At 38.9% G+C, this 61562-nt stretch overlaps 1 protein-coding gene and 1 non-coding gene across 2 annotated transcripts; both read left to right on the forward strand.

Moving 5' to 3' along the window:
• The first annotated feature begins 30152 nt into the window (after positions 1–30152).
• TMX1 (thioredoxin related transmembrane protein 1) lies at positions 30153–52489 on the forward strand. The gene is made up of 8 exons (XM_006160533.3): positions 30153–30408; positions 33258–33373; positions 39953–39998; positions 42981–43109; positions 45557–45602; positions 45702–45803; positions 45919–45985; positions 50878–52489. The coding sequence occupies exons 1-8, from the start codon at positions 30257–30259 to the stop codon at positions 51057–51059; spliced, it is 840 nt and encodes a 279-aa protein (XP_006160595.1). The 5' UTR covers positions 30153–30256; the 3' UTR covers positions 51060–52489.
• On the forward strand, positions 33488–33622 carry LOC114010045 (small nucleolar RNA SNORA70). The gene has a single exon (XR_003551439.1). It is a non-coding gene; the product is annotated as a small nucleolar RNA SNORA70 (small nucleolar RNA).
• Positions 52490–61562: the final 9073 nt, after the last annotated feature.

Here is a 61562-nt window from a genome sequence, read left to right on the forward strand (position 1 = left end):
AAGTGTGGGCGAGCTTAATAAAACTTTTCAAAGCTGAATTTAAAATGGCTGATAGATCTCCACAGACCGTGTCAGTGCATAAGCAGGGGAGGTATTATTTTCATTGGTCGTAGCTTATAGAATTTTAAGAAAAGGTTTCTAAAGATATATAGCATAATCTACTAATCACAGAACACAGAATACCCTGTTTTCCAGTTAGCTAGATTAGAGCTCTTTCGTGTATACAACCTTTAATAAAGTATCCTAATTTAGTGGCACTTACTGATATAATAAGCTAGTATATTTTCCCAGCCCACTAAGAACACGGAATTCTAAGGCAAACCAATTCTGTTGATGATTGTCACCAATAAATTGCTGCTTGAGGCTCTACAAGTAAAATTTATGTGGGATGTTTCCCCATTTACTTCAAGAAAAACCATGTAGGCACAAACATTATTATAGCAGAAATATTGATTTTTGACTCCTGTGAGAAAGCTACTAGTCATAGGAGACCCTGAAATTCCTAAAGAAGCTCTTAAATTTTTTATATATAAAAGTTTATAATCTTTGCATTATTTTTGAAAAGGAAACCTTTAAGTGAGTCCAGACTTTTCCCCACACACTTGGATCGAAAATAAGCATTATGTAAAGGTATATCATTAAAGGTCGTAACATACTTGTATTCTTTTACTTAATTTAATCTGCTACTGTTATTACTTTATAGTACTTTAGAATGGAGAATAAACCATTGCATTTACAGAAAATATTACAACACTTACTATAAAATTTTGGAAAGTCTTATTTTAAGTGTATTTTATAGGGACCAGCAGTTGGCATAATGGCTATGTCACCAGACTCCCATGTAGTTGACTGTAGTTCGAGTCCTGGACCCGATGGCCTAGACTCACGCCGGGCATATGTGTGTGCATGCCCAAGATCCTGAGAGGAGAATAGAGGAAAAGGGATTGCGGCGTGGTCATCATCCCTGGAAGGGGGTGTGTGATTTCTTGCTTTCTGTCTGTCTTTCTGGCAAGCGCACGGGCCCCATAGCAAAAACAAAACCAAATCAAAACAAAAAAACTCCCCCCCCCAATAAATAAATAATGAAATAAATAGATAAATAGAAAATGAAATATATTTTATAAATGTAAAATATAAAGATAAATTTTACTTTTTTATGAATATTCCCAAACTGAAGGAAGTATCGTATTGGTGAAAAATTAAGGTTAGTCTTTTTTTTTTAGAATTATTTTATTTAACTTTATTTATTATATCATTTTTTTTTTTCAGTTTGATCAGAGAGAGACAGAGAGAGACAGAGAGGTAGTGAGAAAGCAAGCCACCAGGTCCAAGACTTGAACCATGGTCAGCCATGTGGTGGTCCAGCACCTTTAACCACCACGCCACTTGCCAGCCCCGAGGTTAGTCTTTTTTAAGTTTTGTCATTTAAGAAAAATTAATGATGGGGCCAGCAGGTGGCAGAGTGGTTAAAATGGACCCTCACGTGGCCAATCACAGTTGGAGTCCCAGACCCGGTGGCTTGAAAATCTCACCGGGAGTGTGTGTGCACCACGTGAGCGTGTGCATGACCCAAATTTCAGGAGAAGAATGGAAGAGCAGGGATTGTGGCATTGACATCCTCCTGGAGAGTGATTTCTCACTTTTCCTTTCTCTGTCTCTATGGCGAGTACATGCACCCTATAGCAAAAACCTTTAAAAAAAAATTAATGATTGAGCCAGTTCATATAGTTGCCTCATTTTAAGTCTAACCTTCTTTCCCATAATGAGAAAGAAATACTTATTTGCTTCAACTGCTACGCATAGGGTCTATATTTTTTTAACCCAGAAGTGATGGACCGTGAGCACTGGAAGCATGTTGGTAGTTAGCCAGTAGTTATTTGTGTGCTCTTTGGTTTCCGTAGTACTTGAACTCTGCAGTCCTCTCCTAGCAGAAATGGGGGGAAACATGACTTTATATCACGACAGTGGGAACAATGTACCCTACTGCGCGGAATGAACACCTCCCAGCATCCAGCCCACACATCAGAGGGCTGAGAGTCCAGGACCCACCTGCTGCTCCGGTCTAGGAGGCCACAGGCAGGTCAGGAGTAGGGGCAGGTCTCATGAGAGGCAGCCCAGTTCCCATCCCCGCCGGAGCTGGTTCCTTATTTCTCTTTCCGAATTTCCATACCTTGGTAACATGTGACGCACCAGTGCCATCAGTGGTGGCAGGGAAGAAGGTATGGCAAGGGAAGATGAGGGAAGTGATGAAAGATCCCATCTCCACTCTTCCCAGGGGCCTTGTTTTAGATGGTTTTTACTCATGCTAACCCCTCACTCTCTCAATATTTCACGTCTAATGCCAGGTCCATGGGCTTTCCCCCCACACCACACGGTTCTCCAGCAGACACCAATGAGGTGTCCTACAATTCAATTCTGACATTAACTACCAGGAAATGGAGTCAGATCCCACTTGCTAAGGGCTCAGTCCCACAAGACTGTCCCCATTTCAGATACCAATCTTAAGTCTGAGTATCCAGGACTTCTGACCAACCAAGTATACATTGGGGGTTCCCATGACTCCATTCATTTTTTTTCTTTTCTAATTGAGATTTATTGGTTGTGTGGAGGATTAGTACAGATATTTCAATTTATACCCAATTCTTTTTTTTTTTTTAGAGGTTTTTGCTATAGGGCACGGTCTAGGGGGCCACAGGCAGGTCAGGAGTAGGGGCAGGTCTCATGAGAGGCAGCCCAGTTCCCATCCCCGCCGGAGCTGGTTCCTTATTTCTCTTTCCGAATTTCCATACCTTGGTAACATGTGACGCACCAGTGCCATCAGTGGTGGCAGGGAAGAAGGTATGGCAAGGGAAGATGAGGGAAGTGATGAAAGATCCCATCTCCACTCTTCCCAGGGGCCTTGTTTTAGATGGTTTTTACTCATGCTAACCCCTCACTCTCTCAATATTTCACGTCTAATGCCAGGTCCATGGGCTTTCCCCCCACACCACACGGTTCTCCAGCAGACACCAATGAGGTGTCCTACAATTCAATTCTGACATTAACTACCAGGAAATGGAGTCAGATCCCACTTGCTAAGGGCTCAGTCCCACAAGACTGTCCCCATTTCAGATACCAATCTTAAGTCTGAGTATCCAGGACTTCTGACCAACCAAGTATACATTGGGGGTTCCCATGACTCCATTCATTTTTTTTCTTTTCTAATTGAGATTTATTGGTTGTGTGGAGGATTAGTACAGATATTTCAATTTATACCCAATTCTTTTTTTTTTTTTAGAGGTTTTTGCTATAGGGCACATGCGCTCGCCAGACAGAGAGAGAGAGAGAAACAGAGAGATAGAAAGCAAGAAATCACCCCCCCCAGGGGGGATGGCCATGCTGCAATCCCTTCTCCTCCATTCTCCTCTTGGGATCTTGGGCACACACGCACACGCACCTGGAGTGAGTTTAAGCCACCGGGTCTGGGACGCGAACCACGGTCAACTACATGGGAGTCCAGCAACATAGACATTACGCTAACTGCTGGTCCCTGTACCCAATTCTTAACATACGTACCCAAAATTTAAAAAGCCAAATATTGTGATTCTTTTTAAGTTGTTCCAGTGACATTCCACCTTCAAATTCGTAGGCAAATTTTCCTTAAGAGGATATCAAGAACCATGACTCCATTCTTAGGTTTGATTAATTTTCTGGAGCAGCTCACAGAACTCAGGAGAACAGTTTGCTTAATTTACAGGTTTTTTCTAAGGGACAGTACAAAGGATACAGATGAACAGCCAGATAGCAGAGTTGTGTAAGGCAAGCAAGAGGTGCTTATCTTCTAAGTCCCCTCCAGCATGCCACCCTCTAGGCAACTCTCTGAACTTTGTAGTTCAGGGACTTTTATGCTGGCTTCACTACTTGGGCATGATCGATTAACTCAATCTTTAGCTCCTCTCCCTAGAGGGTGGGTGAGGTTGAAAATTCCAAGCATCTAATCCTGGCCTGGTCTTTGGGGTGACCAACCTCCATCCAGTAGCCCACTAAGATTTACTTTGTTAGAACAAAAGGCACTCCTATCACTGAGCAAATTGCAAGGGATAGGAGCTCTGTGTCAGGAGTCAGGGGCAAAGCCCAGATATTAGAGCAGAAGATGTACCAAACACACCAATCACTTGGGAAATTACAAGGATTTTAGGAGCTCTGTGCTGGGAACCAAAGGCAGAGACCAAATATCTATTCCTCTTGGGGCCAGGTGGTATAGTGCTTAAAGGCACTAGAGTCTCACATGGCTGACCATGGTTCACGTCCTGGACCCGGTGGCTTGCTTTCTCAATTTCCCTATCTCTTTCTATCTCTGTCTGATCAAACTGGAAAATAATAACTAAATTTAAATAAAAATAATAATTATATATATGTATATGTATATGTGTGTATATATATGTATATATGTGTATATATCTATGTATATGTATATATGTGTGTATATATGTATATATGTATATATATATATTATTTCACAGCCCTACTCACACAAATTATAATGGGGTTGGCATTTCCAATGTAATCATCTGATATAATATTGGATACATATATCTCTTATGTGTCCAATGTCAGAAATTACTACTAGTAGTTGACATCTCCTTGATTTTTCAAACCAGCATCCAGATTAATTAAAATTATGTCTTGGGGCTGGGAGTTGGCATGTTGGTTGGGGCACTGGACTCCCACATGGCTTTCTCACTTTCCCTTTTTTCTCTCTCTGTCTCTCTCTGGGCAAATTTAAAAAATAATAATAATAAATGAAATGAAATAAATGACTCTTTAAAAAATAATGATCATGTCCTTCAAGATCAATTCAGATACTTTAATTTTTGGAAACTTTAAGGGCTAAGAAACTTTAGGTGGCTAAGTGATCTCCTTGTGGTAGGTGTTTTTCTTTGACTTTCATTGTTCGCTGTTTAAATATGTTGAACATACAGAAAGAAAAAACAGCTTCAAGTTCAGGACACAGGCAGCTATAATTCACCTATGTTGGAAAACAAAAAAGACATGACTTACTTAGCTATGGTCATTTGAGTATAAAGAGCCTGAGATGAATATTGATCTTAAGTTATCTCACCTATTCATCTCACATCCATGTTTCAATTTATATTGGTCTGAATTTTCTTTCCTGAATTTTAATATTCATGGTTTACAGCTGTTCCATTGATTGCCTTTCATTTGTTTTCCAGAAGGCATGTTTTCTTCAAAAGTACCTCATAAATCACTTTCACCCATTCTTCCATTTGAGCAGGGTATATTTTTTTCCTAAGGATAGATATGGTGGCATTATTTGTTCTCAATCCAAATGATATAAAATTGGTTGTGAGCCACTGCTCAAATTTTATATCTATTTTTATATCTCTCCCTGCTTTTGTAAGAGATACCCTTTTTGAACACAGCTCAGATTTCTGTTCTCCTGGGTAAGATGCATGAAACATTTAAATTTTTTGCATGTTTAGAACTATTTTTTGTTCATCTAATTTTAATAGTCCCTTCATTTCATCAAGGAAAAAAAGAATTTCTGTAGAATCACATTCCCTAACAAAGGAGAAGTTAACAAATCCTTAAAATGTTATTTTGCTTCTTACGAATGATGTATCTTGAGTGTTGAGTATCATCATAGGCTGCTGCTGTAAGAGCAAGTCCAACTGATCTGGTAGATCGAAGGTTTAGGAAGAGGAGCAGGTCTTTAGCTTGGGAACTTTGAGTTTTAATTTCCTTGGAGAGTCACTGGTGCACCAACAACCCTTACATTGATTTTATGTAGATGGTGCCCCCTTCTATCTTTCCCAGAATTAGGATAAGTCTTGCTATGAACTGTTTTGGCTTGCATTTTACTTTTTCTTCCCCTCCCTACCAAAATGTTGTCTCCTGAAGGGTCAATTTTGCCTTGAGGTTCAGACTGACCAGACTAGAGCCCAGGAATCATTTGAATAGATGGGCAAAATTCCTTTCCAACTGGCCAGAACCCTAAGAACCCAATCCAGCTCTTGTGCCCTTTTCAAGAGGAATAAAGAAAGCCCCAAAGTGTGACTCAAGTTTTTTTTTTTTTCTTTTTTTTGGAGAGGTTTTCACTATAGGGCGCGTGCACTCGCCAGACAGACAGAGACAGAGAGATAGAAACCGTGAAATCACCCCCGGGGGGATGACCACGCCGCAATCCCTTCTCCTCTCGGGATCTTGGACACACACGCAATCGTGCCCGGCATGAGTTTTAAGGCACGAGGTCCGGAACTTGAACCGTGGTCGACTACGTGGGAGTCCAGTGACATAGCCATTACGCTAACTGCTGGTCCCTTGACTTCAGTTTTGAGATGGAACTTGCAATAAATGTTCACACCAACAATGCCACAAATGATGTTCTGACTCTGGACACTTAGCACATTGCTACAATTAATCTATTGTATATAATCCCTGTGAGAACTGGAGAGGGCCAACAAAGGGAAACACAGAAAACTGCTAATTTCATATGACTTCCTTCATGGTAAAGAGGTTTTTTGCTTGTTTGTTTTTTAAGTTTTACTGAAGATTACCAAGAGTAATCAGTTTATTAGAGATCCAGTTGTTTCTACTGTTCAGTTTATATTTCTCAGCCTATTTCCTATTTAAATATCAATCGTATGTTCCCCTAGGAAAGGAGTTATAATCCAATTATAACGTTTTCTCCAGTAGTTGTAAAGTATTCCCTTCAGTTTCTGTCAACTGTATTTCAAGATGGGGAGTGCCACCAGTAATTTGCCAGCCTGTCTGGAAGATGTAAGAGTGGTAGACAGATCACTCAGATAACACATCACATACTTCAAAAAGTATATAATGGCTGCAAATGGTTCCACACCTACTCTCCTGAAAAATATGAACAAGAAATTCTAGGAGACAGAAACATCATTCAAAGGAAGTCGACACAAAGTAGTGCAATTTGGATATCCACTACATTTGTGAAATAGAACACTGAATTCTGCTAGTACTACAAATAATTCTGGGTAAGGATAGAAGAATCTTTTATTAAAGAGATAGTCTGACCTGTGGGAGGTGTACCTTTGAGTCGAATTGTTTGATTGCATTACATTTTGTAGAGGAGACCTTAAAACTTGAAAGGGAAATGCCATTGGACCTTCACAATAAAAACAGAAAATAACAACTTTCATAGCTTTACTCAGCAGCGAGTGAATGGAAAGCATAAACTCCCAAATGTGATAAACTCTTAAGTCTCACATTAAACCCCAAGAAATAGAACAAGCAAGTTATGGATCTATTTTTATTTTAGGTTCATAGCATAACAGCCACTATTTCCTACACTGCGATGTTAATGTATTTTCATATGATGTATTAATCAGTGACACCCTGATGTGTCGCACAGCCAGCTGCACCCAGCAGGTTCCCCTAGCCTAACAGATGGCCTACCATTCAAATGCACTGCAACACCTGTTTTCCTGGGGACTTCTAACCCAAGCCTTTTCCCTAAACTCGAAGAACTTTTTTTCAGTTGTGCAAAGAAGTCATTCTATTATTTTTTATTACACAAAAGACTATTTATATTTCTGATATCTATTGGGGGTCAGGGAAACAGATATAGAAAGGGATATTTTTGATTCCACAGGAGCAAATAAATAGGAGCAAATATGAATGTAAAGACAGAAAGAGAGGAAGAGAATGATACAGCAATTGATTTGTGGCCTGTAAGCAGCTGAAACCAGGAGGCAGGACCCACACAGCTGCTCTCTGCTCTCTGCACCATCTGCTTCGTAGCTTGGACAATACCAGGGGCTATGTGAGACAGTTGACCTACCCCAGCAGAGGGCTACTCATAGGCCAGGTGCTGAACTGCGTATAACCTAAAAAGCAATCAATTTGTTCCAGAGGATGGGTTAATGTCAATCCAAAACCTATTTAAGATGATTTGGGTGGCATAATGTTGAGATAAAAATATAATCAGTTTTTCAAAAAAGTTTTAAGGATCAGGAGGTGGCATGGTTGTTAAGGCGCTGGACTCCCACATGACCAATTGTGGTTTGAATCCCACACCTGGTTGCTTGAAATCATGCGAGGCGTGTGTGCATAGCCACCCAAAATTAGAAGAGAAGAATGGAGAAGGGATTGTGCTATGACCATCCCCCCAGGGAGTGATTTCTCACTTTCCTTCTCTCTGTCTCTGTCTCTGTCTCTCTCTCTCTGGCAATCACAGGTACCCTATGGCAAAACCTTGAAAAAAAACTTTTAAGAGATTAGGTGATTAAAAGAAAGATGTTGGTTAATAGATTACAGGGTTTCTTTTTTGGGTGATGAAAATGTTTTGGAATTACGTACTGGTAAGGGTTGTACAACATTCAAAAAAATTTTATCCAGGGACCAGCAGTTAGCGTAATGGCTATGTCACTGGACTCCCATGTAGTCGACCACAGTTCGAGTCCCGGACCCGGCGGCTTAAACTCATGCCGGGCGCGTGTGCGTGCATGCCCAAGATCCCAAGAGGAGAATGGAGGAGAAGGGATTGCAGCGTGGCCATCCCCCCTGGGGGGTGATTTCTTGCTTTCTGTCTCTATGTCTCTCTCTGTCTGTCTGGCGAGCGTAAGTGCCCTATAGTGAAAAAATCTCTCCAAAAAAAAAAAAAAATTTATCCAAAGGGTATGTGTGCTAGAGAAAGAGGGATGAGGAGAAAGCAGCTACCATGGGGGATGGTCATGCAGCAATTCTGTCTTCATTTCCCCAACCTGTTGAGATTTGAGGCACACACACACACACACACACACACACACACACGAGCCTTGCATGTTTATCAAGTTACTGGGTCCGCAACTCAAAACACAGGGTCAGCCATGTGGGATCTGGCTGCTTTAACCACCAGGCCATGGAGCCAGTCCCATACAACATTTTGAACGTACTAAAAACCACCTTATTGTACAATTTACAGTGGTTAAAGTGGTGAGTGTAATGTTAAGTGAATTTTATTTTAATAAAATAATATTGAAGAAAGGAAAGTCTTATTTTGGAATTTTATTTCTTTATTTGCCACAGGGCATGTGCACTCAAAACAGAGGGAGAAAGCACCTCCACCCCAATGGGGCATAGTTACATCATGATCCCTTCTCCTCCATCTTTCCATCCCCTTGGGATGTGGGGCATGTAGGCACCCTTGCCCAGAGTGTTTCTCAAGTCACTGGGTCCAGGACTAAAATGTGGTAGAGTATATGGGACACAGCTCTGTTGGCCACCAGGCTATTAGGCTGGCTCAGAATTTTATTTCTTTTATCTATAATTACTTGAAGGTGTAAGTTTGTATATTTAGACAAGTTATCTCCAATGGTATAAATAAAAGAACTTATTATAGATCCCTGAACAATTTTGATCATAAAGAACACTAGGAAGATCACCAGGGATTGTGACAAAAATGAAATGTGTAAAAACCTCTTGGATAGTTCTCTTTAAATTTAGAATCTGTAAATGTGTCTATTTACTAAAAGTATAATTATAGCTAACTTAGCAAATCAGTATTTTATATACTCAGCTTCAACTCAGAATTCAGGTGTTAACTGTTAGTTTGAATTAGGGAAAAATGGTAACCTAAAATTTAAAATGGAAGGCAGCCAATCTCAAAGATCTTCATTAAAAGATAAATTAATGAAAATGGAATTAGGCTAGAGGGACAGAGAAATTTCTAGTTGTAAAATGAACCAAAGCATGTCATCAGGTTGACAAACAGGATAAATATCTGGTCTCAAAACTAGAGCCACCCTGACAAGCACCATGTAGGAAAGCTCTTGACTAGGCATATACAATGGAGGAAGAAGGGCAAAGATGAAGAACTTCCAGAAAACAGCCTCCAGAGATCCCAAATTCATCTCTATTGGCATTTTAACTACTTAGCGAGGCAAAATTATTTTGATAGGTCTTTAGAGAGGAGGTAGGTTTATGGAGGTGCAAATGATTCACTAGCCTGGGTGGGTAAAGACTTGTTAGAGGGAGACCCCAAGAAGAGAAAAATAACTGCTGCTCTTCTCCACTATAGCCTAGCAGAGGGCTGCATCTAAACTCAAGCTCAATACGCAGAATCTTGTTGAATATACTTGCTGAAGAACAGTAATGCAAATTTAGTTTTCTTCTTAAATTAAAATTAGCATGTTATTTCTGGCTAAGAGAAATAGAAATACAACAGTCATTGGTCTTAATCCACATTTTCTCTTAGAATCCTATAGAGATTTCTGAGGGGGTTGGTGGTCATAATTCTAAATGAGAAAGACACAATATTTAAGAAAAAGTTAACATTCAAGTAAAGAGTTTGCTGTGGGAGTTGACTGAACATTAATGATTATAACCTTCATTAACGTTACCTTGAAAAAAAAGCAAATTACTTTCTGGCATGACTTTTATTGATTTTCATTTAATGTATATGTTTTGAAATAATAATTATTCTAAAATTTAGAATAGAATATCATATATCCTATACAATATTAAATCATTTAGAATATAATATTGACATTAAGTTTGGTATTATATATAAAAATCATCATAATTACACATTTTAGTGATCTGTAATGCATAAAAGCAACTTATACCAATAATTGCTATTTTACTATGCCATTTTGTGATGAACTTATGAATAATTCTAGACCGTTCAGTGAATTAATTTTATATTTATAACCTATGGTCCTCAGCTACATATTTATGAAACTCAAGCAAGTAAAAAAAAATCCATATTCATTTTCAACAAAAAATTTAAATCATTTCAAAAATCATTTGAAGTGAATAAATATATAAAAACATTAATTGCTTGAAAGTTAATTCATTTGGGTTATGAATTTACAAAGATTGTGCCTCCTGCAGTTTCCATGGTAACAGTAATCAAACAACTTATCCAAAGAGGTTTCTCTTAATTTTCATGAAAGGGGTTCATGCCCTTATTCAAATTTAAGCCATCCAATTAAATTTAAATTTAGGCAGCTGTAAAGATTAAGAAGTTGATCAGTATACTGGCATGTCATTTTTAATAATCAACCAACCCAATCGCCACATTCAGTGCTAGGCACAAGTGTCCTTCAAAACACCAGGATAAAAACAATGTTTTAATTTATTTAGAATCTATTTGCTTAATGAACCTCTATAACCTCATGAATTTCCTTGTTCAGTTTTTCCTGGAGCCAATTCTACTAATGAACGTTGGTCACATTGATCAGTAGTTATCACTGACTCCCCAAAAAGTCCGTGTCATGCAGAAGGCAATGGGAAGGAATTCAGAGGAGAGCTTGAGAGGATGGGGCAGGGCACTCACGTGAAATTCAGGCAGTGGCCTTGGCAGAGTCAGGGATATTGAACCCTCTGCTTCAATTATCACATGCCAATTTTCCTTTTCTGGACAATATGGGATTCCTGTTGGCTCTAAGGTCTCCCTTACATGACACTTGATGCCTCTCAGTGCAAGACCTCACCATGGTTTAAAGGCTAAAAGCTTAGGTGTGGTAGCGGGGCAGGGATATAACTTGGAAATCCTTCAGCCCGAAAGCCAGAACACCTCTGCATTAAGGAAGACTTGAAAGAGTTGCTCAGAGTAACTTCTTTCATAAGACTGCTATCGTGGACTTAGCAAGGACTGTGACAACAAAAGCTTTTCCTTTACCTTCCAGCCACACAGCTAAACATTTACCTGCCTGCCTTAGAGTTAGCCTCCTTTGCTTTGGAATGATGGCCAACGGAACCATGGCAGTTGTGCCCAGGTCTGTCACACAGACTTCCTATGTGATTCTCCATATCTCCTTATCCTTCTGCCAGACTGATAGCCGAATCCGGTGGTCAAGTCTGAGATCCGAGCAGATGGACTCCACCTGCCCATCTCTGCCCATCTCAGTGGTAGGAATGGGTTCCCTGAATCACCACAGTGAGGGCTGTCACTAGCCCAGAATACCATCATTAGGCTTTGCGTGAGAGCGAAAAATAGACTTTTCTGGTGTTAAGCCTTCGCCATTCTGAAATTTGAGTGTTACAGCAGCTTGCTTTACTTATCCTAGTAAAGTGGGGGAGAGGAAGCAGTGTTTTTACAACTTAGAATTTTTTTTTAACCTTTATGCTTTTGCCAAGGCTGCCTCCATTTTATAAAACTAAAGTATTATTTCCAGTGGAATGATGGCTCTTGATATAGCAGGTAACTAAAAACCAGCTATTTCTAGTAAGAAAATAAAAGGTATAGAGGTTCAGAGAAGCAGAGAAATGTATAGACAAATATATAAAATGTATATATAAAATGTCTGACTTTTATTTTATTGAATAATGATATATATGCAAACCACATAAAATGTAAAAATATAGGCAGTAATCTCTTCCTAAACAATAAACAGATAGAATATGATCCAACAGGTGAAGGAAATAAATAGGCTAAACTAATAATTGTACGGGATCATTTTAAATTGTCCTTTTAAATTGCACAGTATCTTAAATTGCAAAGTTAGGAAAGAAATCTCTTTGACATTTCTTTGGATAAAATTTTCCTCAAAATTATGACAGGTAAATAACTTAAAAAATGAAAACAACGGAGGGGCTAGCAGGAGACATGGTGGTTGGGGTGCCGGACTCCCCCTTGGTGACTGTGGTTTGAGTCCTGGACCCAGAGGCTTGCTTTCTCACTTTCTCTCTCTGATGAGCACACATGGCCTGTAGCAAACTGAAAGAGAATAATAATGATAATAAATAAAATTAAATTTAAAAAAAGTAGTAAACAACAAATGAGAAGCCAATAAATCAGTGAAATGGCAGTAAATGGCTTTGAGTCTTTAATCTCTGACATACTTCTGTAGCTTAAAGGAAAATATAATATTTAAAAGTTACTTGTCATGGGGCCAGCAGGTGGCGTGGTGGTTAAGGGTGCTGGACTCCCATATGGCCGACTGCTGTCCGAGTCCCGGACCTGGTAGCTTGCTTTCTCACTTTCTCTCTTTCTCTCTCTTTCTCTCTGTCTCTCTCTGGTCAAATTAAAATACATAAAGTTAAATAAAATAATTCTAAAAAAAAAGGAATATGTTTTTTAAAAAGTTACTTGTCAGTAAAATTTATAAACAGTACAATAGCAATTTTGTCTATCAAATTCTTAAGACATTAGACTCTTGAAAGTTTTATTTATTTTTGTTCTATTTATAAAAAAGTTCTGACTGTATTAATTCACAACTTATTAGTACACGTAAAATGTATAGCCATATTAGACATTTAAGTTTGAATAACATAAAGTTTTAATATCTGAAAAGAAACCAAATGGAAAATGATTTCTGAATTTCATTTTGCCTATTATAATTTGAATTATATGAATAATAGTGAAAAAAACCATGAAAATGTAGTTTAAATAATAATATAAATATCACATTTAATATCCAACAATCTATTGTACCAATATCCAGTGAACTTCCAAATGCCGTTCTAATCTGTCCATTTCTCTTCCTTCTCTTTTAAAGATTAAAAGAGTGAGCTTCATGATGGTCCATGCAAATAATCTCAGCTACTCAGGAGACTAAGGCAGGAGCCTCATGAGTTTGAGGCCAGCCTGGACAATCTAGCAAGATCCTGTCTCCCAAACATGACAAAACAAAAATGTTAAAACTAGGTGTTTTTAAAAGCATTATGAGTGTAGTGTAAAATATCGTCTAATCTAGATGATTTGAGGACAATTTTGCAAGTTACCATGTAATAAAGACATAGGAAATTCAGATTACCTCCTTTTACCCCATAGTCTCACTGTCACATCTGGAACATGAAGATTTGGAATTTTTTTTTTTTTTTCAGATAACATTGTGTAAATATGGCATATCACCTTTACCCTCTTTGTTTTCTGAAGAGAAATAGAAAGGGGACATAAAGATAAACTTGTGAAATAAAATATTACCAGTTAACAGAAAGAGGCCCGGCCCATCAGGTTTCTTTTAAGTCATGCAGTCCTACGAAATTTTTGCATGATCACTGCTCTGTCTCACATTTATTGAATAATCACAGGTTGCCACAAAACTTTGATATTAATCAATACTGTCTCCATAATCTCTCACTTTTCCCATTATATCTTTTTTTTTTTTTAAAGAGAGATTTTTGCTGTAGGGTGCATGTGCTCTCCGAAAGACAGAGAGAGACAGAGACATAGAAAGCAAGAAATCACCCTCCCCCAGGGGGGATGGCCATGCCGCAGTCCCTTCTCCTCCATTCTCCTCTTGGGATCTTGGGCACGCACATACATGTGCCCGGAGTGAGTTTAAGCCTCCGGACCCAGGACTTGAACTGTGTTTGACTACATGGGAGTCCCGTAATGTAACCATTATACCATCTATTGGTCTCTTCCATTATATCTTTAAGAAAGTTATCAACTGTTCCTTAGAAAATAAATAAAATGATCTTTTTATTATAATGGATGTTGTAGTTCAGCTTGAGACTTTAGAATAATGGTGTCGTTTTTTGAAAATGAGCACATCAGATTTGGAAAAAGTAATTTTTTAAACACTGTTGCTTGATTTCATTTTATTTTTACACACATTATAATTTGTTCTTGCCAATTACACCGTTGCAGGGGACTTAAAAGTTTTTGGGTAGAGAAAGGTTTATGAGAATAAAAACTTGCTTTTAATGATGAATAATCTCCAGGCACATAGGCATAATAGAGAGGAGGGTCTGATGGAATGGATTCAATGTGATGAGTAGAAGAGATGAGAGTTTGGCTTACATGCCTGTGAAGTCCTTAAACTAATTAATAGGACTTTAAAGATTAAACTCACTGATTTTAGCATGACAGTGAAGCCAGTATATCCCTAAAACTAATTCTGTCATAAAGAGGTCCAGTCTTCCAAATAAATAAATCTTGGGTGAGCCCCTTAGCCCAGTGGTTAAGGGAGCTGGATCCTATTTGGCTTCCCTTCAGTTTGAATTCTGGCCTCAGCACCTTGCAAAACGAGCATGCCCAAAATCCCAAAGGGAGGGAGAATTAGAGGAGAGGAGATGGTGGCGTGACCATGCCCCATGGAAGGGTGAGTGTGATTTCACCCTTTTCTCTCTGGCAAGTACATGCACTCTCTGGCAATTAAAAAAAAAAAAAAAAATCTCCCATTTTTTTGGTCCATGCAGTGAGGTTGTTACCCTTTCAGGCTTTGAATCCAACCTCTGCTGTTAATGGTCTGGGCACACTGCTTCAACTCTTTAAGATCCAGCTTCCTCCTCTGTATAATTAGATTAACGGTGTTGACTGTCAGGCTGCTTCGAGAATTAAACAGCATAATATGTAAACGCCTCTTAGTCTGGTGCCTGGTACAAAACAAGCATTCAGTAAATGTCTGCGGCTTGACTGTTACTGTTATTGCTTCTGTTATCACAGTACAACCAACAGGCCAAATTTGGGGACGGCAGGGCCATAGGATACTAGTGAAATATGGTAATCCATGAGGTCTATTGTGTGTGTGTGTGTTAATGTTTTCTAAAAACCTATTTCCTACTGAATTCTTTTTAAAGTATTTTCTCACTGTAGTCAAAAGAAGCATTCTCTGCCACCTAGTGGCTTTAAATTTATTTTTTTTACATTAATTCACTATACATCGTTACAGCATACAAAATGAATTTTCCATCCAAAATATACTGTATATTGGCTCAGTCAAGCACATCAACATACGTGCTATCAACAAATAATTTTCTATTTCTTATGGCTGTCTTTTTCTTTTTTTTTTTTTTTTGCTATGCTTGATTCCCTATCTCTCACCCTCTGCCATGTCCCACCCTCCTCCACACTGTCTCTGGTATCCATGGTTGCTTTCTATGCCTTTCCCCCGCATTTAATTGATTTGGTAATGAACTTAATTAGTCTAAATATTTCCAATAGCAAGTGCAGGTGATATATACATATGCATGAACCCAAACCTGACTTTAGGCATAAACCTCATTGAGTAGAATGAACATACTATAAAGTAGTACCTAACTGGGGCTATATAGCTTACTGCAGTCATCAAATATGTGATTTTTTTTTAATTTCGATAAGAACAGTTTTAGTGTTTTTTTCCTCCTGAAACATTTTTTTAAATTAATTTACATTCATTGTCTGAGCATCATCGCTACATCCTAAATGTGGTTTCCCATCTAGAATAAACTGCATAGTGGCTTAATCATTGTATTAATTTTAAACAAAGACCCATGCACTGCTAATAACATCTCTGCAGAGTGACAAGGAACCTGTGTAGTCTTTAGACTGCAGTGAAGTTCCTTGGTTTCTTCAAGGCAGAGGTGATACAAGGATTTTATCCTCTATGCTTTTAGAAGACAAATACAAAAAAAAACATATATACACACACACATACACATATATATATATATATATATATACACACACACACACACACACACACACATATATATAGTTGAGTTAGGAGACAGGGACCCTAAAAATATAGTTAGGGTATGGGCCCAAAATGGAATCACAAAATGGCTGAGTTTTGAGATGGAGGCAGTGGTGACTCAGTGATTGGAAGCATGACCTAGACCTGAAACAAAGGCTTTTTCCATGGCCCACCACATTCCAGGAAGAAGATAAGATAATGGTTTTTATAGCTGAAAGCTTCTAGATAAGAATCTCCTGACCTTGGTACCCACTTCAAAATTAGGAAAGTGATTGGACACACCCAACATGCGCCCTCCTGGATAGATGCGCGCAAGCCCCACCTAGAACTGAAGTCCAGACAAAGCCCATCGTGACCCAAATAAAACCCCTTTGCCACAGTTCTTCCTTGGCAACCCATTTTCCGGGACCCCTCCCTTCTCATGAGTTCTGTTTTTCTTTTCCTCTCCTTTAATAAACTCCCTGCCTTGTTAATAAACTCCCTGCTTTCCTAATAAACTCCCCGCTTTGCTTTACCTACTTTCTGTCCGCAACTCTAATTCTTCCTGAGCGTGGGACAAGAACCCCTGTCTCACTGTGAGTGTGGGCCTGATCATCCCTGTGACCCCGCGTTCCTTCGTCATGTTCAAAGGCCTTCTATTTGTTTCTTAACCTGGAGAGTAAATACATGTTTGTTTTATTATTATCGTTTAAGCTAAATATATATGTTTACCTAAGAGTGATAGACGTTCATGTTAGGTTTGATTTGGGAACGGCGGCAGTCAGAGGCAGCAAGGACGAAAATACCAGAGTCAGGCCATGGGGTTTAATAAAACTAATATAATTTATGCTGCAAGAGCTCTCGGATGAGGTCCCTAGCCTGGTCAGAGGCTGAGAGAGTCACGCCCAGGGTGTGCTGCTCGTTTTCTGCTCGTTTTTAAAGGGCTCTTGTCCAATAGGTGGTCACCAGATAGGTGGGTCCTTGTCTGGCCAAGGAAGTTCGGTGTTTCTATTCAATTTTGGCGGGTGCGCCAAATGCTGAAGGGCAGGAAAGTCTGTTGGTGATGGCGGGCCAGATGCGGAAAACAAGAAAGTTCCTTCTGGCGGGAATGTTTCCACCATGTTTCTTTTCCCTTCCCCCAGACCTTACAGCTCACAATGCAAAGAAGGAAGCCATCTATAAAGAGGGGACATGGGTGTAAAGTCCTATCTATCTATCTATCTATCATCTATCTATCTATCTATCTATCTATCTATCTATCATCTACCTACCTCTCATATATCATCTACTATCTATCTATCTATCATCTATCTATCTATCTATCTATCTATCTATCTATCTATCTATCTATCATCTACCTACCTCTCATATATCATCTACTATCTATCTATCTATCTATCTATCTATCTATCTATCTATCTATCTATCTCAGTTTATAAAGAAATTTGTCATAGGAATTGGTTCCTGTAATAACGGAATCTTGCAGATCCCAATATCTACAGGGCGAGTCAGCTGCTGGCGATCAGGGATAGCTGATTGGTTTCCCTTTAGTCTTGAGTTCTAAGGCCTGGGAACCAGGAGAGCCTCTGGGGTGATTACAGTCAAAGGCCTGTAGGCTCAAGTCCAGAAAGTTTCAATATTTCAGTTCAAGTCTGAGGTCAGAAATGAATGCCTGTATGTGGTCTAGTTGGAAAGTCATCAAGCTGAAAGAACATTCTCTTCCACAGGGGAAAGTCAGCCTTTTTTTCTCTTCAGGCCTTCAGACTGATTTAATGTAGCCCACATTAGCGAGGGCAATCTGCTTTACTCAGTCAACTGTTTCAAATGTTCATTGCATCCAGAAACACCCTGAATAATGTTTGACAAATATCTGGGAACCCCAAAGCCCAGTCAAATTGACATGAAATTAACCATCACAGGAGAAGGTCTGTAATAGCAGGTTCCAGAACCTGCAAGAAGTTCCCTGTGTTTGGGCCCTAAGGTTCATGGTCAGGAGAACGGACAGAAAAACAGGCAGAGGAGCTTCAGCGGTGCCATGGGTTAGCGTGCAGCACGTACACAGAAAAACAGGCAGAGAGCTGACTCCCAAAGTCTTGGAACGTGATACATCTGGACTTCAACCTGTGTGGTACTGGGAGCCACTATAGGTCAGTACCAAGGAGCTTAGTTGATGATAACAGAAATATTGATAAGGGCAAAAGCTACCACTGATTACCTCCTATGTGCCACAAGTATTTTTATCCTCAAATGTTATCTCAACCCATACAGTAACCCTTGTAACTTTGGTTTTATCTTATTTCACCTACTAGGAAATAAGAGGCTCAGAAGTTAAATACCTTACTTGAAATCACATAGCTAATAAATGAGATAGCCTGGATTCAACATGATCTATCCCTAAGACACACATCACTTTAGGAAACCAGGCTTCTACCATCCTTCCTAATGTGGTCACATTTATTTTAGGGCAAGAAATCATGTTCCCTTATTTTGATTGACATTTTGAGAATTAGAGAACATACTTTGAGGCATGGGAGCTATCTCTTACAATGGCGCTATCTTCTCTTGTGCACAGTAAATATTTGAATGCTGGCTGGATGATTCAATGCTGTCTGCCTGACCCCGGAAAGGGTGGGTGGGAGGTATTAGGTGAAGCAGTCTCAGATGGAACTGCGCGTTCATCCCGTTGCTCGTAATTGGATGACAAGGCAATATTTGAACAACTTTCTTAGGTTTTCTGGGCTACCTTATATAGATGAATAATGCGTATTGAGTATTTATTACATATATTAACTCATGTAAGCCTCACAATAACCCAAGACCGAGGCACAGAGATATTGCATAACCTGTCTAAAGTCGCAAGCTACTAATTAGGAAAGGTAGGATTCAAAACTAAGATATCTAATTTCAGGAGTCCTTCTACCACCCACCTCAACTCCTAAACACTTGCTCTGTGGTGCCCCCTATGCTCCATGACCTATCAGTGAAGACTCATTCTACCCCATATGACCTAGTCTTCTCCCAGGAGGACAGTGGAGACGTGGGCACCCTGTGAGCAGCATGTGGGAAACAGAGACTTCCACTGCATGCTGCTACTGTGCTCCCTAGAACACAACCAAGGGTGATGGCAGCTCAGTAGTGTGCTCTGCTGGCAAAGTGATGTGCCCTGGCCACTACCCTTGCCAAGTCAGGTCTGCTGTAGGGCTGCCTCTGCCAGGAGGAAAAGATGGCAAAATTTGGAGACTCATAAAACATGACCTTCTGCTTCAAAGTTGGCCTAGATAGATCCAGGTCACTGTTCAATCACAAAAGACTCTTTTAAATGGCAGGTCTTAAATGAATTTTAAATGGCCAGTTTTTAACACACATTTTTCCCTGAGGACTGCTTATGTAATAACTGTTGGAGAGATTGAAAAGAATTGGGGAGGAAAAGTTGTATTAACAAATAGTCATCCTGAGGTGATTCCTTGGTATAGCAGTAATGTACTGCTCAAGAAACTCTAGGTCCTGGGACCAGCAGTTAGCGTAATGGCTATGTCACTGGACTCCCATGTAGTCGACCACGGTTCACGTCCTGGACCCGGTGGCTTAAAACTCACGCCGGGTGCATGTGTGTGCGTGCCCAAGATCCCGAGAGGAGAATGGAGGAGAAGGGATTGCAGCTTGGCCATCCCCCTTGGGGGGTGATTTCTCGCTTTTTGTCTCTCTGTCTCTCTCTGTCTGTCTGGTGAGCGCACGCGCCCTATAGCAAAAGCCTCTCCAAAAAAAAAAAAAAAAAAAGGAAAAGAAACTCTAGGTCCCATGTGGTGGTGGCAGTTCAAATCTGTGACCTGGTTGGCTTGAAACATGCCAGGCCTGCACGTGAATGCCTGCGATCCAGTGGCTGGAGGAAGGGGATCACAGCACGGCCACACCCTGCGGAGGATGCTCATCTCTCTCTCACCCTCATGTGCACACACATGTTTATTCATGAATGAATAAACAAATAAATAAGTATTCAGCTTGTCTGATAAAAGAAATAATTGCTAGCATAGAGATAGGAGTTAGTATTAGTCTATTAGTATTAGTCTAATAATCCTGCATTGGATTATATGGCCATGCTTGAACAAAACAAAACAAAACTATGGCAAACCACAGTTATTTATTAAGACCATCATTATTATTTAACTACATCAGCACATTCCTTGAAACTTGGACATTAGAAGTATATATTTTACAGGGGCCGGCAGGTGGTGTGGTGGTTAAGGGTGTTGGATTCCCATATGGCCAACTGCGGTTTGAGTCCTGGACCTGGCAGCTTGCTTTTTCGCTTTCTCTCTCTCTGTCTCTCTGTGTGCCCCTCTCTGGTCAAATTGAAACAAATAAGTAAAAATTAATGAATTAATTAAAAAGAAAGTATACATTTTACAAAAACTAAATGTTAGTGAACTTAAAAAGTCAAATATATAGTTTATCGTCATAAACTTGACTTCAAAAAAAAAAAAAAAACAGGCAAAAATTCAAATAACAGAATAATGAGCGCTGAGAAATCAAAGAAACATGCAACTCATCCAGAATTGTTTCTAGCTAGGGCAGTACTTTAGAAGGACTGGTGTCCACCCTATCCCAACCCCTGTCCTGTGCATCAGATGCCAGATTCCTGACAATAATTTTCACTTGGGCAGGTGTCATTCCAAAATCTACCTTTAAGGAGATCTTTCAATAGATATCTTGCAAATAAGTTAAAATGAGTAATTGAAAAATGATCAAACCCTAATTGTGCAATGAGAACATTTTTCTTTTTTGTTTTGCTAGAAGGTGTGTGCACTCACACATGCATGTGCAAGAGACAGAAAGAGAGAGAGAGCCCTCCAAACCAGCACGGTCATACTACAATCCTTTTTCCTCCATTTATCCTTCCCCCAAGGATTTGGAGCATGCATGCACACGTGTCTGGCATGTTTCTCAAGCTGCTAAAAGCTGAGATTCAAGCTGCAATTTCCATGTAGGATTTGGCTCCCAGTGTACAGTGCCTAACTACTGTGCTGAGGAGCAGACACTGCAATGAGACCTTCTAAAAAATCTATTAAACTTTTAATTTAACTGACACAGGAGCTGGATGGTGGTGCAATGCTAACAGAAGTTTTATGAGGTTGACCTAGTTAGGAAGGGTCCTGGTTCACATATGTAGACTTCCTTGAGTATGCCAGACACACACCTGCCAATGATCTGAGGCTGGCTGAGGCTGAGGGTGGAGCACAACCTGAGGTCCCTGTTGTAAACCTCTCTCTCTCTCTCTTGCCCACATGCTCATGGAAGAAATAAAGGTAAACAAACAAACAAACAAACAAACTAAAAAACCTGCCACAGATATACACACGTACATAGTAGTTAATATATATCACCTGTCTCTTTCTTCCCCATGTGCTGCTGTTGTCTGATTACACTTTCTCAGAGGTGAGTGTGTTCTAACAGTGGACATCTCTTCTGAAATGCTCATCTGTCCTGAGAAAGCCTGCTTATTTGACCAATTTTCTGGCAAAGTCAACTGAAAGAGAAGTCATTTACAAAAGACAAATCCTCCCTTGTACTCCTCAGTTTCATTGCTTGCCACATCTTTCCCAACTACAGCTACATGATTGCAGTTTTGCTTTTAAAAGTATTATTGTTGGGAACCAGCAGTTAGTGTAATGGCTATGTCGCTGAACTCCCACGTAGTCAACTGCGGTTCGCGTCCTGGACCCGGTGGCTTAAAACTCACGCCAGGCGCGTGTGCATGCATACCCAAGATCCCAAGAGGAGAATGGAGGAGAAGGGATTGCGGTGTGACCATCTCCCCTGGGGGGGGGTGATTTCTCCTTTCTGTCTCTCTGTCTCTCTCTGTCTGTCTGGCAAGCGCAGGCGCCCTATAGCAAAAACCTCTCCAAAAAAAAAAAAGTATTATTGTTTGCTCTTTATATCTAAAAGAATTTGAAAACTGTAAAATACTGCATACATGTTGTATAGGGTATGTCAGGCGATGATGGGGATGATGATGAAGTTGTTGAAATCAATTCAGATTAATACAACTCTCTTGGGACCAGCAGTTAGCGTAATGGCTATGTCGCTGGACTCCCATGTAGTCGACCACAGTTCAAGTTCTGGACCCGGTGGCTTAAATTCACGCCGGGCGTGTGTGCATGTGTGCCCAAGATTCCAAGAGGAGAATAGAAGAGAAGGGATCATGGTGTGGTCATCCCCCCTGGGGGGTGATTTCTCGCTTTCTGTCTCTCTCTCTGTCTGGCAAGCGCACGCGCCCTATAGCAAAAACCTCTCAAAAAAAAAAAAAAAAAAAACCCTCATGATGCATCAACAATGGGGTGAGTGATTTATAAAAATTCTTTAATTTTTAAACAAGTATCTATGGATCACCTTAATGTAAGCCAGGTTTTCTTCTAGGCATTAAAGTTATGGTGATGAATAAGACAGAATCCTCATGGAATTAACTAGTGAAGGAAAGTCTCAATAATAAAGATAAGCAAATAATGTCAGGTAGTAAGAAGTGTTATAAATTTCAAAAAGAAAAAGAAAAAAGGACTAGTCAGAGAAGGTCTCTGAGGAGGTAAAACTCAGGAAGAGACCTGAAAGAAATGACAAAGAACCATCGAAACAGGAAAAAACATTTCAGGCACAGGGAACTGCACGTACAGAGGCTCTGGCATAGGAAAGAGCTCAGAATGTTTGCAGAACAAGGAGGCCTGTAGATGGGGCAGAGTGAGGAAGGATGAGTGAGAAGTAAGGTCAGAAAAGCACAGACACACAGTTGCTAGACCAGGTTGTGGTGGGTCAACTTCTAAATCTAATGAGAAGCCACTAGAGGATTTTTTGTTGAAAAACAACCTTATCTGACAGAAAAAGTAATTCTGTGTGTATTAACTCATTTACTCCTTACAGCAAATGATGAGGTGGATCTATTATTTCCATATAACAGATGAGGAGATTGAGAATTATAGAGTGAGCAGGTAGTGCAATCAAAATTGGAATGCTGGTCTGTCTGGCTCTAGATCAGGTTCTTGGCCACCCAACCTAAGCTACCATGATCTTCAAAATGCATCTGTTAGTGGTTAGGATGTCTAAGATGGCCCCCAGAGATTCTTGCCTGCTTGTTCATAGTCTTGTACAATCCTCTCACACAATTAAAAGGTCCAACTTTTTTATTTTTATTTTTTGGAGAGGTTTTTGTTATAGGGCGTGTGCGCTTGCCAGAAAGACAAAGAGAGAGAGAGAAAGAAAGCGAGAAATCATCCCCCAGGGGGGATGGCCATGCCGCAATCCCTTCTCCTCCATTCTCCTCTCGGGATTTGGGCATGCACGCACATGCGCCCGGCGTGAGTTTAAGCCACCAGGTCTGGGACTCGAACCACAGTCGACTACATGGGAGCTCAACGACATAGCCACTACGCTAACTGCTGGTCCCAAAAGGTCCAACTTTTAAGACCAATAGGATTTTAGGGAAGTGGCTTCTGAGATCAGGTCATAAAAGATGTTGCTGTTTCTGCTTCTTCCTTGTTTTCTTGGATGGATTACTCTGGAAGAAGCCAGTCATGAAGACCTCAAGTAGTCCTGTAAGAGGCCTATGTGAGAAGGTGCTGAAGCCTCCCACCAACTGCTAGCACTAACTTGCCAGTCACTTTGGACATAATCCCCCAGCCTCAGTGAAACCTTCAGAGGACTACACCCTGATGACATCTTGCCAACAATCTCATGAAACACTCTGAATCAGAATCACCAAGAATTAAGCTACTCCAGACCACACAAAAATTATAAGAGATAATGTTTGTTTTTGTTCTAAGTTACTAAATCTTGAGGCAGTCCGAGGCAGCAACAGATAACTTATACACTAGATTTTTGTGAAAACTGGCATACCTTATACTATTGGAGTCAAACATTACGTAGAATGAAAATTTTTTCATACATAAAGCATATACTGGCCTATTGCCTTAAATTGTTTATGTGATGAAGTAGCTATTTTTAAAAATTATTGAAATTTAGAGAGATAATTATGTGTAGTATTTTAGTGTACATATAGTAAACGTGGTATTTATCTACTATAACTAATATAGAAATATAAAGTGAATTGCATTTTCTTAAATTAACTACTAGTACTTACAGGCAGGCAGTGACATCCATAGCCAGGTGTACTCAGATAACCATCTCTGTCCTGGTCCAGTTCAAGCATTTCTTGTTATGCAGGCTTTGCACAATTTATCATCCCCTTCCATGCCTTGGGCCATTTGTATGGGAAGAGCTGCTGCTTGTGTCAGAGATGTGAGGCTAAGTGCACATATTTCTTTCTCCTCTTAAAACGGACCAGACTTCAGAATTTAAGTCTAAAGTCTATAGCTGTAGTTTTCCTCCTAACTTATTTTATTTTTTTTTTGTTTGTTTTTTTTGAGAGGTTTTTGCTATAGGGCGCGTGCGCTCGCCAGACAGACAGAGAGAGACAGAGAGACAGAAAGCGAGAAATCACCCACCAGGGGGATGGCCACGCCGCAATCCCTTCTCCTCCATTCTCCTTTTAGGATCTTGGGCACGCACACACAAGCGCCTGGCATGAGTTTTAAGCCACCGGGTCTGGGACGCGGATCACGGTCGACTACATGGGAGTCCAGCGACATAGCCATTATGCTAACTGCTGGTCCCCCTCCTAACTTATAATAATACATATTAAACTAATCTTGAGCTATAAATCCCCTATAACTTGCCAAGTAATTATAGCACTGATTAGTAGCCTTTCAGATGGGCAAGTCTTTGTTTAACTCTAACTTAGTGTTTCCCATGAAAGGATTCCTTCAAACATTTAGGTTTTTCTCTAGCTGGATTTAAACATTTTATGAACATTATCAAACATTTAATACGTTTCTTTAAAGTTAAAATTAAAAGCCAATCTCATAAATTTAGAATGTTTCTTACATTTGACTGTCTGCACCTAGATAGGTGAGGAATATAATTAATCTCTCTCTTTTTTTTTTTAGAGAATTTTGCTATAGGGCACATGAATTCACTGGATAGACAGAGAGACAGAAAGTGAGAACTCACCCCCCATAGGGGATGGCCTCACTGTAATCCTTTATCTCATGATTTTGGGCACAAATGCACATGCATCCCATGTGAGTTTTCAGCCACCAGGTCCGGGACTCAAACTGTGGTTGACTACGTGAAGTCCAGCAATGTGATCATTATGTATCTGTTGGTCCCTATAATTAATCTTCTTAATCTTGGCCTCAGAGGCATATCATTTGAAGAACCACGTCCTGTCGTGATGACATATGGCCACAAGCTTCTCCAGCTGTGTTTTGTTTCTGGTTTTAGTGTTAGTCTTTTGCTGCCACTAACTAGGCAATACAAAAAGATGTCTTTTGCAACCTCTGATATACAAAACCTTTTCCTTTTGACTGTATCAAAGATGCTGTAACATCTTTCCTCTTATTCATCCGTTATTGTGAATATATATGAGGATTTTTTTCAAATGGAAAACACCCAAGTTTACAGTTCTTTCCTTATGGTAAAGTTTAAAGTTCTTTCCTTATGGTATAGAGTGTATAAACATATTTTTATTCTTAAAAGATATTGTTAAGGGGCAAGCAGGTGGTGTGGTGGTTAAGGTTCTAGACACTCCCACATGCCTATCATGGTTCGAGTCCCAGACCTGATGCCTTGCTTTCTCACTTTCTCTCTCTTTCTGGTCAAATTAAAATAAATGAATGAATAAATGCAATAAAATAAAATAATTTTAAAAAGATATTGTTAAATTATTTATAAAAGTGCTGTTCTTATTTTATCAGGTTGCCAGCCATGTTTGATCACTATGGTGTTGCAAGATTGATTATTTTTAGTTTTTAAAGGTCAGTCTGTGGCCTAGTGGTTAAGGTGGCTAGATCCCACAGGTGGCTAGTCTGAGTCCCAGTCTTGGTGGCTTGAAAAACGTGCCAGGCAGCTGTGTGTATGCCCAAAATCCTGAAAGGAGGGAGAAAAGGAGAAGAGATTACAGCACGACCATGTCCCATGGGTGGTGCTTTCTCACTTTCCTCCTTTCTTTCTGTCTCTTCAGTGAACATACACATCTTCTGGCAAATTAAAAAAAAAAGTATAGGGCCAGCAGATGGTGTAGCAGTTATGTCACTGGACTACCACGTTGGCTAATCATAGTTCAGGTCCCAGATCCAGTGGCTTGAAAATCACATTTGGTGCATGTGAGTGCATGCCCAAGATCCTGGGAAGAGAATGAAGGAGAAGGGATTGTGGTGTAGCCATCCCCCCTGGGGGATAATTTCTCACTTTCCTTCTCACTGTCTCTATTTCTTTGTCTTTCTGGAGAGCACATGCGCCCTAAGGCGAAAACTTCTTAGAAAAAAAAAAAAAAGTAAAAGGAGAGCAGGCAGGTGGCATGGTGGTCAAGGGTGCTGGACTCACACGTAGCCGACCACGGTTTGAATCTTGGATCTGGAGACTTGCTTTTTCACTTTCTCTCTCTCTCTCTGTGACGCTGTCCCTCTATGGTCAAATTAAAATTTAAAAAAGTGAAAGAAATTCTTATTTTTCATTTATGATTACATATTAAAATATAGAATGTTCACATTATACTCACTGATATATATGTGTATCTGTCTGTATATATGTATATATGCATATAATATGTATGTATACATAAATACACAAATACTCACTGAGTTAAGCACATAGAATTGCTATGTCTGTAAGTAATTTTGGTGCCTCTAATTTTTTGGACTGTAGATTTACATGGCAAACAGAATCAGGTAACATCAATGACCTGTAGGCATCAAAGAAACAGTGATGAATATGAGAGGTACATATTCATCATAATGATGAACCATGATGTTCATGGTAAATACAGTTCATAGTCTGGAGCCACGATCCAATTCTCTACGGTGGGGGAAACACCATAGAGAATTCATTCACACTCTATCAAAGCAGCATATCCATTATAATACAAACATGACTATCTATGATTTTCTTTATCTATCCATTCATTTATTCATTTATTTAACAAATATTTGTGAGGCAGAGAATGGACTAATATGATAGAGAATGGGAGGCCTCCTTACATGTGGTGGTCAGCAAAGGCCACTCTGAGGTAACATTTTATGTTGAGACAAATGACGAAGAAGAATGAAGACCACTGGATAGATAGTCTATGCACTAGAGTGTAGCAGGATGAGGAAGAGAAGAGAGAGACTATATCAGGTCATAGGCAGGTAGACATCAGATCATACAGGACCTCTTAAGCAATGATGAATTTAAGAAATTTGGAGTTAGGGGCCAGCAGGTGGCATAGTGGTTAAAGCACTGGACCCCTACAAGGTCAACCGCAGTTCAAGTCCAGGACCCGTGGCTTGAAACTCATGCTGGGTGTGTGTGCGTGCATGACCAAAATCCTGAAAGAAGAATGGAGAAGGAATTGTGCATGGCCATTCCCCCCAGGAGGTGATTTTTTGCAGTCTGTGATGCTAGCAAGTGCATGTGCCCTATAGAACAAATCTCTTAAAAAAAAAAAAAAAAGAAAGAAAGAAAGAAAGAGAAAAACAGAAATTTGGATTTAATCTTTAGTGTCATGGGAAGCACTTGGGGTTTTATTTAGAGAAATTGGAAGTGATGCAAGATCAATGACAAAGTTTTCATAATACCCAAGGCAAGAGATGATAGAACCCTGGAGTAGAGGTTGGCTGTGGAGATGGAAGTTGGTGGTCAGATTCAGGATGAGTTTTAGAGGCAGTTTTTTCTTTTTCTTTTTCTTTTTTAAGAGGTTTTTGCTATAGGGCACATGCACTCGCCAGAAAGAGAAAGACAGAGAGACAGAAAGCGAGAAACCCCCCCCCCCCCAGGGGGGTGGCCACACCACATCCCTTCTCCTCCACCTGCACATGCGCCCAGTGTGAGTTTTAAGCCACATGGGATCCAGTGACATTGCCATTATGCCAACTGCTGGTCCCATAGAGGCAGAGTTTTTAGGACTTACTGATGGAGTACAGAAGGGAGTAAAGAGAGAGAGCAATGAGGAATTTACATGTATGTTTTTGGTTGGAGTCATCAGGTGGCCTTGGGGCTCTTTATAGAGACTAAAGGCTTTGGGGGGGGTGTCAATTGCTGGGCCCTGCTTGACTGAACACATTTTTCTGAGTGGGGAAGGCTGTGGATTAGAAATAAATGCAATAACAAATTACATTTCTCTGATGGAGAAGCTGGGACCTTGAATTGGCCTCAGGTTTATTTTTTTAAAGGGCAGAAAATGGGGTATAAGGAAATGGAAGGTAAAGAGAATGGGGGAAGAGGAAATGGAATGTAAAGCCAGTTGTTTTTGGATGTAAATCGTCTGAAGATGTGAAAACGACTGGCACCATGTAATTTCTCTGTTCTTCTTTTGGGGAAATCTGATAAACACATATAGTTTCCTTTAGCCTCATACTGCCCAGCAGTATCAAATATCTACAACAGGAAGATAACTGATAACAACAGGCAGATAGCTCTTTGTATGTAAATGCTCTCAATAGCCATTGCTAGAGTAGCTCTCAGAAGCATATTTCTGCATGCATCTAAAGGTCACGCCATGTTGTCTCAGATTGGCTGCTCTCCACAGTCAATAATTCTAGTTTTTGACCATGTGATGTTTGGGCTGCCTATTAGATATCCAGTATGGAATTGAATATCTATGTCTGTAAATTCCCAGAAGGATAGGCATATTGAAGGCCAGGATGAGGTTATCTGGAGGAGTGTGTCCATTTGAGGAGAAACATGGGACAGTAAAGCACCCCAGGGGATGCCAATACCTGGAAGTCAAGTAGAGGGGGAGTAGTGAATAAGTGTGATAAGCCAGTGAAGGAGAAAAACAAATGCTTCAGCACAGAGGAGACAGTAAGTAATGTTTTAGGGAGTATTTAGGGAGTGCTTGGAAACTGGAATGCTATCTGGTCAAACTTGATGAATACAGACAAACTAATGACTTTGCCATCACACAGATCACTGGTGTCCTCCAAAGAGCCATTCAGAGGAGAGGCCATTTGAGTGGGTTCAAGAGTGACTTTGAGGTGAAGAAATGTAATACATTTTCATTTGACAGACTAATAATTTCTAAAGGCAGTGCACATTTTGGTTTGCACTGGTATTTACAAATATTTGGGGGAAAAAAGAATCCTCCAGTATTTATGGCAAGCCTCTTTGTTTCTCTGTTTTGATGTTGTGATCCGGGATCTCTGTATGTACCTGCATTGTCTTCAAACTGAGAAATAACAAACATCAGAATGTGCATAAAGTGCATTCATCTTAAGATGCACAGCTCGATGGGCTTTTTTTACATACGTGTGCTCTCGTGTAACCACTGCTCATACCAAAATGAATATAAAAGCTACCCCATGGGGGGGGGTGTGTGCATCTTCCCAGTCTTAATACCCAGAAGTAAACCCATAGGCTTACTCCTATAAACACCCATTAGCTTTATTACAAAATTTTTCAAAGGGAACAAATGAAAACTGATGAGCATTTAATTACAAACCTCTATAGTAAATTTTACCAATTGGCTTCGATAAGCATAAATGACAGTCATTTGGCGCGCAAAAGCCGGCCCCAACATCTAAGCGATCCCTCCTCAACGCCGTGCTCCACGTTCGCCACGCCCCCTCTCGCGCTTTTCCTTCCCTTCTGTCCTGGGCCTTCTAGGCGGTGGGAGGAGCCCACTTTCTGTCATGCGCACTACCGAGAGGCGCGCTTTCCTCGCCCCCTACGCCCCACCCACTGGGACTAGAGCCCAGTCCTGCGCATTGAAATTCCTCTAGGCACGCGCGCCTCCCCGCGCCGTCGTGCGCATGAGCAGCGCCGCGCGCAGAGGGCGGAAGTGGTAGCTGCTGCAGGGAGTGGGGCTGCGGTGCTTGCTGTGGGGTGGGCGAGCAGCCGACATGGCGCCGTCCGGGAGCCTCGTGGTTTCCCCGGCAATCCTGGTGCTCTTGCTTTTGGGGACCCCCTGGGCCCACGGACGGCGGAGCGATGTGCGCGTCATCACGGACGAGAACTGGAGAGAGTTGCTGGAAGGAGAATGGATGATAGAATTGTGAGTGCGGGGCGGTTGTCCCGGGTCTCCTCGGCCCGCCAGGCTGGCTGGGGTCCTGCGCCGGAGGACCCACTTCACCCGCAGGCCGCAGTTTCTTGAGACTGCGCCCCTGAGTCGCCGACCCGGCGTTCCCGACTCCTTCGGATCCCCAAACTCCTCACGGGATCTGCCGCCGGCTTAGTTCCACCCTCTGTTCGTTTTACTAGATAGATAAGTTTCTTCCCAAGTGTTTCTAGGGCTGTGGTGGGCTTGAAAGGTTTTCATGCCACTTTTCCGTGGCTTTGAGGATGGGGTTGGACCTGGGGAGCTGCCTAGTTCCCATCCATACAGTTAATGACATTAGAATGATTTTCCACAAACTTCTAGACTTACTTTCACTAAGCTTTGCAGAAAAGGATATTGAACAAAATCTCTCCTAGCTTTTTGTCTAGTATTAAAGTTAGGCTCTGTATAATGTTAGAAACCAGGGCTTTATTTTTTATAGACTAGCCACTTTTTTTTATTGTAAATGCTGAGAAAATTCAAGTAGAGTTATTTTTGTATCTTGGTTTTCTTTTTTCTTTTTTCGATTTTTCCTTTTGCTCTGTCTTTTCGACTCCATAACTTATTTTTCCTTTTGAGTGTGTGTTTTTGCAGTGTAGAGAATACTTTGATTGTGACTCCCAGGCTTTTGTAAGAGGTATTTCATTAAAGGATAAAGTTAGTATGACTATTACAACCTTATAAGAACGCCATGTTGTCATGTATTGTTTCAGCAAAACCATGTGTCTTGTGTGGTGATTCCATTTTACTAACTTCCGTTTTGTTTTGCAGTGGTAGGAAACAAATGATCTGCTTTTGCTTTAGATCCTAAGTTGGTGGTGGTAGTGTCATTGATACTGATATTAATGAAATCCTTATTGAATTAACTCAGCGACTGGACACTGCTAAGAATCTTTACATACATCATCTTATTTAATTATCAAGGCTCTGATAGGAATTATTTTTCCCCACTTTACAAATGAGAGCAGCTTAATTAACCAGTTGCTTTATTAGGCTAGGTTCTTTGGGTCTGCAGAGTAGGACACCTTGTTCTTTAGCAAAGTTCCAGTTGGTATTTCCTAGATCATGGATGGAGCTAGGGTTGCCAGTTAAGGAGGCAGGTGGAAGTGATAACCCAAGAGAGAACTCAGAAGGCCAAATCAGTTACTCTTGGGGTATTAAGAAAATACCCCAAATTTAGAACTTGCAGGCAGTGGATTAGATAGGGGAAATTACAGTCTGCAACTCAATGAAATGAATTTTTAGAAAACATCATTTAAGCTTAAGCAGAGAAGTAGAACTGGGGACCACATTTGGTTTTGTCAAGAGTACCTTGCTTTATATTGCCACGGAAAAATATTCAGAGTTCGAAACAATAATTGAGATGCAAATACAGTATATCTCAGTTTAAGCTCGTTTAAACTGTACAGATGTAGAACTATTAAGGAGAACGTAGCAAAACCTGAGCTAAATCTGTATTAGAGCATCATGTGGTAATAGGATAGTGTTTTTTTCTATTTTGTCTTAACTCAAGATTGTGAGGTTCAATGATTGTTCTAAAAACAACTAAGAAAACAGACTTGAAAAAGAAGGGATCTATTGTAGTCCTAAAATAATCTGCCCATAATTACAGTTGAATTATTTTAAATAAATCCAGTTTTGATCAGCAGTTTTGTTATGGATATATTTTTATTATAATATGATTTTTTTGTTGAGGAGTTTGGTTTTGTATGTTTTGTCAAGTTTTCCCAATTTTACAATGCCTTGGAGTTTGATTTTCCTAAAGCAATTTACGAAAATGTAAAGTACAGAAATTGTACTGTGTCTAACAAGTATGGGCATTATTCTTCCTGGTTCCATTAAAAACCTGAGGCAGGCTATAAGATAATACACAATAAAATAGAAACATAAAATTCCAGGGAAAATCCAGGGCCTGGGAAGATAATACCAGAGTAGTAATTAAAATGCCATTATGCTTGGCCACAGAATTTATAAATCCAAGTTCTTGGAAACTTTTATCATGGGCTAGCCAAAAGAGTTGTTTGGCCTGCTTAGTATTTGTGTGGGGGTTAAGTTTTGCGTTAACATTTTTACATAAAAATGCAGATCTGCAACTTCTTTTAAATATGAATAGGCGTCTTTCTGGGCCTGCCATCCCTTATGGCTATCCTATTTAGTAGTAATGGTTGCCCACTTGAAGTGGAGCAGGTGCTTCCTTAAAATTCACAGCAGTCCAGAGAGCTTCCTGTCTTTCTAGCACCTTGTATTTGTGATTCTACATTGTAAAATGATTAAAATTGGCAAACTCTCAATTTGGCTTTGAGCTTATTGGTGGTCACTTTTTAAAGAATTATTTTATTTAACTTTCTTTATTTTAATTTGACTAGAACGGGACAGAGTGAGAGAGAGATAAAGGGAGGAAGCAAGTAACCAGGTCCAGGACTTGAACCATGGTTGGCCATGTGGGAATCCATCGCTTTTAACCACTATGCCACCTGCCGGCCCTGGTGGTTACATTTTAATAGAAAAGTTCACAGGCCTTTAAGGAGCTGTTTTGCATGTGAGAAAAGTTTTTGTGTCTTTAAGAACTTTATCCTGGAATTACTTTGATGTAATTAGCATCATCTATTGACAATTTACTTCCAGATTGTTATAACCACTTTTATAACCATTTTTGTCTATACAAATTAACCACTTTGATATCTTCAGTGACTGTTCTTGGTAAAGTATTCTTCAAAAATTAAACATTTAGAATTTTTCTTTTCTAGATGAATGGTATTCTCATATTATAGTGCTGAGCTTTTTTTTTTTAAAATTGTATTTCTTAGTTATGCTCCATGGTGTCCTGCTTGTCAAAATCTTCAACCAGAATGGGAAAATTTCGCTGAATGGGGAGAAGATCTTGAGGTTAATGTTGCAAAAGTTGATGTCACAGAGCAGCCAGGTACTATAAATCTGGTTATTTTTTTTCTTTGCTGATGGATTGATATGTTTATCCAGTTTTTCACATTATGTGGTGTTAGGTCTATCTTTCCTTAGGTTTTGAAACCATAAGTGTCTGCAGCTAATTAAGCCGACTGGTCCACCTCTCTGATGGGGGCTCAGTGTGCAATGGCTGCGAAAAGCAGATTCCTTGGTTGTGTATGCAGCTCATTCCTTGTATGTGTTGCTCTAAGGGACCCTGGAAACATCTCCCTCTCCCTATTCCCCACATAACTACCTCCAGTCCTTGTTTGTTTGAATCTCAGGCCCCTGACTAGCATGCAATATGTGTTTAAGAAGTCCTAGGATGCTGCAGTCTAGGTGAACATTGATCAAGCCATCATTTGCATTCATAGGAGTTTTCAGAATAAGGAGCTTATTTTAATAGTTGGGTTTCTTTGTAGTGTCATAGTCACATTCCCTGACAAAAGAATATCTGAATCTCTGACACTGAGTTCCAAATTTGATAACTGTGATTTGAGAACATGGACTTTTAATTACAAAGCAGTCATTGTGGGGTCAAGTACATTGCTGATTTGGTCCCCTAAACTGGTAGCAAGCCCTGTTCATTTTTTAGGAGAGATTTTTGCTATAGGGCGTGTGTGCTGGCTGGAGAGACAGAGAGACAGAAAACGAAAAATCACCTCCCAGGAGTGGTGGCCATGCCACAATCCTTTTTCCATTCTCCTCTTAGGATTTTGGGCATGCACGCATACGTGCCCCAAACTATTACACCATTTGTGGTCCCCAAGCCCTGTTCTTAAGGATGTTTCTTTCTCAGACCACCCTCATCTTATTGGTGGTCACAGCAAACCTGGATTCCTGGCTGCCCTATCCCAAATGGTAATAATAGGTAGTATTTATTACTTACCTATTAGAGCACTCTCCCAATAATCTCATTTTACAGATAAACGGAGGCACAGATCATTATATATTATTAATAAATGTTAGCTGCTACTTTTAATGTCTATCTTAAGAAAGATACTTAGCATTTTCCATTTTAGGAAACACCACCACTGCCTCTGTTTTTTTGAATGTTGTACAATTTCATTTCATTTTAGATCTAAGATGTACTATCCCATGACTTACCAGTAGTAGCCTTTTTTAATTGAAACATGGTAATCATACATGTTCATGGATCAAAGTGTGATCAAATTACCATGATCAAATCAGGATAATGAGTATATCTGTCACCTCAACCATTTAACATTTCTTTTTGTTAGGAACATTAAAAATACTCTCTTTCAGCTATTTACAAATGTACAATAAATTAACTATAGTTACTCTGTGATGCTATAAAATACTAGAATTTAATCATTCTGTCTAACTGTATTTTTGTACCTATTAACTACACTCGAATCCTCTACCTTCTCAGGCTCTGATAACCACTTTTCTGTTCTCTGCTTCTATGAGATCAACTTTTTCTTGACTTTCACATGAGTGAGAACATGCAGTATTTGTCTTTCTGTGCCTAAATTATTTCATTTAACAAAATTCCTTCAGACTTGTCCACATTGCCAGGAATGACAGGATTTTATCCCTTTTAATGAAATAATATTCCATTGTGTGTCTGTGCTACATTTTTACATTTTGTATTATCTGTTGATAAATACAAACACCTACATTGGTTGTATATCCTGGGCATTGTGAATAATGCTGCGTTAAACATGGGAGTGTGGATCTCTTTGACATACATATTTCCTTTGGATATACAGTATATCCAGTAATAAGATGACTCAATCATACGGCCATTCTATATTTATTTTGTATAAAACCTCCATACTGTTTTCCATGATGGTGGTACTAATTTACATCCCTTTTCCCTGAATGCATTCTCAACAGCATTTGTTGTTTTTTCCTTTTTGATGATAACCATTCTAACTGGGATGGGATAATATCTCATGGTTTGGATTTGCATTTTCCTAATGATTGCTGATGGTGAGCACTTTTAAAAAATACTTGCCAGTCATATGTCTTTTGAAAGATGTATATTCAGATCATGTTCCCTCTCCTCCACTTTAAAATTTGCTAGAGAGGGCATGCACTTGCCAGAGAGACAAGAGTGAGACAGCAAGTTAGAAATCACCCCCCTGGGGGATGGCCACACCAGAACCCCTTCTTCATTCCGTCGTGATTTTGGGCATGCACTCACACATACCTGGCTTGTTGTTGTTTATTAAGAGGTTTTTGCTATAGGGCGTGTGCGCTCTCCAGAAAGACAGAGACAGAAAGCGGAGAAATCACCCCCTGGGGGGATGGCCACACCACAATCCCTTCTCCTCTCTGGATGTTGGGCATGCGCACACACATGCGCTGGTGTGAGTTTAAGCCACTGGATCTGCAACTCTGTCGACTATATGGGAGTTCAGCGACATAGCCATTACGCTAACTGCTGGTACCATGGCTTGCTTTTAAAGCACAGCTTGAAATGCATAGTCAGCCATGTAGGATCCACCTGTCTTAATCATCATACCTCCTAGCTGGCCCTACGTGCCCTTTTTTTTTGAAAAAAAAAAATCAGATTTTTAATTAATTTTTTTGCTGTTATATTGAATTCCTTATATATTCTCGATATTAATTCCTGTCAGGTGAACAGTTTACACATATTTTCTTCCATTCTGCAAGTAGTCTCTTTGCTCTGTTGATCATTTCCTTTATTGTGAAGACGACTTCTAATTCAGTACAATCGTATTTGTCTATTTTTGCTTTTGTTGTCTATGCTTTTAAGGTCTTTTCCAAAAAACTCTTTGTCTATACCAATGTCCTGAGTGTTTCTCCTATCTTCTTGTTGATAGTTTCAGGTCCTACATTTAACCTTTGACCCATTTTTATTTATTTATTTATTTTTTGTGAGGTGAGAGATAGGATCTAGTTAAAGGTAGGAGTTTACTTTCATTCTTCACCCTATGGGTTAGCTACCTTTCTCAACATTTATTGAAGAGAATGTCCTTTTTTCAGTGTATGTTCTATTCCTTTGTTGAAAATCAGTTAGCTGTAAGTATGTGGATTTATTTCTTGGTGCTCTGTTCTGTTTCATTGCACTATGGTATTTTTTCTTTAAGAATTATTTATTTGGTTTTATTTATTGTTATTTCGAAATTTCCTATAGGATACATGTGAGAGAGAGAAAGTGATAAAGCAGGCTGCCAGACCTGGGACTTGAACCTTGGTCAGCCATGTCCAGCACCCTAATGTCCATGTCACCTGCTGGCGTCTGTTGTTTTTAATGCCAGTTCCATGCTGATTTAGTTATGCTAGCTTTGAAGTATGTAAGGCAGGTATTGTGATGTTTCCAGCTTTTATTTTTTTGTTCAAAGTTGCTTTGGCTATTTAGGATCTTTTGTGATTCCATGTTAATTTTTGGATTTTTTTTTTTCTATTCTGTAAAGAGTATCATTGGAATTTTGATAGAGATTGAGTTGAGGCCTGGCCTGTGACCTTTTGGTTAAGGAAGCCAGATCCTACCTGTCTGACTGCATAGTTTTAATCCCAGCCTCCCTGGTTTGAAGTGTGCCCCAAACCTCAACAGGATGGGGAAATGAAGGAATTGTAGCTAGACCACAACCCATTGGGGGTTGCTTTCTCTCTTTGTGTATAGTTCACATATACCTTCTGGAAAAATTTACAAAAAGAGAGATTGTGTTCAATCTGTAGATTGTTTTGGGTAATATGGACATTTTAACAGTATTCTTTCAATCCATGAAAATGGGTGCCTTGCCATTTTTTTGTGTGTCTTTAGTTTTTTCATCAGTGTTTTATAGTTTATAGTTTATGCATATGTAATATATATTACATATAGTTTATGTTTATATTATAGAGAAATTTTGCATTCTTGGTTAAATATATTCCCAAGGGTGGGTTTTTTTTTTTTTTTTTGTAGTTATTGTGAATGGGATAGTTTTCTTAATTTCTTAGCTAGTTAATTGATACAAAGAAAAGTTTTTGTATTCTGCAATTTAAATTGTAAATCAGTTCTAAGAGTTTTTTTGGTAGAATCTTAATTTTTTTTTCTATAGATAAGATTATGTCATTTTCAAATAGGGGCGATTTGACTTTCTCCTTTTTATTTAGGATGTCTTTTGTTTCTTTCTCTTGCCTAATTGTTCTGGCTATGATTTCCAGTACTATGTTGAAGTAGAATGGGGAAAGTGGGCATCCTTGTCTCGTTCTAGATCATTGTGGAAAAGCATTGAGCTTTTCCAGTTCTGTATGATGTTAGCTGTGGATCAGACATACATGACCTTTGTTGTGTCAAGGTGCCTTCTATCTGTAATTTCTTGAGGTTTTATCATGAAGGAATGTGAATTTCATCAGTACTTTTTTTTGTATCTGCTGAGACAGTCATGGTTTTTGTCCATCTTATTAATGTGATGTATTGCATCTATGAATTTGCATTTATTTAGACCATCCTTGCATACCTCAGATAAATCCTACTTAATCATGGTGTGTAATTTTGGGGTGTGTGTGCATGTGCTATTGGAATTAGTGTTTTGTTGAGGACTTTTGCATCTGTGTTCATCATGGATATTGATCTGTAGTTTTTTATTTTTTTAAAGAGTTATTTAATTTGTTATTATTATTTTTTATTTTGTTATAGGATACATACACTCACCAGAGAAAAAGAAAGCAAGAAGGCAAGCTGCCATGTCAGAGACTTGAACTGTATGTAGTTGGTCATGTAGGAATCCAGCTCCTTAACCATCACGCCACCTACTGTTCTCCAGTCTTTTTTTTGTTGTGTCTTTGTCTGATTTGGATCTGAGAGTAATAATGCTGACCTTATAGGATGAGTTTGAAAGAGTTCCTTCTTTTTTCTTTTATTTTACTTATTTTAATTTGATCAGAGAGGGGCAGAGTAAGAGAGAAAGCGAGAGAGAGTGAGAAAGCAAACTGCCAGGTCTGGGACTCTAGTGCAGTCGGCCTTGTGAGTGTGCCCTTAACCACCACACCACTTGCCGGCCCCAAGTTTCCTCTTTTTCAGTTTGTTGGAAGTTTATAAAGAATCAGTGTTAATTCTTCTTTACATGTTTTATAGATTTTAGCAGCGAGACCCTCAGGTGCTGGACTGTTCTTTGATAGGCTTTATTACTGCTTCAATCTTGTTAATAGTAATCTGTTTAGACTTTCTGTTTCTTAATTCAATTGTGATAGTTTGTATGTTTCTAGGAATTCATTATCCATTTCTTTTAGATTTTCCAATTTGTTCATGGTAGTTTCTTAGAATCTTTTCTATTTCCGTGTTATTTTTTGTAATGTCTAATTTTTCATCTCTGATTTTATTTATTTGGGTCTTTTTCTTAGTTTAGCTACAGGTTTATCAAGTTTATTTATGTCTTCAAAGAACCTCTTTTTTGTTTTTTTTTTTGTATTATGTTTTTTTAGTCTTAATTTTGTTTATGGTGTTCTGATCTTCATTTCTTTCTTTCTGCTAATTTTGGGTTTAGTTCTTGCTTTTCTAGTTCATTGAGGTACATTTGAAGTCTTTTTACTATTTTTTTTTTTTTTAATGTTTTTGTGGGTGCCTGTGCTTGTCAGAGAGACAGAGGGAAAGTGAGAAATCACCTCCCAGGAGGGATGACCACACTGCATTCCCATCTTCTCCATTCTTCTCTCGGGATTTTGGGCATGCACACATGCATGCAGACACACATGGTATGATTTTCAAGCCACTGGGTCTGACCCTCAAACAGCGGTCAGCCATTTGGGAAACTAGCATTTTAACCACCATGTCACCTGCTGGCCCCTCTTTTTTGATGTAGGTATTTATTGTTACTAATTTCCTTTTTAGTACTGATTTTGCTGTAGCCCATTGTTTTCATTTTGAGAGACTTGTTTTGTGGTTTAACCTATGGTCTGTTTTGGAGAATGTTTCATGTGCTGCTGGGAAGAATGTGTATTTTGCAGCTTTTGGGTGAGATGATTTTTAGGTTATTTAGGTTCATTAGGTCTGTAGTTAAATTTGATATTTTTTTTTTGTTGATTTTTTTTCTGTCTGGATCACCTGTCCACTTTAGAAGGTAGGGTGTTGAAGTCCTCAACTATTACTGAATCAGAGTCTTATTTTTTTTACTTTATTTTAGAGCTAATAATTGCTTTAATTTGAGTGCCTGTGTGTGTGTGTGTGTGTGTAAAGATATGTGTGCGTGTGCACGTGCTCATAGAATGACTTTCCTGTCTCTTTAACGGTTTTTGAATTAGGTCTATTTTATTTGATATACATAGTTACTTATGTACATCTTTGGTTTTTCTTTTCATGGAGTGTCTATCTGTTTACTTTTCATTTTTATCATCGCTAATAGTCTTAATCAAACAGTATAATTAAGTGCTTACATATATTTACAAATGTCTTACTCCTTGAGCTTTACATATTTCTTGAGATAATACACAGTATGTTTCTTTAAATACATAATTTCTATTTTTTATTATAAAACTTAACTATTTTTAGTTACATAATTTTATATTTTTTAATTTAGAATCAACTTTTAAGTTGTCCGTGACTGACCTCTATAAAACCTTCTGTTTTGTTCTTTATCATTTATAGGACTGAGTGGACGGTTTATCATAACTGCTCTTCCTACTATTTATCAGTAAGTATTTGAAGATTCTCACTTACAGAGAAAGATGGATTAAAGTGTAAACTGAGTAATAGGCTTCTGGCTTGGATGGTGTTTGAAGAGCTGAGGTTTGGCTGTTTGTGCTACCCATGGTGCCTTTAAATAGATTAGTGAAGCGTGAAACATTCTCTGTTCTCGAAGATTCTCAGTGTTGTGAAAGATGCTGTTCATGTGAAAAGATGAAGTCCTCTTCAGCATAGTAAATGATTATTGACCCAGAGTGGTGGTGGATCCCATAGGAAGTTGGGTGAAGGAGAGAAATCATTGTGAGATGGGGTGCTTCCCGGAAAATATGAAGTTTAAATGAAACTTTGAAGATAGAATTTTCCACAGTGCTGGGTCAGCATTCCATTCTGAGGACAGTTTTATAAACAGTCATTTGTAGGATCCTGTTATGGTAAAGTAGCTAAGGAAGTGCTGTGGCACAGACTTGGTAGGGGAAGAATAGTGTGCGGTGTTTGGGCTTGAATCCAAATGAGTCCAAATGAATGAGATTAAGATTATATAGTCTTCAGTATCAGGTCTTTTAGTTTGACTCTGTCTTCTAAAGTAGGGGTAGGAAATTTCAAATCTTGTACCTACTAAACAAGGAGGTACTTTTCTCCTCCCTTTGCATCTGTATCTTGCTTTCTTTTGTCCCTTTCTTTCCATGATTTTTTTTTTTTAATCCTTCCTTTATATTTATTTAAATTTCTATTCTCTATCTCTAGGAGTGCTTCTCTCCCTCCCTTTTTACTTGGTCCTTTTTCCTACCTACCCCTTAACTGGCTGGAATTTGTCTCTCCTTTTCACTTGTCAGCCCCCTCCCTCCCCCTCCTTACCTATAATTTCCTTTTCTTTCTTTTTTTCTTTTGGAGAGATTTTGGCTATAGGGCACATGCGCTTGCCAGAAAGACAGAAAGAGAGAGAGAGATACAGAAAGCGACAAGTCACCCCCTCCCAGGGGGTTGGGGATGGCCATGCTGCAATCCCTTCTCCATTCTCCTCTTGGGATCTTGGGCACACACGTACATGCACCTGGCATGAGTTCAAGTCAAAAGGTCCGGGACTCGAACTGTGGTCGACCAAATGGAAGTCCAGCAACATAGCCATTACATTTGGTGGTCCCTCCTCTTCTTTCAATCAGTATTTACCATGTCCTTTTGTCTAGTTTCTGCTTATTAAAATCCTACTCATCCTTAAGAGAATGGCTCAGTGCCACCTTCTTCATGAAAGTTTGTGCTTTTGAGTGAATGATTGATGTCCTTTATCTGAATGGATGAAGGATCCTGTCACCCTTTAGGTAGTAAGGAGCTAGTGACGTTTTGTACCACAAGATGTGGGAACCAGGAGAACGGTCACGACTGTTACAGGAACCCATCTACTAGTGATAGGGAGGAGGAGGAGGTATAAGGAAGAGTGGAAAACTGACTAATATGATCACTGAAATGGGAAGAACTGAAGCACTATGCCAGATGTCTTCAGAATTTAAAGCATGGTGACTGGAATAATGTGATTATGATTGAAAGTACCAGAAAAATACCTTAAATTGGTTACTTGCAGTTTAACAATAGCTAATAATTAATATGAGCCAGGTATTGTTCTAATAACGTTTTATATACTAATTCCTATATTGTGTATGTTACACATAAGGCTTAAAAAGTTTTTCTGAGATTTGTCTACTTACTGTATTCCATAGTTTTATTATTTGGAAGAGCAACAATAACAAAATCTTAATTCTTATGATAGCTTTAAAATGTAACCTCATTGTTTATTTAAATTTGGGGCTTTGATGTCATTAGTAGGCATTAGTATAATATGCTACTTATATATAGCTAATGCTTTTGAATATTCAGATTGACTGTAAAATGAGTCTAGAAATATCAAAGTAAAAACAGTTTATTTCTCATTGCTGGCTAATATTTAATTCTGGTTCTCCCTAGTTGTAAAGATGGTGAATTTAGGCGCTATCAGGGTCCAAGGACCAAGAAGGGGGGGGTGGGGATGGCCACGCCACAATCCCTTCTCCTCCATTCTCCTCTCAGGATCTTAGGCATGTGCAAACATGCACCTGGCATGAGTTCAAGTCAAAAGGTCCGGGACTCGAACTGTGGTCGACCAAATGGAAGTCCAGCAACATAGCCATTACATTTGGTGGTCCCTCCTCTTCTTTCAATCAGTATTTACCATGTCCTTTTGTCTAGTTTCTGCTTATTAAAATCCTACTCATCCTTAAGAGAATGGCTCAGTGCCACCTTCTTCATGAAAGTTTGTGCTTTTGAGTGAATGATTGATGTCCTTTATCTGAATGGATGAAGGATCCTGTCACCCTTTAGGTAGTAAGGAGCTAGTGACGTTTTGTACCACAAGATGTGGGAACCAGGAGAACGGTCACGACTGTTACAGGAACCCATCTACTAGTGATAGGGAGGAGGAGGAGGTATAAGGAAGAGTGGAAAACTGACTAATATGATCACTGAAATGGGAAGAACTGAAGCACTATGCCAGATGTCTTCAGAATTTAAAGCATGGTGACTGGAATAATGTGATTATGATTGAAAGTACCAGAAAAATACCTTAAATTGGTTACTTGCAGTTTAACAATAGCTAATAATTAATATGAGCCAGGTATTGTTCTAATAACGTTTTATATACTAATTCCTATATTGTGTATGTTACACATAAGGCTTAAAAAGTTTTTCTGAGATTTGTCTACTTACTGTATTCCATAGTTTTATTATTTGGAAGAGCAACAATAACAAAATCTTAATTCTTATGATAGCTTTAAAATGTAACCTCATTGTTTATTTAAATTTGGGGCTTTGATGTCATTAGTAGGCATTAGTATAATATGCTACTTATATATAGCTAATGCTTTTGAATATTCAGATTGACTGTAAAATGAGTCTAGAAATATCAAAGTAAAAACAGTTTATTTCTCATTGCTGGCTAATATTTAATTCTGGTTCTCCCTAGTTGTAAAGATGGTGAATTTAGGCGCTATCAGGGTCCAAGGACCAAGAAGGACTTCATTAACTTTATAAGCGAAAAAGAGTGGAAGACCGTTGAACCTGTTTCCTCATGGTTTGGTCCAGGCTCTGTCCTGTAAGTATGAGAGACTTTGTCTTACCTATTTCAGAATTCACTGGAAGATATCATGACATTCAATGTGAAGAAAGCATTCATAGTTTGTTTCTTAGGCTCATAAGATATATTAAATTTAGTATGTATTTGATGTTTTTAACTTGACTATCTTCTAAGTTAAGCAGATACTTTTATGCTTGTTAAGTTAAAAAGAGACAACTGTAGAATTCTTGAGTGTTTCTTCAGGAATATTTGAGCTGTATAGATTTGGTCATATGTATCATTAAAAGCTAAGTAATTCCCCTACGAGTGTGAGCAATGTAATGGGTAAAGGTATCGCTTCAATCAGTTGAATGAGAGGGCTCAAACTTTTCCTACTCATGCTACCTTTAGGCTTCAGTTCTTAGTGTAAAGTGGTAAAATTATGTTTGGTTGGTCTTATGGCTTGTATTAATAGTGTGGATCAGCAATAACCCTAATAGTGTGACTAACCAGTGAGCTTTATAAATAGCTAGAAGATGAGTGAACTTCTCCCTAGCAGTTTGCTGTGGAGCATAAGGGTTGGGAACGTCAAACATGGGTCTTTTCTACGCTGTTGGGATGCAAAGCCTCGCTAGTTGTTTGGAGACCTGGGAATGGCAAGTTGTGCCGAGGTCATCCTGGACTCATCCCAGTGTGGTTACATCCCATGTAAGCCTTTTCCTTACATGGAGGCTGAGGAGTTGGAATATCAACCATGTGAGGAGAGAAATGCTCTAGAATCTGGGTAAAGAGGAAAGATGAGCCTAAGGCAGTTATTTGGAAGTAGAAGTTCATCTGTAGCATCTTTTCCTTGCATACCTCCCTTCCTGAGAAAACCTCTGAATTGTCTGTCAGAACTCACCAGCTGAACCTCTACACCCAACCTAGTTAGAGAACCTAGTATTCCTGAAATCATCTAATGGGGACTATAGTGAGACAGTTTTCCAAACAGCATAATCAATGTAACTGAAAAATACCCTCCTGTGTTGAACTAAAAATGTAACTGGTTTTTGTTCTTTGAAGTCTAATGTCATAAATGGATCTTACCTTTGTTAGTAGGAGATAGTTCCTTATAAATGTCTGGTGATTCTCAGGGCAGCAGTTTATGTAGAGAGCACTCACAGTTAGCTTTGCAAGATTCCTTTCTCCAGGTTTCCTTGCATTAGTTCTCAATGAAGTCAAAACTCCAGAAAGGAAATCAGTGAAGTTTGAGTTTATTTGGCAGTTAGGTCAGCCGATCATCCTACTTTGGCTTTGGCTTCTCTGTGTAAAAAAGCCCTTGGCAATACGAGCAACACAACACCTCTTACTAAAGAGAAAATGATTGAGAACCCACCAACTTTAACTTTTGAAGCATCCCTTTTTTCCAATGGCCTATCAAAGTGCCTTGATATAATTGTGAAAAATAATTATTTTAATTGTTATAATCTAGCTTTTATTTCTTGTATATTTTGTATATCATTGCAAGATACCAAACTAATGTCATTGCAAATTTTAATAAGTTTTTTTTTTGGAGAGGTTTTTGCTCTAGGGTACGTGCGTGCGATCGCCAGAAAGCGAGAAATCACTCCCCAGGGTGGATGGCCACATTGCAATCCCTTCTTTCCTCCATTCTCTTCTTGAGATCCTGGGCACGCATGCACACGCGCCCGGTGTGAGTTTAAGCCGCCAGGTCCGGGACTCGAACCGCAGTCGACTACGTGGGAGTCCAGCGACATAGCCATTACGCTAACTGCTGGTCCCTCTATTTATTTATTTTTTAAAAGAGATTTTTGCCATAGGTGCGTGCACTCGCTAGAGATAGAAAGTGAAAAATAACTCCTGCATGGGGTATGGCCACACCACAGTCCCTTCATTCTACTCTCAGGATTTGGGGCATGCGCACACATGCACCCGGCATGAATTTTAAGCTACTACTTCCAGTATGTGAACTGGTCAACTTCTTGGGAGTCCAGTGCCGGAACAATTAGGCCATCTGCTGACCCTGACAATCTAGTAGTTTTAACAAAACAGGGGTTATTAAAGGGAAGAATCAGTTCAACAAGTGCTCCTGTTTCTTCCCTTAGGCCCCTTTCTTTGCTTATTTGGAAGATTTTAGGTGCAGTTAGAGTTGCTTTTCCAACTGGTTTTGTAGAGCTAAGTCCTTTTACCTTGGAGAAGTCATCAGATGAAAGGGGGAATGTTCATGTTAGAGCAATAGGAGAAAAGGACAAAGTCAAATACTTTATTTCTGGAGACATCACATGGTAATAACAATTCGGAAACTTGTTACTTTTTATGAACAAGCCTTATTTATAGACATGAAAATCAGTGATATGTCACTAGTCTCAATTAACATCAGCAATACTGTCTGTCATTGGGGAAATTATGGAGTAGAAAATAGAATATATAGATATATACAGAACCATGTACTTTATTCAGTTTTTCAATCATCTGTTTTATTTTAGGATGAGTAGTATGTCAGCACTTTTCCAACTATCTATGTGGATCAGGGTATGGACTAAAATATTATTTCTATCTTACATACTTTTAACACTATCTCTTTTTAAAAAGCAAACAGATTTTTAGGACGTTTTTGTCTTCTGATTTTAGACTTGCCATAACTATCTTACTGAAGACCTTGGATTACCGGTTTGGGGATCATATGCAGTGTTTGCTTTAGCAACTCTGCTTTCAGGGCTGTTGCTGGGACTTGTAAGTACTTCATTTTGAGTTCTAGGGAGAAACTGTTTTAAAGTGTGATATTTTCACGTGGTTGTGCTAGCTGAATCATATTGTGCATTCAGATGTCTTACGTTTGTTTTTGCAGTGTATGATATTTGTGGCAGATTGCCTTTGTCCTTCAAAAAGGCGCCGACCACAGCCATACCCTTCAAGTAAGTACATTATAACAACTTTACTTTTTATTCTCCATAACCCCATTTATTTCTATAAACACAATCCCGTTTTTTCACAGGTTGCCCTTTTAGTTTAGGTTTCTTTTCTTTTAAGAGTTTTTTTGTTATAGGATATGTGTACTTGCTAGAGAGGCAAAAAGCAAGGTATCATCCCCTAGGGGATGGCAGTCCCTTCTCTTGGGATCTTGGGCAGACATGCACTTATGCCTGAAGTGAGTTTCAAGCCACTAGGTCTGGGACTCAAACCACTTTCGGCGATATGGAAGTCCAGTGACGTAACCATTTTGCCATTTGCTGGTCCTTAATTTAGTTTCTTAAATGTGGTCTATATCAGCTTTAGCATAAGGGGGAAGGGGGCAGGAGATATATATTTTTCATGCGATAATGGTAATCCAGTGGATTTTAGGATGTTATTTTCTTATGTACTAGGTTGTTGGGAAAGTCATGTATTTTTCTGTTTTTCTATGTAAAAATGCACAGAAATCTCAATAGCCTAATAATATGGTGAGTTTTAACATTTGCATGGAACTCTTAGATAGTAATAATGTTGATCTTAAAAACTTATTTGAAAATTTTATTTTATTCATGAATTTATTTGGGTATACCTGAGTTGAGTTTTTTAAACATGGGGATCAGCAGGTGGCATTGTGGCTAAAGGCGCTTCATTCCCACCTGGCTCACTGTGGTTCAAGTCCTGGACCCAGTGGCTTGAAAATCCTGTCACATAATACTTACATGCCCAAAATCTGAGAGGAGGGATTACGTACGCATGGCCATCCCTCATAGGGGAGTGATTTCTCACTTTTCCCCTCTGTTCATCTCTAGGGAGCCCATGCATTCTGTGGCAAAAACTTAAAAAAAAAAAAAAAGAAAGAAAAAGGTGAATATGTTCCACTCTTGAAATCATTCATTAGATTGTGACCACATGTGAAGGTATTTACTTTTTGCATGCTGGCCAATTCCAAGTTTTTTTTCTGGTCAGCTACTGGGGAGAGCAATTCCTGTAGTTAATTACCTAACCAGCCATTTATTTTTAATCTTGAAAATTGTACTGTTATTGGAAGCCCTGATATTTATGGTATATAAATTGAAAGGGCAACCTTCTACTTCTCTTATCCCATTTGCTTTTCAGCAGCACTGTAGTAGACTGCAGAGAATACTGCTCAAGTTTTGTAGTTGAGAGAACTTAAGATTTAGAGAGATGAAACATGTTTTCACAGTCGCACAGAAATGACAGCTATGTGTAGACCAAGGTCAGACTGGCTGGGTATTTTTTTTATTATGCTGCTTTCCATGGGTTAGGATTTATTGAGGTCGAAACTCCTTACCTAAAATTAGTGGAGTTTACATTTACCATGTCCCTTGAATAACTGATAGGTCACTTTTCTTTTCCTAGGTAGTTTTATTGATACTGAAAAGGACATGTGTCATTTAGGGAGGTAATCATTTTATACACTGAGGCTACTGACCTTTTGGCAAAAAAGACAAGCACAAATTATTTAAAAGACCAATTTATTGTTAGGTGTAAGGTTTTTAAAGTGAAATCAATATAAAGTATTACCAACTTTTAAATTGTGACTAAAATGTAAGATTTGATTTAGTAAACACAAACGATAAATACACAAAAACATCTATATTATGTTTGGTTTTCTTGATTATTCTTTTTCTACACTCACTTAAGTCCTACAGCAGTCATAAAATCTGTGGTCAGTGTACAATTTACCTTGGATCCCGTAAATGTACTGGAGTTTGTACTAAGTCATGTGATATGTGGACAGAATCATTGCCACTCTTCCCAGATTCTCTTCTCATTTCTGTCAGTTATCTACCAAAATTTTACTTTGGAAGTCGGTATAAATAGATTTTTCTGAGGATGAAGTGTTGGAATCTATCTTAACTCTTAGAACAAACTTAATAGTATCAGACTTATCTGGAGAACTTGTTGAAACAGTTTACTGATATCCAGCCCATGTTTTAGATTCAGAAGTTCTGTGATGGGGCTGAGAATTTCTATTTTTAAGAGAGATTTTTGCTATAGGGCGCATGTGCTCGCTGGAGAGACAGAGACAGAAAGGGGGAAATGCCCCTACTCTGGGGCCTATGGCCGTGCCGTAATTCTGTCTTCCTTTTCCCTTTGGGATTTAGAGCATGCATACATATGTGCCCATTGCTAGTTTCAAAGCCTCTGGGTCTAGGACTTAAACCTCAGTTGTTCATGTGGAAGTCTAGGTAAACGTTCATAAATGAGAAGGGTAGGAAGGCACAATTGTAGACATTTTCTAAGAGGTGAACCTAAGGAAATGGTATTTTGTCTCCTTTAGGAAATTACAAGGAAATTCATTTATTGGAAATGAATTTTTAAAAATGACTTACCTGATTTCTGTTAAGCTACTGAAGCTACTGGGCCTTAAGGTTTACAGTAAGCCATTATTAGCGAAAGCTGTACCTCCACACATCTAATTTGGGGAGATTAAAAGGCATAAAGCAATGGGTTTTTTGGATGCCTTCCCAAGTCATTCAGAAAAAAGGCAGCATGGTCTTTGAGTTAGATCTGACTGGGAATTGTTCTGTCACTTAACGGCAATGTGTAGCATAAATGTCCTAATCTCTGAGCATGTTTTCTCTGCAGTGAAATGGAAATAATTATGCTTTCCCCATTGGGTCATGTAAAGCCTTTAAGTTAGGTACTTTTAATGCTCATATCTTAGTGACATTAGTCAGCACTCAGTAAATATTCACTGTGTATATGATTATGTAGTTTATATTCCTTTAGTGACACAACTGATAGATATTAATCCAGACTTTAATGTGATATTGCCCCTTCTATAGCAGACATGATTTATTTTGGTTGCTTAGATTTTGAATTGCCAGGGAAAGAAACCAAACCCAGTTCATTCTACCTTTCAGCAAAATAGGAATTTATTGGTGTCTATGTCAAGTTTAAGGTCAGAGTTTACTAGATTCTTGGGTCCTATATATTAAGATGCTATGTGTTTTTGAGTTGCTCAGTTCTCGTACTTTTACTTGTTCCTTTAGCTTGGTTCTTTCTAGTCAGTAGCATAAGATGACTATAGAAAGCCATAGTTAAAATCCTGGAGTAAAAAGGCAATCTCTTTTCTTCCAATACTCAACCTGTCTTTGGAGAAATTCTGATAAATGAATGCACTTGTAAGAAGAGTCACTGTACACTGGGGTTTCTCAAACACATTAACACTAATGGCACTTCTGGCTGGATAATTCTTAATTGAAGTGGACTGTCTTTTGTTGAATGTCATTGAATATTCAGCAGTATCCAGCTAAGTTCCAGTAGCACTGCCCCCCCCCAAGTGTGATAACCCCAAAAATGTCTGTAGGTACTGCTTAATATTCATTGAGAGTCAAAATCACCCTTGGAGAAACATTCCATTCACTAGAACCACATGGGCTATAGCTTAGGGAAGGGGCTGTAAAGCCACCAGAAAGAAGGCTGCCAGGAAGATCAAACAAATGTCATCTACTACCAGACACGAATTCCTATAGTTTACTTTAAGCTCCCCTCTACCCCCATTGTGGACTGCCTCGGATTAGGGAATTTATTCTCTTCACTGAACAGAATTAAGCTCTTTGGCCTGATTCTGTTTTCTGTGTCTTGTGTCTCAGTGACATGGTGTGTTCTAAACTTAATTAGTAACTGGCCCTATAAAAAACAGAAGTGGGGCCTATTCCATGGCCTAGTTATCAAAGAAGCTCATCCCACATGGCCAGCTGTGGTTCAAATCCTGGTCCCAACAACTTAAAAAACATGCCATACACTTGTGTGTGCATACCCTAAACAAATCGTGACAGAATGGAGAAATGGAGATGGCCTCGTTAGGGAATGCATACCACCTGCCATGTTTTTCTCTGGTGAGTTCATAACCCGCTGGCAAATTAAAAATTATATATAATGATAATAATGGACGAACAGATGGTGTAATGGTTACATCACTGGACTCCCACATAGTTGAGTATAATTCGAGTCCTGGACTCAGCAGCTTAAAAACTCATGCAGGGCATGAGAGGAGATTGGAAGAGAAGGGATTAGAGATTGGAGGAGAAGGGATTGTGATGTGGCCATTCCCCCCCAGTTTAATGCTCAATTGATTTTGATTCTCAATGAATATTTAGCAATAGCCAGAGACATTTTTGGTTGTCACACTTCAGGGGAGCAGAGCTACTGGAAACTGGCTGGGTGCTGTTGAGCATTCAACATTCAACTAAAGACAATCCACTTGCTTTCTGTCTTTGGAGAGTGCACATGCCCTATAGCAAAAAATCTCTTAAAAAAATAGGATATTTATGTGTGTACATATTTAAATACTTACTGAGCTGCATAATTATGACTTATACAGATTATTGTTTAATTATACCTTAATAAAGCTGGATAGATTGGGATCAGGAAGAAGCACATTTGTGGAACCAAAAAAAAAAAAATAGGAATATCATGTTCAAGTGTCAATTTGTGATTCCTGTTCCTCTGGTGAGTACTGAAACAAGGGTAGTAGTGAAAATTTAGTATGATTGTTCAAAAAAATTACTAACGAATTCTTAAAAGATGGTTGTATTTAATACGGCATGTTTTCTTACAACTTTGTATTCATAGTATCAATGTTGATTCATTTTATTCAGTTCATAAATAGGTGGCTAACTATAATGAATGCGGTAAATAAAATGGACCTTCTAAACTAACTATTGTTTTTATAGTACCTATTTCTTTTTATCTTATTAAGTTTGAGAGATCTAAATAAGTGCAAAGCAGTTTATTGACATACGGATCATTACACTATTTTTATTTGATTCTAAAGCAAATCTAATACATCAACAAAAAATCAATTCTTGTCCTTGTCTTTAAGAAAAATTATTACCAGAATCTTATTCTCAACCTCTGAAAAGAGTGGAAGAGGAACAAGAGGCTGATGAGGAAGATGTTTCAGAAGATGAGGCTGAAAGTAAAAACAAGATGAAGACAGACTCTTCCCAGAATGCAATAAGGCAGCGCTCTGTGGGTCCATCACTGGCTACAGATAAATCCTAGTTCGTTCTGTGGATATCTCAATATCATTTTGACAAAAACTGAAACTTGGTCTTTTTTTTTTTTAATTTGAAGTGAACTGTGACTTGCTTGTTAATTGTAGGGTTCAGTCTAGATTGTCACTAGATTGAACAATCTGTGTTAAGAAATTAAAAACATTAGGTATAACAGTTTGAAATATGATTTGAGAACAGTACGATGGTTTAAACAGTTCTTTCATTTTTGAAAAATCTGGTGCCAAGCAATAAGATTTGTGTGTGTGCTTGATAATAATCTGTTTCAAGTTTGAGCTGAGAAATTAATTTCCCAAGTATTGCATTATTGGGGTATTTAAGATTAGAGAAAAATTTTATTTAATACAATTTTTCTAGGTTTCACTATGTGAAAAAAAGATCATATTTCCCATAAATGGGAACTTTGCCCATTATCTCAAGAAATGTGTCTATGTTCTTTCTAGCAATATAGTCTAAAATTTCTTCATATTTTTAGATTATGCAACTAATAAAAACTACCTTTAATTACAATTTTCTACACATGATATGATAATACAGGACATTACTATTTATCCACTAGGATGGGATGTTTTTATAAGTCCATGGTACATTCTTGATTAAAGGTGATTGCCTTTTTGTTCCCTCTGTTCAGTGTGTGGTTTATATTTTTATTTGCCTTGGGTTATGTTCATTTTTCAAATTCAGTGATAATTTCTTGGAATATTTTTTGTGTTTTGCTGAATCGTACTTTTTTCATTGTTTGAAACTAAAGTTTACTGAGAGATCCAGCAGACTGTGCTGTCTATTGATAATTCCAACTTTTGGCCACTTATTTTGGATTTCATATTCTTACTGAATCTCTACTTGAATTTTTTTTTTATGTGAAGCTGAACATTCCTTATTTTTATTTGATATGGAAAGGAGCCTCAGTGCTTGACAATTTTGAATAGTCAGAAAAGTTTAATTTGTGTAAAGTTTGCATTCTACTCAGGAAAACATCTAGTGCATGTTTTAAATCAGTCCTAATACACAGAAAGTTCTTAATGAGTTTTATGGTCTGTAAGCGTGATGTTTTAAAATTGTAACATTTTTATGTTCTTAAAAAAGATGAACTTCACATTCTGTTTTTTTGTGTTGTATGACTGCTAATACCGATTTCATGGTAGTAATCAGCAGGATGGGATATTTAATGTAATTTTACTTATTAAATTGTTAGAACACAAGATTTTCACCTTATAGCCAGGGTAGGGGTATAATGGAGAACTATAAGCCACAGGAAGGAGAAAACCTGTAATACTCAGAATGAATCACCTCATTAGATAGTTTCTTTAATGTTCACCCTTTTCAGGTTTTGTTGCTGTGTGACTATTAGATTTACAGTATCATAATGTACATTGTTAAAGTCCTCTCCATTAGAATATTAAATATTCTACTATTGAAGAGTCAGATGTGTAATTTGTAATGCCTTAGAAAAATATTCTGAGCACAAAATAAACTTTTCTAAGCACTTCACTAAAGCTGAAGACCAATAAGATTTCTAGTTGTGTATTTTAAAATATTTTTTATTACTTTGTATTTAACAATGTTCAGGTGAATGTTCACATGCATACGTAGTGTCCATATATATGGCACTTGAAATGTGTAATCTGTTTCTGTGAAACAGAAAAAATTAAACTTACAAAATGAAAATACAGTATTAATGGAAAACTGAAAGTGGACTAAAGAGAGGGGTGTCTTTCAGAAAACATTATAGCTGTTGAAGATTGTTACTGTATACATCTTAGTAGTTAATTTTCTGTTTATATCAGACTCTTGGGAAAACTTTGTAGGGTGATTTACAAATGGTTTGGGATGGAATTTGCAGTGTATTTTGGAAAATTATGTCCCACCCACCCTCCATAATCATCCACCTCTACTGTTGAAATATTGTAAAATCTGGTCTCTAGAGGACAATGCAATGGTACTACCATATGTTGCTAAGTACTTAATTATCAGCAAGACTTAAAAAGTCTTAATGAAGATTCCTGAGTATATCTAATAGCTACTGGGTACCATTGGAGCTTTACTAAGTTTTTCCATGTTCATTCATTTAGTCCTAACAAGTGCCATGTAAGACAGGTAAGTATGTCTTTGAGATGAACAGGCTGAGCTATGGTAGAAATAGGTAGAATATGAATTCATTTCTGAGTCCTAATCTTGACCATTTCTTTAGTGTCAGTACTAAAAATTCAACAGTCTCAATTTTGGGCTTAAAATTTCACTCAAATGCAGTAACATGCTATTCAGAAATCACCATAATTTTTCAGTATTTCCAGTCTCATGTTGGTTGCTGCATAAAGTTGTTACGGTAAATGAGGCTTCTGAAAGCAGTTTTCTGCCTCGTCACTTGTGTCCTTATTCAACACTTGGCCTAAAAGGTAGTTTTGGGCTTAATTATGATTGACTTTTTTTTTTTTTTTTCACTGTAGGGCGCGTGCGCTCGCCAGACAGACAGAGAGAGACGTAGAGACAGAAAGCGAGAAATCACCCCCCAGGGGGGATGGTCACGCCGCAATCCCTTCTCCTCCATTCTCCTCTCGGGATCTTGGGCACGCACGCGCACGCGCCCGGCGTGAGTTTTAAGCCACCGGGTCCGGGACACGAACTGCGGTCGACTACGAGGGAGTCCAGCGACATAGCCATTACGCTAACTGCTGGTTCCCATGATTGACATTTTTTGAATGAATGTTTTAGCTCCTATTTTAGGGTGAGCTAAGTATTCTGATTCATTCCCATAAGGTAGAGTTCTTTTGCTAAATTTGATTCTTAGAGTAATTTAGCTCTTCTAAAAGTAATTTTTACATTGAACATCCTTGCAGATTTAGATGTTAGTATTGCATGTTTAGCAACTTACACTGGGCGTGTGTGCATGTATGCCCAAGAGAACAGGAGAAGGGAATGCAGCGTGGCCATCTCTGGCCCCCCCCCCAGGGGTGATTATCTCGCTTTTTGTCTCTGTGTCTTTGGCAAATGCATGTGCCCTCTAGCAAAAATCTTTCTTAAAAAAAAGAAGACAAGTATTTTACTGAAGAATTTAGTCCTTTAATAATTTGTTGTAGTTATTGATCTATTTGGAGATATTTCTGTCGTCCTAAATTGTGCTTTGTAATCATGCCACAGTCCGTTACTTATGCACGTGCAATGTGAACCCAGCATGTTTTTCTAGCTGCTGGGTCTGGCACTCCAACTGGTTGGCTCTGTGGGAGGCAGCTCTTTGTAATCACTTGGCGACAGGCTGGCCCTGTCCTGCTTTGTTTGTACATATTTTTCCCCCCATTTTTTGTGGGTTGATATATTTTTTTTAATTTTAAAAATTCTATTTTATCCTTCCCAACATAAATGCTGTTTTAAATTTTAAAAATTAAAAATATCTATTTTAATCTCCATAATTTTGGTATTAAACAGTTGTTGCCTATGTAGACAATTTTAAATCTTAATTCCTTTTTGCCATTTATTTTGCTCACCACTGGTTTTGGCATTGCAGACCTTTTTTGGGCTCATTTTATTTCCTGAGCAGTTCCTCTGAGGTTTAGAAGCCAGTTATTAAACTCATTTCTTTATGCACAGTCTGCCATTTTCCTCTGACTGCTGCTACATCTGCCCTTTGTTCTGCAGTGCCTAGGTGTGGGTCTCTTTATTTAGGAAGCTTTTTATGATTCTTCATCAGATTCTTGAATCTGAAAATTTTTGCCTTTTATTAGATTTGGGAAATTTTTATATCTTTGGATATAAAAAGAATTTAAAAGAACACACCTTAAAGCTAGTCCTCCAAGAACTTAGGCAGGTAAATAACAAACTTCTGATATAAACCCTTATTTTTATATCTTTGGATATTGCCTCAATCCTACATTCTCCATTATCTTCTGATATCCCTTATTAGAAGGATATTAAACATTCTCGGTCTGTCCTCAGTATCTATTAAACTCCCATTTATTTTTCATCTTTTTTTTTATTCTAAATTTCTTCAGCTGTCTTCCAATTTATTCAGCTCTATCTTCAAGTTTATTCTTTAGCTGTGTCTAATCTTGTTTTCTTTTTTACTGTTTTTTGTTTTTTTGCTTTTGGTCATACCACAATCCCTTCTCCATTTCTCCATCCTTTTGGGATTTGGGGCACCTAAGTCCAGATGCCTGGTGTTTTTTGAGCTGTATGGGCTAGAACTTAAACCATGTAGTCAGCCATGTGGGATCCAACTCCCTCAACTACTAGGCCATGGGACTAATTCAGTGCTAATCTATGTAATCTCTTCATGGAGTTTCTCATATCAATGGCATATTTGAAAATTTTAGGAGTTCCACTTAGGAAATCAGGGTGTTCATACTTTTAAGTATTATCTTTTAATATTTAAATATATTCATTGTAATTTATGTCTATTGTTTGATATGATTGGCTGCAGTCCTATGGGTGCTGGTTGTACTGATTTGTTTCCTTTTTTGTGTGTGTTTTATTATTATTTTAATTGTTACAGGGTGTATGTGCTCACCATAGGGAGAGGGAGAGAGAGGAAGAAAGCATCCCATAATTAGATGTGGTAATGCTGCAGTCCTCTTTTTGTTCCATTCCCTTGGTAATTTTTGGCATGCATGCTATCTCATGACCCAGCATGTTTTTCAAGCTGTGAGGCTGGGATTTGAACCACAGTTGGCCATGTGTGATAGACATGTGTTAACCAAGAAGCTTCAGGGCTGGCCCTATGTAAGGGGTTTAGATCATAAGTTTGTATTTACCTGCCTACATTCTGGGAGGCCTAGCTTTAAGGTGTGTTCTTTTAAACTCTTAGATTGGGGTTTATCACACTGAACCGTGTAAGTTTTGCCTTCGAGTGCTGAGCCCACTGTGTATAAAAACCCTTAGAAGAAAAATTTTCCCCTCCTATTGCCAAGGTGAAGTGGTCACATTTGTTTGCCATTTCTTCCCGTGGGGCAATTTCCTGATAGTCAGCACAGATGAAGTTACTGGTGGGTCTCATCTGACCTGACTCGAAGGCCTTGGGTTTCCAGTGCCTCTGTATAGACTGATTAACCAGTAGCCAGCAGAAGCTTCAGGATGCCAATTAACTCTTGGACTTGACTATTACACTTCACTGGATTCCATTGTTTGCTTCATTTTGGGCTTCTGAAAAGTTTCTCACTTGCCCAGCCATGAATTTTAAAAGATTTTTGGAGTTACCAGAGCAGCCAGTGGCGTGGTGGTTAAGGCAGCTGTATCAAACATAACTGACTGCATAGTCAGTCCTGAGTTAGTGGCTTGAGAAACACGCCAGGGGTGTGTGTGTGTGCACGTGCACAGAATCCAGAAAAGAGATAGAGAAGAAGGAATTCTGGTGTACCTATTCCCCATTTGGGGGGGTACTCTTTCACTTTCCCTTCCTCTCTGCCTTTATATACTACCCTATTCTCACTACCTCATTCTCCCTGCATGCGCCCTCTGGCTTTTTTTTTTTTTTTTAAGTTACTAACTCTACTAGATTACCTGAAACAAAGTACTGTCTGTTTTTTTGGTATTGTGGATTTACACTTAAAAATTTTGTTTTACTATTTTAGTGGTGTTTTGAGAAAATTAAAGATGAACAAAAACCTTTTGTAGAGCAGATCATTCAGCTATTACTGTGAGGCCTCTTTATATTGAAGCACAGGGTTGTTTAAATTCATGGCTACATCCCCAAAGTGTGATATTCTTGACCCTTGTACTGTCAAATATTCCATCAGTTGGGTTTGTCAGCTGATTGTGTGTCTCAGGCTGTATTCCTAGAGTATTTCCTTCAAAAAAAAATTTTTTTTTGAGAGGTTTTTGCTATAGGGCGTACGCACTTGCCAGAAAGACAGAAAGCGAGAAATCACCCTTCAGGGGGTATGGCCAGGCCACAATCCCTTCTCCATTCTCCTCTTGGGACCTTGGGCATGCATGCACATGCCCATGGTGTGAGTTTAAGCCATCGGGTCTGGGACTTGAACTGCAGTCGACTACATGGGAGTCCAGCGACATAGCCATTATGCTATCTGCTGTTCCCCCGTCGAATAATTTTTGTATTCTGCACAATTACACTGAAATCCTCTGTGTGCGTTGACCATACCTAAAAGGGGCCTTCTCCCTCCCCCTCCCCCCCAAGAGAAGCCCTCTTGCCCAATTACTCTAAAAACCTTTCCTGGTTTCTTGAAGACTATTTGAGACACAGTGTTTACTGGTGGACTATATCCAGCTGATACTTCAGCATGTCAAGGGAGCTGGGCACTGGTTAACCATAGTGTTATTTAATTCCTCTTTTTTTTTTTTTTTTTTTTTAAGGGAAGAAGCTAACAGAATTTTTTTTTTTTTTTTTTTTTTAAGAAATAAGATTACTATAAAGGGAGCATGAGAAGAAAGTTTTTTTGTGCAATATAAAGTTGGGAAAGTCATGATGTATTTTTCTGTTTTTCTATGCAAAAACGTGTCATGACTTTTCCAACGACCCAATAAAATGCTGTGACTATGATTGGAAAAAATTGTTGGGCAGCTGTATTGTTAAAAATTAAGTAGCAATAAAGCTGAATTGATTTTTTTTGGGTGGGGGAGAGGTTTTTGCTAGGGCATGTGCGTTTGCCAGAAAGAGACCGACAGAAAGTGAGAAATCACCCCTTGAGATGGCCAAACTGCTATTCCTTCATTCTCCTTTGGGACCTTGGGGCACACACGCACATGTGCCCCACATGAGTTTAAGCCACCAGGTCCAGGACTCAAACCACAGTCAACTCCATGGGAATCCAGTGACTTAGCCATTACGCCAACTGCTGGTCCCCTGAATTGATTTTTATTAACAAATTTAAGTTTTACTTTGTGTATCTTTTAGGCTGTTTCGTTTTTTGTTCCTTGTACATATTAACCAAGTATTTGGTATCTAGTATTCCCCAAAGGTAATATTTCCCTTTATAAAAAAAAGAAAATTTTAAGACTTGCCTTTATTTTATTTGCTAGAGGATGTGTCTGCTTGCCAGAAAGAGACAGGAGAAAGCAACCTCCTGTGGGAATGTGGTCATGCTGAACTCCCTTCTCCATTTCTTCATCCTGTAGGGATTTGGGGCACACATGCACACATGCCTGGCACACATGTGATTTCAAGTTGCTGGGCTGGGATTTGAACTGCTCTGTTGGCTATGTGGGATCCGGCTCTCTTAGTCATGAAACCTATATTTGCTTTTCATATAAAACAGCCTAGAACACATCACCATCTTTTGTAGGTCAGAATACTTTCTTTTTCATCTTTGTTGCTCAGTCATGATGGGCTTCTTTAAGAGCTAATACACAGGACCTTGGGCAGTGCTAATGAAGTCTTTTGACAGTCACTGTTTTCCCCCCACGCTGCAGAAAGAAAACCCAACTTGATCTAATCTCTCCATGGATGGGATGACCTCTTTGCTTGTTCTCTCCCTCTCAGGGATGACCTTACCGTCCAACTCTTTATCAAGTAGGTTTTACACTGAATACATTCTCATTTGTGGATATCTTTATAAGTACTTTGTGCATTTAATAATGCACTCCCTGATTGGTGTCTATTTCATATTTGTTCCTGTAACTTGTCCTTAAGGATATGCTTCTATCTTTTTCTATTAGATCCCCTTCATCTCTTTCTCTGCAACATCATCCCTAAAAAAATAATGATAATAAAATAAATAAGAGTCTAGGACAAAGGCTAGTGAGCAGGCAGTTTTATTTGGAAATGATTTCATTGGGTTACAGTGAAGGATCAGGGGACTAGAACAGAGGGAGAAGAAAGTACTGCAATGTATTATTGACCTATCTATTCGTATGGATGACTGGTACTCAGAATTCATGAGATACATTTTATTTTTTAATAATTTTTTTGAAAGGTTTTTGCAATAGGGCGTGTATGCTTGCCAGAAAGAGAGAGACAGAAAGTGAGAATTCATCCACGAGGGGGAATGGCCACGCCGCAATCCCTTCTCCATTCTCTTCTTGGGATCTTGGGCACGTACACACATACGTCCAGTGTGAGTTTAAGCCACCAGGTCCCGGGACTCAAACCGCGGTCAACTACATGGGAGTCCAGTGACATAGCTATTACACCATCTGGCCCATTTCCATTTTTTTTAAAAGAATTATTCTATTTAACTTTATTTATTTTATTTTGACCAGAGAGAGAGAGAATGAGAAAGCAAGCTACCAGGTCTGAGTCTCAAACTGGTTGGACATGTTGAGTTCAACGCCCTTAGCTACCACGCCACCTGCTGGCCCCAAGATACCCTTTGAAAAAAATTTATCTTGCTTTATTTATATATTTAGTTTAATTGGGGAGGGGGGGTGGGCAGAGCAAGAGAGTGGAAAATGAGAAAGAAAACCCACCAGGTCCGGCGCTTGAGCCATGGTTGGCCATGTGGGAGTCCAGCACCCCTTACCACCACTGCACCTGCTGGCCCCGATATTCTTTTAAGTGTGTTTTAGAATAGTTTGCTTGGGGAGTAAAAAGAAATATTTAAAATTTAATAGAAAAGGCATGTGTACCCTGACTTTTGCTTGTGTTGGTCAAGCCTGGCTGTACAAGCCTTAACTTCAAGAGATGGATCAAAAGGATTTACTTATTTGTGGTGAATAAGAGATGTCCAATGAAGGAGCAGCAGTTGGTGTAATGGCTATGTTGCCGGACTTCCATGTAGTCGACCGCGGTTGGAGTACCAGACCTGGTGGCTTAAACTCAACGCTGGGCATGTGTGCGTTCATGCACAAGATCTCAGGCAAGAAGGAAGAAATATATATATATATATATATATACACACACACACACACACACACACACATACATATATATATACATATATATATATATATACACATACACACATTCTATTAGCAGACATTCCCAGGTCTTGGTTTCTCATGCCATGAACACTACATCTCATTAGACCTGTAGAAGATTTTAAGCATATACATTCAAGATAAACATGAGGTACCAGCAGTTGGCATAATGGCTGTGTTGCTGGACTCCCATGTAGTTTATCGTGGTTCAAGTCCCAGGCCTGGTGGCTTAAACTCACACCGAGCACGTGTGCATGCGTGCCCAAGATCTCTAGAGGAGAATAGAGGAGAACGGATTGCGGCATGGCCATCCCCCCGAGGAGTGATTTCTCACTTTCTGTTTCTTCTGGCGAGCAGATGTGCCTTCATAACAAAAACTTCTCAAAAAAAAAAAAAAAAAAAAAAGAGAGAGATGTTCAGTGAAATTTTGTGGATTTGGTGAGACCCAGTTCAATACTGAACATAACACATGTGCTGAGTGACTACTGAATTGAAAGGTATATTCTGTCTTTGAAAAAGAAAAAGCACAACTAGCAATCTTTATTTTCCCTTGATCTGTGGTGGCTTGAAAAATACAACAGCTGTTTTGGGGCACATATATGTGTGCTTGCCCCAAATGCTGGTGGGACTGAGAAATGGAGGAGCAGGGATGACCACACCTCACTGGTGGTCTTCCCCTCTCTTCTCTTCCTTTCTGTCTCTTTCTCTCTGGTGAGCTCATGTGCCTTCTGGCAATTAAGAAAAAAGATGTTACAGGCTAATTTTTTTTTTTTTTGGTCCAGGCCTGAAATCAACCATTTCTCTAAGGAGCTTTGTTTCCTTTCTTTGGAGAATGATAGTGAGAAACCAGGATCTTGGAGCTAGGTGGGCTCATTGCTTTTAGGTTCTCCCCGTAGGTTTATCTTGGAAATATTTGTATTAACCATTTACATGCCATATACACATGCCACGTACACACTTCTTTTCACTTTTACTATTTTTACAGTTCTTTCCTTCCACCTCCTTCATGCAGTCATATTATTCATTGGTTAAGTTCATTTGTTACTGTTTATTCCATTTTTAGTTCCCCCAAATTCTGCTTTAATCTTTTATTTTTGGGGCGCATGAAACATTACATGGTTTTTGTTTTTGTTTTTGTTTTTTGCTGCTATAGGGTACTTGTGCTTGCTGGAGAGAGACAGAGAGGAGGAAAGTGAGAAAATACCCCCCTTGGGGTTGTCCACACACTATCCCATCTCCACTCTCCCCTCGGGATTTTGGGCATGCATACACACATGCCTGATGTGTTTTTCAAGGCACTGGGTCTGAGCCTTGAATTGTGCAGCTGACCATTTGGGATTGAGCCGCCTTAACCACCATGCCACTAGCTGGCCCACGTTACATAGTTTTAAGAGTCAGTTATTTTAAAAAGTAAAGTTTTGTTCCCCTGTCATCACTGCTACCCTGTTTCTTCCCCCCACTCCCTTTCTTTCTTTTTTTATTTTTTATTTAAATTTATTTATTACATTCATTCACTATACATCATTACAACATACAAAATGAGATTTCCCATCCAGAATACACTGTAAATTGGCTCAATCAAGCACATCAATGTACGTGTTACTGACAACGAAGCCTAGAAGAAAAGCTGCACTATTTTAGTCAAGCGTCACAGAATGCTATTTCACCAGTTCAGTCTCATGTACTT

Source organism: Tupaia chinensis, unplaced genomic scaffold (genome assembly GCF_000334495.1).
Source record: "Tupaia chinensis unplaced genomic scaffold, TupChi_1.0 Scaffold000688_1, whole genome shotgun sequence".
Taxonomy (NCBI): domain Eukaryota; kingdom Metazoa; phylum Chordata; class Mammalia; order Scandentia; family Tupaiidae; genus Tupaia; species Tupaia belangeri.

What these genes read in the sequence shown, in the direction of transcription:
- TMX1 (XM_006160533.3), top strand. Translation starts at nt 30,257, where the DNA reads ATGGCGCCGTCCGGGAGCCTCGTGGTTTCCCCGGCAATCCTGGTGCTC. An exon ending in GCTCTTCCTACTATTTATCA is followed by an intron (nt 39,999 to 42,980) that starts GTAAGTATTTGA and finishes GGTTCTCCCTAG; the next exon opens with TTGTAAAGATGGTGAATTTA. An exon ending in TTTGGTCCAGGCTCTGTCCT is followed by an intron (nt 43,110 to 45,556) that starts GTAAGTATGAGA and finishes GTTTTATTTTAG; the next exon opens with GATGAGTAGTATGTCAGCAC.